Genomic DNA, 72,089 nt, shown 5'->3' with positions numbered 1-72,089 from the left:
TAATGCTCTGTGACTCTAATTTGGAGGAAAATTGAAGGCTTTGTGGCCAAGTTTGGCAGATGATATAAATGGAGGGGTGGGTGAGTCATTGAAGGTACTTGGACAGATTAAGAGAATGGACAAAGAAGTGGCAGATGAAATGCAGTGCAGGACAGTGTATAGTCTTGCACTTCAGTATAAGGAATTAAGGCATTGGCTATTCTCTAAATGGGAAGCAAATTCACAAATTAGAGTGCAAAGGGACTTGGGAGTCCTTGTACACAATTCCCTAAAGGTTAACTGGCAGGTTGAATAGGAAGGGGAGTGCAATATTAGCATTCATTCTGAGTGGACTAGAGTATAAAAGCAGGGCTGTAATGCTGTGTTATTGGTCAGACACCATTTAGCATATTGTGAGTAGTTTTGGGCCCCATTTCTAAGGATGGATGTGCTGGCATTGGAGAGGGTCCAGAGGAGGTTTACAGGAATGATCTCAGGAACAAAAGTATTAATGTTTGAGGAGCATTTGCTGGCTCTGGGCTTACACTTGCTGGAGTTTAGAAGAATGAGGGGATTTCATTCAAGCCCACCAAATATTGAAAGACTTGAATAGAGTTGGTTTGGAGAGAATCCAACTGTGAGGGAATCTAGAGCCAGAGAGTACAGTCTCATAATAGGACATCCCAATAGAAGAGAGGTAAGGAGGAGTTTCTTTAACCAGACAGTGGTAAGCTGACCTACTTCAACACTTTGTGTGTGTTGCTCAAGATCTCCAGCATCTGCAGAATCCATTACATTTCCTACTTTCTTTTAAGAATGACTGCTTTGATTTTCCCCTGACCTCACCCACTGATGTATCCCTTCCATTGGGAATGAACTAACAAAGCATTAATAAGATACAAGCAGACAATGATCAACGACTTCAAGTACACAATCTGCCAACTTTACTGGAGCAGCTCTTGTTCCAGAAAAAATCCACAGCTGGACTGGAAAGGAAGGGCAAAGATACCAGAATGATTTCCAATCCTGGTGACGGGTCTCGACCCAAACCATCAACTGTTTATCCATTTCCATAGATGCTGCCTGACCTGCTGAGTTCCTCCTGCATTTTGTGTGTAACTCTGGATTTCCAGTGTCTGCAGAATCTCTTGTGTTTATGTTACTCAGTTATCTTCTTTCTGTAGTCTGACCTATTGTTATTGAAATGCAGCCCACCACTGTGGTATCATCTGCGAACTTATAGATAGAATTAGAGCAGAATCTGGTTGTGTCTTTTGTAATCAAACCTCACACTGTCACCCTCTGTTGTCCCACCGTAGGTGGAATGATCACCCAGAATACCCCTTCAATGATGACTATTAAACTGGAGATTCTGTTGGAATTGTTGCAACGATGCAGAAGTGAAGCAGTGATGCCGAATGGAGCAAAATGAAATTAATTAAGCAGTACATTCCACAACACATTTGTAAGCCTAGCAAGTACAAATAAGGACAAAGTTTTACTTTTCTGTGGTACCTGATCACTTTTCCCAGAATTCACAAGACACAAAGACTTGCCCCAAGTAGTTAGCCCTTTCACACAAGAGTAGGTACAGTATAACAGGATTAACTTGGTGCCCGATCAGTAGTTGTGATGCATCAAACCCCTGGGCTCTCTCTGCCCCTGATTTTGGTCTTTGAGCAGGGCTGCTCTCAACTTTACCACTGATGATACTGTGGCTTGTCTACTGCACCTCAAATGAGAGGTAATCACTGCTTTGCAGCCCATATTGTGTTGTCAAATGTAATACAATTTTTGAAATGTATTGAATCAAAAAATATAAATCTCTATAACTGCATCAACATAAATCTGGGTCTGTATGTTATGATGTATATGTAACAGCCCACAGCCTTCTGGGCACTCCTAGGGACGGACAAAGATCAGATCATGTTTGGTCAGAAACTCAGACTGATCAGCTTTTCTGAATACTTACTCAGACTTTAGGGCAAGTTATGAAAAGTTTAAAGTACACAATGGCACATTGTTTCCTCTAGATCAGGAACAAGAGAACACAGATACAGGTGAGTGACAAATACTATTCTAAAGCTCTGGTTGCCACACTTAGCAAAAGTGCCAAACAGATGGTGCAGTTTGGCTTGATACTGAGACCTCCCTAGCACAGAATCCTGCCTTTCGCCAATTCTTGACACAGTATATGAGCTGCACGTAAGCTAGTAAATTGGTTTATTCTTATCACGTGTACTGTGTGTGGCCTCGGTCAGTCGGGGTCGACTGTAGGTACTGCGCCTCTGGTAGTCACTGGTTTGTCCAACAGCGTTGACTGTGGCTATCGAGTCCGATCCTGGAACGACAGTCTCTGCCACAGTTGCTGCATGTGTAGGCATCGTGGAATTGTTGTCCGCTGTGCTCTCCACTCCTCGAATGGACTCAGGATCACTCTTCCGCCTTGCTCTAGGGGTTGCTGAAGAGTACCTCGCCATTTGTTGCGGTCATCTGCTGTGTCCTCCCAGCACTCTGTGTTGATTTTCAAGGCCTTCATGTCGCGCTTGCAGAGGTCCTTGAAGTGAAGCTGGGGTCTACCAATGTTCCTGTTGCCTGTTGCTAGTTCTCCGTAGAGGATGTTCTTTGACAGTCTATCATCCTTCATATGACTATTGTGGCTCAGCCAGCACAGTCTGCATTTTCTTAAAAGCGTGAACATTGTGGGAAGTCCAGCACAGGAGAGAACCTCAGAGTTTGGGACTTTGTATCTGCAGATGATATAACCATATAACAATTACAGCATGGAAACAGGCCATCTCGGCCCTTCTAGTCCGTGCCGAACGCTTACTCTCACCTAGTCCCACCGATCCGCACTCAGGCCATAACCCTCCATTCCTTTCCTGTCCATATAACTATCCAATTTTACTTTAAATGATAATACGGAACCTGCCTCTACCACTTCTACTGGAAGCTCGTTCCACACAGCTACCACTCTCTGAGTAAAGAAATTCCCCCTCGTGTTACCTCTAATCTTTTGCCCCCAACTCTCAACTCATGTCCTCTTGTTTGAATCTCCCCTACTCTCAATGGAAAAAGCCTATCCACGCCAACTCAATCTATCCCCCTCATAAATACCTCTATCAAGTCCCCCCTCAACCTTAAACTCCATCTGCCATCATTCAGCCCGCTCTTCTAACAGGCCTAAATCTCTCTGCAAGCTTTGAAAACCTACTTCATTATCCACAACGTCACTATTTTAGTATCATCTGCACACTTACTAATCCAATTTACCACCCCATCATCCAGATCATTAATGTATATGACAAACAACATTGGACCCAGTACAGATCCCTGAGGCACACCAGTAGTCACCGGCTTCCAACCTGACAAACAGTTATCCACCACTACTCTCTGGCATCTCCCATCCAGACACTGTTGAATCCATTTTACTACTTCAATATTAATACCTAACAATTGAACCTTCCTAACCAACCTTCCGTGCAGAACCTTGTCAAAGGCCTTACTGAAGTCCATATAGACAACATCCACTGCTTTACCCTCATCAACTTTCCTCGTAACCTCTTCAAAAAATTCAATAAGATTTGTCAAACATGACCTTCCACGCACAAATCCATATTGACTGTTCCTAATCAGACCCTGGCTATCCAGATAATTACATATACCATCTCTAAGAATACTTTCCATTAATTTATCCACCACTGACGTCAAAAATTCCTCCAGCATTTTACTTGTGTTGCTCTGGATTTCCAATATCAGCAGAATCTCTTGCATTCATGATTTGATTTGCTGCTCCACATTCTCTACAAGCTAAAAGGTGGTAGGTAAAGCCAGGCTAGGAGGATGGTAGGTGGATGGGGGGGTGAAGTGAGAAGCTGAGAGGAGATGGGTGGCAAAGGTAAAGGGGCTGAAGAAGGAGGAATCTGACCATTGGAGAAAGGAATGAAGGGCTCCAGAGGGAGGTGATAGATAGATGAGGAGAAGAGAAGGGGTAAGAGGGGAGTCAGAAAATGGAATAAGAGAAAAAGAAAAAGGGGGAGAAATTACTGGATGTTAGAGAAATTGATGTTCATTTCATCAGGTCGGAGACTACCCAGATGGAAGACGAAATGTTGCTCCTGCAACCTGAGAGTGGCCTTATCCTGGCAGTAAAGGAGGTCATGGACCAACCTGTTGGAATGCAAATGGAGACTGGAATTAAAATGGTTGGCTACTGGGAAATCCTGCTTCTCGTGGACAGAGTGAAGGTGCTCGACAAAGTGATGCCCCAACCTACATGAGGTCTCACTGATGTAGAGGACGCCGCAACAGGAACACCAGATACAGTAGATGATCCCGACAGACCTGCAGGCAGACTTGTTGCCTTACCTGTCTGGTGCTGCGGCAGGAGGTGAATGGACAGTTGTAGCACTTCTTCCTCTTGCCAGGAGGGAGATCAGTGGGGAGGGACAAATCAACGAGGCAATCAAGGAGAGAGTGATCCTTGCAGAGTGCAGTGGACAAAAAGATGTGTTTGGTCTTACGGTCATGTGGGAGTCGCGGAGAATGACAAGCTGAATGCAGAGGCTTACGGGGTGGTATGTAATGACAAGTCTTTCCCCTCAGAGGAGGCAAGTCTAAAACTAAAGGTTAGCGGTATAAGGTGGGAGGGAGAAAAATTTTAAAGGGACCTGAAGGGAAGGGTTTTACATCAAGGGGTGGCGGGTATGTGGAATGAGCTGTCAGCAGGAGTGGGAGGGCAAGTACAATAAGAACAATTAAATGTCACTCAGATAGGATAATGGACAGGAAATGTTTAGGGGGATACGAGCCAAATGCAGGCAAATGGGATTAGCTCAGGTCAGTAATTTAGCTGTTGCGGTGTAAGTTTATGACTGGCCAATACGTGCTGCACTATCTGGATGGATGGACAAGGGCAGCAGGATGATGGGAATATGTCAGTTCCAAGAACTCATACCCCACCTCCCCCTGCCCAGCTGTCAACTTGACTTTGAAATCTGTCACTGGTCATTGTGTCTGGGGCAAAATGCTGGAATTCCCAACATAAAAGTACCACAGTTACGTCTTTACCAGGTGACCAGCAGGAGTCCAAGGAGAGGCTTGCCCTCCCTTTCTCAGGTGTTGTTTGGAAGGGAAAGAAACACGAACTTTGCCCATATCACCGAGATCCCAAAAGTTAATAAACCAAGGTGGTGATCGATGGATGTGACAAAGAGCCACACCTGATAGGAGAGGAAAGTGAGAGTGGAACCAAGTGCAGGAGGTGGGGAAGGGCAGATGGGAACAGTAGGGAGAAGGGTTCCAATGGAAAGAGAGCTTGGATGGTGGGCAGATGGAGTAGGTGGGGAAGGGGAAAATTCCTACCCATTCACCTAGGTCAGTGAAATTCAGAAGATAGAAATAGTCTTATAAATCCTGGAACACAAGAGGCTGAGGTAGATAAAATTATAGGAGTAGATGGATACATAGACTACTCTTCCTAAGGTAGGTTTAAAATGAGAGAAAGATGTTTTAAAGAGGTACTAAGGGTAAGTATTTTACACAGAGAAGAATTGATATCTGCCAGAGGAGCTGGTGGAATCAGATACAATCACAACGGTTGAGAAACATTTAAACCAACCTTTGAACAGGCAAAGCCTGGAAGGATACAGATTCAGGCCTGAGAGGATGTGCTAGGGATAACCCTCAAATGTCACCACATATTCCAGCACCAACATAGCAAGTCCATTAAGTTCACAGAACACAACAAAACAGAACAAAAACAAGCTCTGTTCCTCCCTCCCGTCCACTCATGCGCTCTCTCTCTCTCTCTCTCTCTCTCTCACACACACACACACACACAACGTCAACCCCAGGACAGGCTGTTTCAGGGGCTACAGCCTCCAGTAAACTACAGACTCGATACAGGCAAATGGAATCACTGTAGGTGGGTAAAAAGATTGATATAGACATGAAGTATTGAAGGGTCTGTATTTGGACTGTATAGACTCTATTACTCTCTACAAAAAGGATGGGTTCCACTTGAATCCCAGAGAGACCAATTTCCTGGCAGGGAGGTTTGCTAAGGCTATTGAGGAGAGTTTAAAGTAGAATTGCTGGGGGGTGGGAACTGAACTGAAGTGATGGAGGAAAGGGAGGCTGGCTCACAAATAGAGAAAGCTTGGAGACGGTGCAAAAGGGAGGACAGGCAGGTGATAGAGAAGGGACACGCTCAGACCGATGGTTTGAGATGTGTCTGTTTTTATGCAAAGAGTATTATGAACAAAGCAGATGAGCTTAGAGCGTAGATCAGTACTTGGAGCTATGATGTTGTGGCATTACAGAGACTTGGGTGGTGCAGGGGCAGGAATGGCTACTTCAAAAGCCAGGCTTTAATGTTTCAGAAAGGACAGGGAGGGAGGCAAATGAGGTGGGGGCATGGCACTGTTGATTAGGATAGTGTCACAGCTGCAGAGAAGGAGGAAGTCATGGAGGGGTTGTCTACTGTGGGTGGAAGTTAGGAACAGGAAGGGGTCAATAACTCTACTGGGAGTTTTTATTGACCACCCAATAGTAACAGGGGCATCAAGAAGCAGATATGGAGACAGATTCTGCTAAGGTGTAATAATAACATGGTTGTTGTGCTGGGAGATTATAATTTCCCATATATTGATCAGCATCTCCCTAGAGTGAAGGGCTTAGATGGGGTGGAGTTTGTTAGGTGTGTTCAGGAAAGTTTCTTGACGCAATATGTAGATAAGCCTAAAAGAGGAGAGGCTGTACTTGATTTGGTATTGGCAAGTGAACCTGGTCAGGTGTCAGCTCTCACAATGGGAGAGCATTTTGGAGATAGTGATCACAATTCTTTCTCCTTTACCATAGCATTGGAGAGAGATAGGAACAGACAATTTAGGAAAGTGTTTAATTGGAGTAAGGGGAAATATGAAACTAACAGGCAGGAACTTAGAAGCATAAATTGGGAACAGATGTTCTCAAGGAACGTATGGAAGAAATGTGGCAAATTTCCGGGGGATATTTGCATGGGTTCTGCATAAGTTCGTTCCAATGAGACAGGGAAAGGATGGTAGGATACAGGAACCATGGTGTACAAAGGCTGTTGTAAATCTAGTCAAGAAGAAAAGAAGAGCTTATGAAACGTTAAAAAAACTAGGTAATGACAGAGCTCTAGAAGATTATAAGGCTAGCAGGAAGGAGCTAAGAAGGAGTTAAGAGAGTCAGAAGGGGCCATGAGAAATAGGTATATAGGAGATAGGAAATAGGAAATAGGAGAAAAATGTATCCTTGGCAAATAGGATTAAGGAAAACCCCAAAGCATTCTACAAGTAAGTGAAGAGCAAGAGGATACGACGTGAGAGGATAGGACCAATCAAGTATGACAGTGGAAAAGTGGGTATGGAACAGGAGGAGATAGCAGAGGTACTTAGTGAATACTTTGCTTCAGTATTCACTATGGAAAAGGATCTTGGTGATTGTAGTGATGACTTGCAGCAGACTGGAAAGCTTGAGCATGTAGATATTAAGAAAGAGGATGTGCTGGAGCTTTCGGAAAGCACCAAGTTGGATAAGTCGCCGGGAAAGGTTAGCATGTACCACAGGCTACCCTGGGAAGCGAGGGAGGAGATTGCTGAGCCTCTGGCAATGATCTTTGCATCATCAATGGGACGGGAGAGGTTCCAGGGGATTGGAGGGTTGCAGATGTTGTTCCCTTGTTCAAGAAAGGGAGTAGAGATAGCCCAGGAAATTATAGACCAGTGAGTCTTACTTCAGTGGTTGGTAAGTTGATGGAAAAGATCCTGAGAGGCAAGATTTATGAACATTTGGAGAGGTATAATATGATTAGGAATAGTCAGCATGGCTTTGTAAAGGGCAGGTCATGCCTTACGAGCCTGATTGAATTTTTTGAGGATGTGACTAAACACATTGATGAAGGTAAAGAAGTAGATGCAGTGTATATGGATTTCAGCAAGGCATTTGATAAGGTACCCCATGCAAGGCTTATTGAGAAAGTAAGGAGGCATGGGGTCCAAGGGGACATTGCTCTGTGGATCCAGAACTGGCTTGCCCACAGAAGGCAAAGAGTGGTTGTAGATGGGTCATATTCTGCATGGAGGTCGGTAACCAGTGGAGTGCCTCAGGGATCTGTTCTGGGACTCCTACTCTTCGTGATTTATATAAATGACCTGGATGAGGAAGTGGAGGGATGGGTTAGTAAGTTTGCTGATGACACAAAGGTTGGGGGTGTTGTGGATAGTGTGGAGGGCTGTCAGAGGTTACAGCGGGACATCGATAGGATGCAAAACTGGGCTGAGAAGTGGCAGATGGAGTTCAACCCAGATAAGTGTGAGGCAGTTGGTTCATTTTGGTAGGTCAAATATGATGGCAGAATATAGCATTAATGGTAAGACTCTTGGCAGTGTGGAGGATCAGAGGGATCTTGGGGCCTGAGTCCATAGGACACTCAAAGCAGCTGCGCAGGTTGATTCTGTGGTTAAGAAGGCATATGGTGTATTGGCCTTCATCAACTGTGGAATTGAGTTTAAGAGCCAAGAGGTAATGTTGCAGCCATATAGGACCCACTTGGAGTACTGTGCTCGATTCTGGACACCTCACTACAGGAAGGACATGGAAACCATAAAAAGGGTGCAGAGGAGATTTACAAGGATGTTGCCTGGATTGGGAAGCATGCCTTAGGAGAATAGGTTGAGTGAACTCAGCCTTTACTCCTTGGAGCAATGGAGGATGAAAGGTGACCTGATAGAGGTGTACAAGATTATGAGAGGAATTGATCATGTGGATAGTCAGAGGCTTTTTCCCCAGAGCTGAAATGGCTAGCACGAGAGGGCTTAGTTTTAAGGTACGTGGAAGTAGGTACAGAGGAGATGTCAGGGATAAGTTTTTTTATGCAGAGTGTGGTGAGTGTGTGGAATGGGCTGCCGGCAACAGTGGTGGAGGCAGAAACGATAGGGTCTTTTAACAGACTCATGGATAGGTACATGGAGCTTAGAATAATAGAGGGCTATGGGGAAATCTAGGTAGTTCTAAGGTAAGGACATGTTCAGCGCAGCTTTGTGGACTGAAGGGCCTGTATTGTGCTCTAGGTTTTCTATGTTTCTGTGGTAGACATAGGAGCAGAATCAGGCCATTCGATCCATCGAGTCTATTCCATCATGGCTGATCCTGGATTCCACTCAACCCCATGCACCTGCCTTCTTGCCATATTCTTTGATGACCTGACTGATCAGGAAACTAGCAACTTCTGCCTTAAACGTACCTACATACTAGACCTGCACCACAGACTGTGGCAGAGCATTCCTCAGATTTAATACTCTCTGGCTAAAAAAACCAACCGCAACACCTAAAAGGTTCTAAAAGGTCACCCCTCAATTTTGTGGCTGTGCCCTTTAGTCCCGGATACTCCCATCACAGGAAACATCCTCTCCACATTCACTTTATCTAGTCCTTTCAACATTCGGTAGGTTTCAATGAGTTCCCCCCACATTCTTCAAAATTCCAGTGAGTACAGGCACAAAGCTGCCAAACACTCCTCATAGGTCAAGCCCTTCATTCCTGGAATTATCCTCGTGAACCTCCTCTGGACTCTCTCCAATGACAACACATCCTTTCTGAGACTGAGCCCTAAACTGTTGATAATACTCCAAGTGTGGCCTGACTAATCTCTTATAAAGGCTCAGCATTATCTCCTTGCTTTTATATTCTATTCCCCTTGAAATAAATGCCAACATTGCATTTGCCTTCTTTACCACAGACTCAACCTGAAAATTAACCTTCTGGGAGCCTCTGCACCTCTGATGTTCTCCCCATTTAGATAATACAATTATTTAGAACTCTTGTACAATACGATGCCACCTCCTCTACATTGATGAGAACCATTGTAAATTGGGAGAATGCTCTGTCAGGCACCCCTGCTTCATCTGGCAAAAGTGGAACTTCCCGGTGGCCAAACATTTGAATTCCATTTCCCATTCTTGTTCTGACATGTCAGTCCATGGCCTACCTCTTGTGCCAAGATTAAGTCATCCTCAGGGTGGAGGAGCAACACCTTATATTCTGTCTGGGTAGCCTCCAACCTGATGGCATGAATATCAATTTCTCCTCCTGGTCAAAAAAAATCCCTCCCCCTCCCCTCTTCTATTTCCTACTCTGTTATCTTATCTCCTACTTGCCTATCATCTCCCCCTGAGTCCCCTCCTCTTTCCCATTCTCCTATGGTCCACTCTCCTCTCCTATCAGATTCCCTATGCTCCAGCCCCTTAGCTTTCCTAAACACCTGCTTCACCCATCACCTTCCAGCTATCCTCCTTCTCCTCCTCCACCTTTTTATTCTGACATCTTTCCCCCTTTCTTTCCAGTCCTGAGGGGCCTTGGCTAGAAATGTCAACTGTTTATGTTTCTATAGATGCTTCCTGACTTGCTGAGTTCCTACAGCATTTTGTGGGTCTTGCTGTGTAGAGAAAATATACTGGATTCCATTTAATTGGGCCATCAGTTAATCAGGAGATTCACTTATGTGGGATAATTCTTAAAGAACAAAAACTAATTAAGAAAGTTGCCGGGATTTCCTTCATTTTGGGATACTAACTCACTTAATTGGGGCAGGAGACTTGCCAAACAGTTTCTAACCACTGTCAGTCACGCGTGCTTGTGTGGCCATTACACCATTAGAGCAAACAGTTTTTAAATAGTGTCAGTTGCATGTGTTTGTGCTCAAATAGCAGTGATTTTTGTCACTGGCACTTGGTGAGAAATAAGCAGTAAGCAAATTCCAAACACTTTTGCCTACTGTGGTTTCAAGCATTCAAGCTTGGAGATGCCAGAAATGGCCAGGAGTAACCATGAAACGATTTCACTACTTCAACAAGTTAGGACCTATGAAAAATTTGAAGACATCAGCAATCATCTTCAATGTTATAATGAAAATGGATGTCTTGCTCCAATCACCTAAAGCCCTGTAGACACCACCTTGAGTACACACCTGAAAGGAAGGATATATAGCATTTGTAATAGAGGAATAACAGATAGATAGATAGATAGATACTTTATTCATCCCCAAGGGGAAATTCAACATTTTTCCAGTGTCCCATACACTTATTGTAGCAAAACTAATTACATACAGTATTTAACTCAGTATAAATATGATATGCATCTAAAATCACCTTCCCAAAAAGCATTAATATATAGTTTTTAAAAAGTTCTTAAATAGTTTACTAAAGTGCATTGAGTGGTAACTTAAGCTCAGTCCTAACCCCAGCACTTTAACATGTCTTGCCCCTGGTGGTTGAATTGTAGAGCCGAATGGCGTTGGAAAGGTATAGCTGATCGGTTCCAGGAGCATGGAGTGAACAGTGCAGGTCATTTGCTCTATGAGGAGAGATTACACAGATTTATTGTATCTCAGCCCAGTTATCTTCAGTACAGAATGGCAAGCACCAATGAGAAGAAATGCTGATGCAGTGTGGCCCTCTGGTGGTTACTCAATGGAAGAACAGGCTGGATCTGAACAATTTAGTATCAATCTCGTCATGCCAGAGACTTGGTTATATCATTTTTTTCATCTTGTGACTTTTTTTTCTGAAAGAGTGCTATCGGTAATATGATTTGCACCTTGGCCCTGGAAAAATACTTTGTGTTTTATTTGGCTATATTCAGGCGTGGCTGAATAATAAAACTTGAACTTGAGAAGTTAGGAAGCTGTGTTGAATTTTAGAAAACTTTGGTTAGGCCACATCTGAGTATTGCATACAATTCTGGTCACCCTGATATAGGAGGGATGTTGAGGCTTTGGAAAGGGTGCAGAAGAGATTTGCTAGGATGCTGCCTGGATTAGAGGCAAGTTCTATAATGAGACGTTGGACAAACTTGGGTTGTTTTCTCTGTATGGCCAAGACTGACAGGAAATATGATAGAGGTTTATTAAAGTATGAAAGACATAGATAGACAGCATCTTTGTCCCTCAGGTTTGAAATGTCTAATACCAGAGGGCATGCATTTAAGGTGAAAACAGGTAAGCTCGAAGGAGATGTGAGATATGCGGTGGTGGGTGTCTGGAATGGACCGTTCGTGTGGTGGTAGAGCCAGATGCATTGGGACTTTTAAAAGATGTTTAGAATCACACATCAATGTGAGGAAAAATTAAAGAATATGGACATTGTGTAAGCAGAAGAGCTTAATTTAGTTGACCATTTGAATAATAATTTAATTGGTTTGACAAAACAGTGTACTGGAAGGTTTGTTCCTGTGCTGTACTGTTTTATATTCTATAACTTTATCCAGATATCCACTCTCAAAGTTTACATTGGTTTTCAGAAATCCTTTAGGCTGCAGGTATTGAAGATGTGTTATTAAAAGCATAGGTGATAATTTGTTGTGCTTCATTCATAATGCAGACCTACCGGCCAGAAGATGTTCTTCTCATTGTGGAAGGCTGATTTAATTGATGTGAACTCTGCTTAAAGTATACTTGTGTCAGGCCGAGGTTGTGGTTTCAACCTTTGAAGTGAATGGGCACCTGCCTCTTGGGTCAGAACTGACAGACAAATAAAACGATGAATTCTCAGTTCTTTGAGCTTGCCAGAATGTTGACTTGCTGGGGAAGGTGGGGGACAGCACAAATGTGTACCAAAATTTAGCCAGCCAACTGGTCCTATGTTTAATCGTCTCTCCCTCCCCCAAAGAGATGAAATCAGAAAAAAAATTAAGTTTATTACCTAACAACACACACAAAATGCTGGTAGAACACAGCAGGCTAGGCAGCATCTATAGGGAGAAGCGCTGTCGACGTTTACAGTGCTTCTCCCTATAGATGCTGCCTAGCCTGCTGTGTTCTACCAGCATTTTGTGTGCATTGTTTGAATTTCCAGCATCTGTAGATTTCCTCGTGTTTGAAGTTTATTACCTAGATTCTTTTCAATTGCTGTCTCTGAAAGTTCAACAATTGAAAACAAGAATCAAAAGTAAAAATGGAAAACACTAGAAATACTCAGCAGGACATATGAAAAGCTGTATATACAGGGAGAACTAAGGTAGTCATATCTGATTCCTCATCAGCATGTGCAAAAGTGTGTTGCACAAATGGTAGCTGTAAGACAAAATGGTGCAAGCTTGGAATATGGAACTGTTTAGAAAATGTACTGGTGCAAAGCCTTGACAGTAGATAGTGCTGAAAAGCATGCTACCTGCCTTGAATTTGAGACAGGCAAGGCACAGCCTGATGCCTTAACTAAATGGAAATGTACTAAGGTGGAAGTTTTGAAGGATATAAAAGTTGGTACTTTTTTTGTGCATATCAGAATCTCACCATTGTCCAGGGGTTGTGACCAGCACATATGTGAGCCAGACAGCGCCAAAGGTTGTAGAAGATGCTAACAGACACCTGGGGTTCTCTCCGGCACTGTGTTAGATAATTTGTTTAATTGATATGCATTTTTCTTTCTGTATTTGACTATAGTTAAATGAGTAGTTTTTATACAAAGTACAATACTTTATTCAAACTATATAAGTACCTTGTATAAACTTTAACCTGTGTAGTGCCTTCTTTGCGAATTTACAATACCTCATTGCAATAGTAAATGTTTCCAGCCGATAATTTTCAGAACTGGAAGATATTTTTTTAAATATAATTTATTGTTTTATGCAAACAGACTTGGAAAAAACTAATGTAGAAAAAGAAAAAAAATACAGCACATCCACAAAAACCACAGCCATAACCAAATCAAATTAAATATTGAGCAGGAAAAGAGAAAAAATAAAGGCAAAAAGTAAACATACACAACAGAGGTGCATCGCACCAAAAAACCTCAGTCCTCACCCCGTACGAAAGTCCAATACAGGGCCCCATATCCTTTCAAAGATGTCCCCTCTGTCCTCATTGCTTTGTCTCAGTCTGTCCAAATGTAAAGTATTCGCCAGTTCCCTCAGCCACAGATCGTACATAGGCACAGAGTCCATTTTCCACATTTGCAGGATTAACTTCTTAGCAATCACCATTCCAAACAATACAGACACTTTTTCATACTTATTGTCTGAAGACAGGGAGCTTGTTGCTCCAAGGATGGACCTCTATGCTGTAACATGTTGATGTTAAGAGGATACAAAGGAGCTTTTGATAGAATTAATAAATTCTCAGGGTTGGATGGGATATACCCCGGTTCCCTCCGCTTCCCATAAGCCCCCAAGAAACAGCGAAAAATACTTTTCCAGTATGCATAAAGCTTACACCATGACCAGAATGAATGTGACAAGTTACTGTTCACAGATTTACATCTATTACAAACTGGTGAAACATCAGGGTAGAAGCTGTGCAACTTTTCTTTGGAATAATGAAGTCTATGTAATATTTTAAACTGTATGAGTCAGTGTCTAACGTTGGCCAAACAATCATGTATATTCTTTAAACACTCATCCCAGACCACCTCTGACAGTTCTATACCCAATTCATCCACCCATGCCTGTTTAAGACCTGCAGTATTCACCTGAGCTCCATTATGTAGGATCTGATAAAAACAGGATACGGCACTACGAGTAACAGGATCAAATTTATTTATTGCATCCAGGGACTTATGTTTGTCTAAAACCTTGAAGTTAGGTATATATTTCCTAACATAATCTCGAATTTGTAAATATCTAAAAAAAACGAAGCAGGGATATGGTAAACTGCTTGTAACTGTGCAAATGCGGCAAAATTTCCATGAATATATAAGTCACCTATACTACAGATGCTTCTGTTTACAAGTGGAACAAAACTGTATCATTCAGGCCATGCAAAAAGGAATGATTGTCACAGATCGGATAAACATAAGTTTTTGGAGCCTGAATGTGTAGTTGAATTTGCTTCCAAGTTCTTATAGTGCTGCCGACCACGAAGCTGTTAATAAAATGTGACTTACTAACTGCAGTGGGGCTATTAAGGAGAGCTGGTAAGGAAGTCTTCTTACAAAGCACTCGCTCTATGAGTAACCATGTTGGGCACGAGTCTGAGGTAGAGGGTGGTCCTTTTTTCCACCATGCAAGAATGGATAGGTGGGCAGCCCAGTAATACATTTTAGCATCCAGTAGAGCAAGACCACTGCTTCCTTAGGCTTTGACAAGTGGGTTTTTTTTTGTAATTCTAATGGCTTTATAATTCCAAATGAAGGGTATAATAATTGATTCCAATTGCTTAAAATATGACTGAGGAATAAAACATGGAATTGACTGGAAAAGATGAAGAAATCATGGCAGTACAATCATCTTGATTGCGTTAACCCTCCCCACCAAAGAAATTGGAAGGGTTTTCCTGAAGTCAATATTGCGTTTAACCTGCTCAACTTTGTTTTGCCAATTCACTTGCAAAAGATCATCTGGGTTTTTTGTAATAGTCACACCAAGATAGGAAAAACTATCATGTTATTTTAAAGGTAATAGACTGTAAATACTCTGTATTAACCACTGCAGTGACTGCATTAGTTCACTCTTATCCCAATTTATAGAGAAACCTGAGAAACTGCCAAAATGATTAATTAGAGTCAGAAGAGTAGGTATTGATGTTTGTGGGCTGGAGATCTTGAAAGGACATTGTCAGCATATATCGAAAGGTGATGTTTATGTCCATGCATATCAATGGGAGATATCAAAGGGTCCTGTCTGATGCTAACAGCCAGTAGCTCAATGATAACTGCAAGCAAAAACAGAGACAGGGGGCAGCCTTGACAAATCCCACGATGAATTGCAAAAGGGAAAGAAATATTCTGATTAGTGATAATTGAAGCAGATGGGCGTGAATAAATTATCTCAATCTACTTAATGAAGGATGGTCCAAATACAAATTTCTTAAGTGCAAACATCATATATGGCCATTCCACTTGGTCAAATGCACGTTGCGCATCTGATGAAATGACTACAGCCTCTTCACTTCTGCATGTTTTGTATATAAAATATTGAAGAGACAGTGCAGATTAAAATGCATATGTTTACCTGGCATAAAGCCAGTTTGGTCTGGATGAATGATAGAACATAAGCATTCTTTTAACCTATTGACCAGGACTTTCCCAAGAATTTTGGTTTCAATGGGCAGCAGCAAAATGGGGCAATATGATGAAACTACCTCGGGTTCACGGCCTGCTTTTGGAATCAGGGAGATATTGGCTTTACATAAAGTGGGTGGCAATCGGGAAGCTATCCTAGAGTGTTTCAACATTCTTAAGAGCAGAGGCGACAATTTTAGACCAAATACTTTGAAGAATTCCATGCTAAAGCCATCCTGACTTGTTGCCTTATTATTGGGGAGAGAGGAGATGACCTTCTTAATCTCATCTAGGGTAATATCAGCATCAAGTGCATTTACTGAATCTGCTGACAGCGTGGGCAGATTCAGATGATCAAAAAATGCTTCCACAGCTTCAGCGTCCGGATCACCTTGTTTGGTAAACATTAGCATAGAACTCCGCAAAACACATTAACTTTTTCCGGGTCCATCAATAAAAAGCCATCTTTCGTCTTTATACGATGTATGGCCCGGGAGGCCAGCATCTGTTTTAACTGACGGGCTAATAACTTATGGGGCTTTTCACCAAGCTTAAAATACCTCTGTCTGACTTGTGTCAGAAGTTTTGAAACACTCTTGGACATTATAGAATTATACTCATACCGTAAGGCTGTAATCTTATTAAGTAATTCTGCTTCATGGTTCATTTTGTAAGAAACTTCCAGATTTGCCAACTGATCATCTATTTCAGTTAACCTTTTCTTGGATCTTTTTTCCGCTGTCTCATATGCTATTATGCAACCTCTAATAACTGCCTTCATGGCCTTCCAAAGAGTGGAATCATCAACATCACCCACATCATTGGTGCTTAAGTATAGATCTATCTTATCTGAAAGATCAGAGTAAAAATCCTTATCCCTTAAGAAAGCATTACTTAAACACCAACTATATTCACCTCTTTTGTGGTTCAATTTAAGTATAAGGGAGACAGGAGCATGATCCAATATAAGCATATTATGGTAAGTGCAGCCGACTACTGATAAGACCAATTTCGAATCTAACAGGAAATAATTAATCCTAGAGTAGGATTTGTGTACTGTGGAAAAATATGAAAAATCTTTCTTCATGGGATTAAGAAGCCTCCAAATATCCACTATGTTATACGATTGCATGGGATTATTAAGTGTTACACTATTTTGAAGTGAACAAACTTGGGGACATTGCCTATCTAGGAGGGAGTTTAAGATACAATTAAAGTCTCCACCTGCAATTATGTTAGAGTCAGACAGATTAGGCATGACCTTAAAGGGGTTCTGGAAAAAAAAAAGAAAATCAGATCATCAAAGTTTGGTCCGTACACATTCACTAGTGTCAATGGTATGGAGTTTAATATCCCACTTATTACATATCTACTCCTCAGGTCAGCAATAGTTTGCGTGTGAATAAACGGCATGCTTTTTTAAAATTAGGATTGCAACACCTCTAGTTTTTGTACTAAGATTCGACAGGTAGATCTGAGATGCCCAGGAGGGACAAAGCACTTTCACTGCTGTTTTCTTAATGTGCGTTTCTTGGAGAAAACAAATATCATCAGCCTTAAGTGTATGAAGATGTGCATACACCTTCCCTCTCATCAGTGGACTATTCATCCCCCATACATTCCAGCTGACAAATGTAATTCTCACCAATGCTGTGCAAATGCGGATTAGATGTCATGTTTGCTGCTTAACAAAAAATAATGCTGTACGGTCGTGGCGTGACACAAACAGTAATTCGAACAAACAGATGTGCTGTAACAACTCCTTGAGAAACACAAAAAACCCCACCCAAAAATAAAAACGCACCAGGGGTAGTACTTCCATATCCCTAACCTGGAGTCAAAGCTATATCCACGGGCCAATTGTGGTAAACTACATATACCTGTCTGGATACGCCCTTCTGCTGATTGCTCCTGTGGCTCCTCCCACAGACCCCTCTATAAAGGCGATTGGAGGCACTGCTCCTCCCTCAGTCTCCAGGATGTTGTGTGATGGTCTCTTGCTGCTGACAGTGCTCTCTTTTCCAGCTAATAAAAGCCTATCTCTCGCCTCACGTCTCCGAGAGTTATCGATGGTGCGTCACCAACACATGGCCCAGAATAGCAAGATAACTACCCATTACTCACTAAATGCAGGAGAAAGGCCTCTTCACAAATACACTATGAAATAGAAAAATAAAAATAGTATCAGTCCTCACCCAAATCTTAATGTGAGCTTACTCTTCAGTTCCTGATGCGCTGAATATGAAGCCGCCAGTGATCAACTACGAAACCAGTAACCCAGCGTTAATGCATTTTTAGGTTGATACAGTGTCAGAATGCCAATCTTTACCTTCTTGGCTCGGGAACTCCTCATCTACGGCTGCAGTGCTGAACGTACTGGTGGTGTTGTTAACTGTGACCATAAGCCTCGCTGGGTACCGGAATCCACACCAAATTTTCCTGGCTTTGCATTTCTCCTTAATGTACTGAAAATCCTGACGTTTCCTCTTGGTGGCCAAGGTTAAATCTGGGTGTATGAACACCGGGTGCCTGTCATATAGCAGCGGAGCTCTCTTAGACAGCCGTAGCACCAGCTCTTTAACCTGGCAGTGTTGTAGCCTAGCAATAATAGCTCTTGGCCTGCTGTTTTTAGCCGGTGGGCACGGTCCACTTCAATCGGCTGGTGGAATTGTTCTTCCCCCAGCAACTTCGGAAGCAATGTGGCTATAAATTACGTTGGCTTATTGTTTTCGGTTTTCTCCCGAACCCCGATAATGTGAATGTTTTGACGGCGAGTCCCTAGATGTGTGTTTTGGGATATTAGGCTATGAAGCTGCCGCTCCAACTCTTCAATTCACCTCTCATACACTTCAGCAGTACCCTCCATTAAAGAAACACTTACTGACTTCGGCTAGAGCCGCTGTTAGGTTCACGATTGACTTATGATGCTCAGCTTGTCTCCCGTCTACCAAACTGTACAGCTTGTTTACCACCACAAAGACTTCTATGGTAGTTGGGACCGGGGCGCTACCAGCATTAGCTTCTCCCGGGTCCGCTAGCTTCACGGAGCCCTCGCCACAATCATCTTCTCCTGCGCCCTTTTCTTGTTTCTTCCCTTTACCTGGCTTTGTCATTTTATTCAGCCCGTTATAGCTCACTTCAGTCATCTAAAAAAATAAGAATTAACTGATATTTGGGTGAGGCAAAAGGTGAAGGTAGGCGCAGCCCCCGAGACACACGTCTACTCCATACCAAGACCCACCCCCCAGAACTGGAAGACGTTTTCAGTGAAACAAAAGTTGCAGGGAAAGGGGACAGGGTGGAAGCAAGAGGAACATTTAGGTCTGGCTGGAAAGCAGCATGCTGAATGAAATAAGTGCTGGTGGTGCTGACGGAAAGAGACTAGAAAAGAAAAACACAGCCAAGTTCACTGGAAATGTTAGCAGGAGGCAGTGATGGAAATATAAAATTGTAAAAGTTGAGGGAGAGAAAGTCAAATGTGGAAATAATGTTAAATAGGTGAATGAATCATTTGGATTTCCAACTCTGATCACAATATTACAACTTGAAGTTACCCAAATGCAGAGTTATGCAATTCAGCTAGATCATAGAATGCAAAGCATTTACAAAAGTATTACTACAACACCCAAAAGAACAGCTAAAGCAGATTCAGAACTCAATAATCATGGATCTCAGAGCCTGAGCCAAGATGAGTATTCCAAATGTTTACTGTGACACAAGAATACAAATCAACTCCTTAGAAAGGAAAATATCTGACCTGAAGCTTGGTACATTTGGAGTTGGGATATGCATGTTTCCTGGATTCTTTGCATAAAGCACCAACTTGTCCAAATTTGAGACAACCATGGTAGTTCAAACTGTTACTAAATTTGCCAGATAAAGCTATTGACAGATTCTTCCAGTTTAGATCTCTGCATTCAAAGGCATTTAACATGATGCTAATACAAGTGGCTTGTCTGAACATTCTTAACAATTCCTTGCTTTCATACAACACTTTGGATTCATTTTAGCTGCCCACCGTTACATGTGAAGCAACAAAGCAAGTGCCTGCCACAGCAGTTTAACTTGTACCCTTCCAGAAGCTGGGCAGAGAAGTGCAGCACCTAGCAGTTACAAAGGTCAAACAATAACCATGAACTTGGGGCTCAGACCCATCAGCGATCACATCCCCTGGAGCATGAAGAAAAGGAACAACTGCTGCATAATCCTCAGGCACAAGTTGTACCTCAAGTTGTAAGTGAGAGGGAAATCCAGAATGTAGAATACCCTGCTGCTCATGCAGAAGGCAATTACACTGTACAAACAAGGGCAAAATGCCCACATGCTTAGGATTCCCAGAATTAGCTACCATTTTAAAATTGATTTAAATGCAATGTTGTTAAGACATTAAACAATAGCAGGAATGTTTTTTTTCATTAAAAAACTTGTTAAATACAGCATTAATCCATATGGCTAGAGAGAGTTTAGCACAATACTTGGAACCATTTCATGAGTGGAACCCTCAAATACAAATCGAAGCGTTGTAATGCCCACAGGTTCTGAAACAATCTCTCTTAGGGAGGCACAACAGTGTTTCCTGTCCAGATGGGCCATAACTTTAAGGCTTGTGTGCCAGCAGAGTGGTCAGCTTTATTCTTCCGTCCATTGATGCTGTCAAGCAAGTCCCACAATCCATTGCTGTGCACCAATCAACAGTAACTACAGGAGCTCGATGACCTCCAAGTGATAGGCAGGGCTCCATGGCTCGCTCCATGTTGGTCAGCTGCAAGACACAAAAGTTAATGGGATCAACAAGTGCTTCGGGTACATCAGCTACTTCTGGATCAACTTTTTACAGGTTTACCATCGCTTCCTGGCCTTTCACTCTTACAAATTCCAGCATACTTTCACAAAACTACTTACTCAACCTATCCTGTTGCTTTCAGTGAACTGGGTATGTAAGAGCAGACAAATAGTTTGGACAGAATTCCCACAGGGTGTGCTGGAACGATAAACGAAAACTGTTTCACCTATTGCAATCAAAGTATGAAGCCCCTGCAGAATTTACCAAGTATCGCATATCTGTAATGTGGGCAGCTCTCCTTTCCAAGAGGCACTTGTTGGACCTGCAACCCTCTAACGCTGCCTTCATGGGGACCGCAGGGGAACAGGGGTGTAAATTGAGGGGAGAGAGAACAGTGGGTATGTGGGACAGACGGAACTGGAGATGTCCTGTGTTTGCGGTGTGGAGTGGGAGGTGTGCCACGAGAAGGACTGAAGAGACTGCTACTCAATTAGAATCAGGTTTTATATCATTGACAGGCATTGTGAAATCTGTTGTTTTGTGGCAGCAGCAAAGTGCAAGACATTAAAAAAGAACTAAGTTACATTATAATTAAATAAATACTGCAAAAGAGGTATAGTGAGGTAGAGCTCACAGGCCAATCATAGTTAAATGATAGGGAGGGAACAAATCAAAGCTAAGTGTTGGACTGGTGGAGGTGGAATCTAAAGAGCAGAATAGGAAATAGCACAGCACTGTTCAGGCCCTTCAGCCCACAATACTGTGCTGACGTTATAACCTACTTTAAAACAAATCTACTTCTTCCCTCCCAAATAGTCCCACATTTGACTTTCATCCATACACCATATGTAGATCCCAAATACTAAGAATCTATTTGACTTTAACACAACCCCCAGCAGGACTTTACACACATTCGCCACAGTGTAAAAAAATCTGATCTCTAACATCCCACTATACTTTTCTCAAATCACTTTAAAATTATACCCTTGGTATTAGCCTTTTCTACCCTGGGAAAGTCTCCAGTTATCCACGATCAATGCCTCTAATCATCTTGTACACTTCTATCAAGCCATATCTCATCTTCCTTTACTCCAAAGAGAAACCTATCCTCAGAGGACATGCTCTCTATTTCTGGCAGCATCCCGATAAATCTCCTCTGCACCCTTCCTAATGTGACCACACCTTTCCTATAATGAGGTGGCCAGAACTGAATACTATACTAGAAGTGTGATCTAACCAGCTTTGTAGAGCCGCACGTTGCCTCATGGCTCTTGAACTCAATCTCCCATCTCCAACACGCCATATGCCTTCTTATCCACCCTATAAACTTTAGGCAAATATCTGGGTAGGAGTTGAGGGGGAACTATTTCAAGAGTTTGTGAAAGAGTGCATGCTGAGCAGAGGGGGGGAGGGCTGCTCTGACAAAAAGGGAGAGAGAGACTGCCTGTCTGTAGATGGAGTAGCAGTAATTTTGTGCTGCTCTTAGTTTTCTCTGTCTGCCCCTAGTTTAACTTCTGAATTTAAAAGTTTTAATTGCTGATTCTTGAAGGGGAGTAACATGTCTATGTCTACAAGGAGTGGGAAGAATCTGTCCGAACCTAGTGACAAAGGTAATGGAAAAGGAAAGATCTGATAAAATGCCATCATGGGCTGAAGATATCGTTCGGACACTGAATTCAATTCAAGATCAGAATGGGTCAATTAAAGACCAACTGGAAAAGAATAATAATGAAATGAAGTAATTTCTGGGAAAACTTAAAAATGTGGAAACTCAAGTTATTATACATGAAGAGGAGCTAGAAGTTAACTAAGCAAAAATTGTTTGAAACTACAACCCATTTGGAAAGATATCAAAATAAGGTTATAGACCTGGAAACTAGGTCTCGTCGAAAGAACATACGAATTGTTGGATTGCAAGAAGGAGCTGAAGATGGAGATTTAATAGTTTACTTTGGTAAGCTTTTCCATTATTTCCTACTATTTTATCACAGCCACCTGCTATAGAAAGAGCACATAGAGCATTTACTTCGAAACCATTCTGGTTTATTTTCATCACTTTAAAATTAAAGATCAAATAATGCAACAGGCAAGAAAACAGAGTTTTCAGATTCAAGGAGTCTGAGCTCTGTTTTTATGAAGATTATCGGAAAGTAGTAATGGAACAAAGATCAAGATTTGCTTTGGTAATTAAACAAGCATATGATAAGAAATTGTTTCCCTCTTTGCGTTACCCTACAAGAAGTAAAAGTTTTTCCGCCTAATTCTCCTCCTTGCACATTCTTTGATCCAAAAATCGTTCTGGACTTAGTTCACACCATACCTGCCGCTGTTGCTGACGCCACTACCAAATGAACTATCTGAAGAGTTGTTTGATTATCTGTATATTATTCACATTTGGAAAAGAAGATATATGAAAGTTATTTGGATTTCATTGAAAGATTAATAAAAGATGATAAGAACAGTTGTTCATTCTTGCATATTATAGAATTTATTTTTGGAAAGAAGATTTATGATTCAAGTTTGACTTTAAATGGCTATTCAGATATTTGACTGAGAAGAGGACAAAGGGATTTGTTCCTTTCATCTAATATTTGGTTTGATGTTTTTTTTATTGTTTCTTAATTAACTAATTGGTAGTTTATTAATAGTTAATTGGCAGTTAATAGGGTTTCTTCCTATACATATAAATTTGGGAGGGTTTAATTACTTATGATATTATTAATTAATATTTTTGTAAATTTATTTTGGTTAATATACCGTTAACCTTTATTTTCTCTGTTTTACTATAGCGTCTTATAACCGAATTTGAAGTGTTTTTTTTAAGAGAGTTAAGGTTTTTCTCTCTAAGAGATTATATTATTTTGGTTCTTTTTTGTTGTTTAATAGATGGAATGTAAATACTTTCCTTTGCTGAGACTTTACCGTCTTTCTTGCAAGGTCATTTTATTTTTTTGTGCTGGCTGGGGGAAGGGAGAGAGGAGACCGACAGAGCGGTCCTCCACTTTGTATTCTATCTTAGTTCGCTTGCTTTTTTGTCAGGCTTTTAGGAGGGTGGGTGGGTCTAGAGTCTAGAGTCAGGAGTTTTTATCCACTGGGTGGTTCCGGAGCATGCGTGTTTTATATGTGGTTGTATTCGTCATCATCGCAATTTTTGATCATCCCGTATTGGTATGTGTTCTGCGCATGTATAAAGTAAATTAGAATAAAATTATAGTATGGCATTTAAACAGATTAATGTAATAAATTGGAATGTACGTGGTTGGAATCATTCTATCAAACGAAAAAAGACTTAAAATTATTAATCGATTCCAACCTCATATAATTTTTGCTCAGGAGACGCATATCAGGACGGGAGATCAAAATAGGTTTTTTGGATGGTGGAATGGCTTGCAGTTCCACTCTACTTCTCAGAGTAAAACTAAAGGCCTGTCTATCTTTATTAAATCCAATATATTTATTCAAGAGGATATTGAATCAGATTCTAATAGTAGATTTGTGATTGTTAAAGGAGTGATTTGTAATAGAAAAGTTGTTTTGGTCAACTTGTATGGTCCTAATTTAGATGATCCTTTTTTTAAAAAGGTATTTGCTTTATTGCCTGATTTAAATGAATATATGTTGATAATAGGTGGGTATTTTAACTGTTGTTTAAATCCTATGATTGACAAGAGCTCAACTAATCAGTGGCTTCCAAATCATTCCATGTCACTTATTAATTCCTTTTTGATCGATTTTGGGTTGATCGAATTATGGAGGCACTTGGATAACAGAGAATATTCCTTTTTCTATAAACAATATTTGAGGATTGATTATATTATAATTGATCCCCACCTTTTGCCTAGTGTTAAAGACTGTGAATGTGAAGCTATTGCTATATCTGATCATGCGCCTCTGAATTTGTTCTTTGAATTTGATGATGTCATCCTTGCCCATCCACCATGGCACATGTCTCAGACTTTACTGCAAAACACTGATTTTGTATTATTGAAAACCAGTTAAAAGTGTTTTTTCTTTTTAATGATATAGGGGGTACGTCCTAATTAATTATATGGGAAACATTTAAAGCATTTTTCGTGGTCAGATTATTTCTTATTAAAAACTTTTAAAAAAACGGACTAAAGTAGAATTAGATAAAATTTCAAAACAAATTAAAGATTTAGATAATATCTACTCAACTTCCCCTAATATTGATTTATTTAAACAAAGGATGGAACTTCAATCACAATATAACCTATTATTAACTCATCCAATTGAAGGCTATTTGCTTAAGTTAAACAGTCAATTTTATATGTTTGGAGATAAAAATAACAAACTGCTTGCATCTCAATTAATAATGGCTGGAACCAAAAGGCAAATTTTGAAAATCCATAGAAAGCATGGTACCCTGGCTCAGGAATATGAAGTAATTAATAAGATTTTTCAAGATTTTTATACTGAACTTTATAAATCTCAGTGTCCAGTAGATTCTTCTGAAATGAATGCTTTTTTACGAAAGATTGCTTTTCCTAAAATTTTTGCTGAGGATCAAAAAACTCCTGATGCCCAAATTACCGAATCCGAAATTCATAAAGCTATTTTTTCAATGCAGTCTGGTAAAGCCCCTAGACTTGATGGTTATCCTGTAGAATTTTATAAAAAATTTGGAAAATTACTTTCTCCATATATGTTGGAGATGTTCAAAGATTCTTTTGTGAAAGGTGATTTACCTTCTACTTTTTATGAGGCTTCTATTTCTTTAATTCTTAAAAAGGATAAAGATCCTACTGATTGTGCCTCATACAGACCTATTTCATCACTGAATGTTGATGCTAAGATACTATCAAAGATAATGGCCAATCGGTTGGAGTGTATTTTGGGTAAAATCATTTTTAAAGATCAAACAGGATTTATAAAGGGTCACTATTCTTTTTCAAATGTTTAGAGATTATTTAACATTATATATTCGCTCTTTTCGTAAACTCCACAATACGTTGCTTGCATCTTTGGATGCTGAAAAACCGTTTGACCGAGTCGAATGGAAATATTTATTTAATGTTTTAGAAAAATTTGGTTTTGGTGCTAATTTTAATAATTGGATTAAAATGATATATAAAGCTCCTCTTGGCTACTGTTGTCACTAACAACTGTAAGTCTTTTTTTCAGCTATCACGGGGGACAAGACAAAGTCGTCAATTAAGACTTTTATTTCATTTAGTTTTAGAACCCCTTGCCATTGCTCTTCGTGAAGCCAAAAATATTCATTGGATTTTTGTGAATGAGACCATCTGTCTATGCTGACGATTTATTGGTTTATATATCTAAGCCTGACAAATCTATTCCTGCTTTGCTAAAATTAGTTAACGAATTTGGAGATTTTTCAGGATATAAAATAAATTTTAGTAAAAATGAATTGCTTCCTTTAAATGAAGCTGTCTCTATATATGATAATATTCCCTTTAAAGCTACGGAATCTTTAAGATATTTAGGTGTTATAATTACTGAAAAAATAAGGGTCTTTATAAAGCCAATTTTGTTCCCTTAGTGGACTTTATGAAGTATTTATTTAGTAGATGAAGTCCACTTAAATTTACACTTGTTGGTCGTATTCATATAGTTAAAATGATGATTTTACCAAAATTTTTATATTTATTTCAGAATATTCCTGATTTTTTGACTAAGTTTTTTTTGATCAGATTGATTCTGTTATTCTATCTTTTATTTGGAATAATAAAAGTGTCATTTACAAAAGTTGAAAAAGGATGGAGGTCTTGCTTTGCCTAATTAAGAATGTATTACTGGGCTGGTAATTTGCAATACACGTCCTTTTGGTTATGTTGGGTTGATAGGAATGATAGGCCAATTTGGGTAGACCTGGAACTGAGAGCTGTGAAACAGCTTTATTTAACCTTGTTACTGGGAGTTGTGTTACCTATACAGTTAGCTAAAGTTGCTAATTTAAACTTATATCCTGTGATTAAGCACTCTTTACAAATTTGGCTCCAGTTCCACAATTTTTTTTAAATTTAAAAAAAATTTAAACTTTGTAGTTTAATCTATTGTAATTACTTTTTTAAACCTTCTTTGAGTGATCCAATCTTTTTCTTTGGAAAAATAAAGGTATTAATTATTTTTTGGATTTATTTAAAGAAGGCAGATTGATGTCTTTTGAACAATTAGTTGATAAATATTCTCTCCCATATTCACACTTTTTATAATGCCTTCAAGTTAGACATTTTTTACAAAAATATTTAAGTAACTTTCCTTACATATTGGAGGCTGACCTGTTAGATACTATTATGAGTATGAACCTTTCGATGAAGGGTTCTATTGGAAGAATTTATAATTTATTATTACAATGGGATAACCATCCTTTATTTAAGATTAAACAGGATTGGGAAAAGGAACTCAATTTGACTTTTACAAGGGAGGATTGGACGCGGATTCTGAAGCTGGTTAACTCCTCTTCGATCTGTGCTAGTCATTCACTGATTCAATTTAAAATTGTACATCGTTACCATTTGACGAAGGAGAGGCTCTCTAAAATATTTCCCGATGTTGATAGCTATTGTGATAGATGTAAAACTGAGATAGTTACATTGACACATATGTTCTGGTCATGTTCTATACTGGAACAGTTCTGGAAGTCAGTCTTTTCAATAATTTCTAAAGCACTCAGAACTAACCTATAACCTAATAAATTGACTGCAATTTTTGGAATAATTCCTCAAAATATCCATGGTATTTCTGTGTCTGACCAACATGTTATTGCATTTGTTACATTGATAGCTAGGAGGGCCATTTTGTTGAAGTGGAAGGAGAGATCAGCTCCTACTTTGTCACAATGGTTTTCTCAAGTGATGCTGTGTCTCAGTTTGGAGAAAATTAGAAGTCAAACCTTTGAAACTTTATTTGATTGAGAAAAGATGGGGTTCATTTGCTCATTATTATCATTTGAGCTAATTGATAGATCTTCTCCACAATCTAATTGTAAGTTTTTTTGATATATTTTTCTTTCTTGCTGGCGGCTTGATGTTTATCTTTAGAAGCTTTTTGTATGACGCATGGCTCCGGGGTTGTACCCCTAATGGTTTTCTCCCCACTTTTTTGCTTAGTAGGGTTTTTTAATTCACAAAATGTTCAACCTTTAAGATAATTTTTTTCCTTGAGGCATTATAAGTGTTGTTACTTCGATGTACTTGTGTTATTTTTGAATAATATAATAAAAAGATTTAAAAAGAAAAAGGGAGCAATTTGAAGTTCTAACAAAGATCGGAGGCAGGACTCTGATATAGAATTAAAGGTTATGGCATCAGAGGGCCATGGGCTCAGCAGAACAGCTGGATATTTGGGTGGTGTGTGTGGATACAAGCACAACAGATGGTTCTGCTTCAGTGACCCGGGGTCAATCCTGACCAATGCTGTCTTGTGTGCAGTTTGCACGCTCTTCACAACCACATGGGATTTACCCCAGGTGCTCCGGTTCCTTCCTACATCCCAAAGATAAGTGGTTAGTAGATTCTTAGGTTGCTGTAAATTGTTGGTCCCAACTTGGTTGGATATCAGAACCAATAGGGAATGGGGTGGGGGAGGTGGTGTATGTGATTACACCAGCAGCCAGTATACCATGGGCTCAATGGCCTCCTCTCAAGTCACAGAAGAAATAAATGGGGTGAGGATGGGGGGAAAAGAAAAGGTACAACCAGGATCCTGGACCAGCACTATGGGATTAATAGGGTTCCCCTTAGAGTGGCCAGTAATATTCACCCTAGACAAAGTGGTCCACATCACCCAGCAATGCTACAAGAGATGTCACAAAGAGATGTCATGGTTGCAAGGAGGACTTAGGACAGCAAGTTACAGTCATACTTCCCGATTTGTCCCAGGAAACAATCTGGACTGAATCTGTAGTCAGTTGTATCCTGCTGATAGTAGGCAAACTAGTTTCAGAGTAGGAAGATCCTTGTCTGAATTGCTGAATTTTGAATTAGTGTCAGGAAAGAGAACATCCATTTAAGATTCAAACAGATGACTTTCCTCTGCCAGAGTTTGGAAATCTTTGTAATTTTCTTTCCCTGAATGCTACGATGGATCGATTTTTGGAGAAATTACAGCTATCAGGGACAGAAGTAGAGCTGGGACCAACAATTAGTTTAACTACAGCCACCAAAGGGCAAAAGGAAAGCAGGGCTATTTGTTCCAGTCTGGCTCCTATTTCTCACGTATTGTTTAGTAACTCAACCCCATTTCATGGAGTGACTGAAGTTGTGAGTGTCAACTGCATTGCATTAGATCAGAGAGTGATGGGTTTCATTGTGTGTAAATGACCCCACCACATATTAAACTGTGTTAGAAGTGGCAGGCCCTATAATATGACAACTGATGGGTATCAGACCCCCTTAACTGAGTAACTGGATGTTGGGCATCAGTGTGTACAGAATCCCATGATACTATGGAATGCACATCATGAGACACAATTAACACACAGGGACAAGGAAATCAGAGCCCAACTCCCTGCCTTGCTGAAACTGCTCTATAGCAATAGAAGCAACAATGTCAGAGCTTCACTGAACAGTGAAATGAGCAGACTAGTTCCCCAAGTCTGTTCCATTGTGGAATTGGAAAGTGTATGGTCATGCACTTTGGTAGAAGAAATAAACAGGCAGACTATTATTTAAATGGGGAGAGAATTCAAAGTTCTGAGATGCAATGGGACTTGGGAGTCCTTGTGCAGGGTGGTGAAGAAGGCGAATGCAATGTCGGCATTCATTTCTAGAGGAATAGAGTATAGGAGCAGGGATGTGATGTTGAGGCTCTATAAAGCACTGATAAGATCTCACTTGGAATACTGTGTGCAGTTTTGGGCTCCTATTTAAGAAAGGATATGCTGACATTGGAGAGGGTTCAGAGAAGATTCACTAGAATGATTCCAGGAATGAGAGGGTTAACATATAAGGAACGTTTGACCGCTCTTGGACTGTACTCTTTGGAGTTTAGAAGAATGAGGGGGGACCTCACAGAAACATTTTGAATGTTGAAAGGCATGGACAGAGTGGATGTGACAAAGTTGTTTCCCATGGTGGGGGAGTCTAGTATGAGAGGGCAAGACTTAAGGATTGAAGGGCGCCCATTCAGAACAGATGCGAAGAAATTTTTTTAGCCAGAGGGTGGTGAATCTATGGAATTTATTGCCACAGACGGCAGTGGAGGCCAAGTCATTGGGTGTATTTAAGGCAGAGGTTGATAGGTATCTGAGAAGCCAGGGCATCAAAGGTTATGGTGAGAAGACTGAGGAGTAGGACTAAATGGGAGAATGGATCAACTCATGATAAAACAGCAGAGCAGACTCAATGGGCTGAATGGCTGACTTCTGATCCTTTGTCTTATAACTATTCTGTGAATAAATTCCACCTCCAGGGCCCTTGTCAGTAAATATCCATCAATCACATGGTGAATTCCCGGCAGCTGCACCATTTTAGGGGAGTTTCAACTTCTATCCTGAGGAAAAACCTCACTCCTGAAGGCTCAACTCCTTGTTCAAACCCTATTATAAAAGAAACACTATAAAATTGTTAGCTTAAAATTCTATTGTTAATGTCACTCTTAACACACTGACTTATAAAAAGTGACAGCAGTGTTCAACTTTAAGATAAACAGCACTTCCTATAGGAGGGAGAAAGCAGAGGATGTGAAAATGCACCAACCTCTTCCATCATAAATGCTTGAGGCCCATGTCTTACCTTGTGAATAATTCCACCACTGGATGAGCAGGTCAGCAAATAGTGTCCCTCCGAGTCAAAGGCGAACAGTCTTCCATGTGGCACCTGCACTTGCTTGTACCCACTGTAACCAGACAGCACAAATGGGCCAATAGCATCCGACTGCACCTCACACTCTGAAACTTTGACTCCACTCTTATGAATATTCCACTGTATGAACTGGATTGGCCCAAGAAATCAAAAATAAATCAGTCAGAGATGTTAATAGCTGCATTTCTTCAGATGGTACATACATCTTCACACTACAAAATAAAACTGAACACTTGCTAGTTGAAATGAGGAGTTACACAGACACAGTAACGGAAAGTTAAGTGCAAAAAAAAAGTTCTCAGACCTAATCCTTAAAAGTAAATGTGCACCACTGGAGCACTATTACAACTTGTCAAAACAAAATAGTTGTGTGTAGGATAGATGGTAGGGGTGGGGGGATGTGGGGGAGTGTAAACCTTGGTTTCACAGGCAGGAACCATTCATAAAATGGGAGGCTCAGCAAAATGCCAGCCAATAACCAGGATTGGCATCAATTAACGAATCACAAATATAAGAAGGGAAGATTCAAGTGATGGCTATCGACTGACGCTATAAGTGTGAAGACCAAAATGTTGATCAAACATATTTTCAAGAAAAATGAGGGCACAGGAATTCACACTAGTAACTTGAATATATTTAGTAAACAATTCCAAAATTCTATTCAAGACATTTGTTTTAGCATACACAGAGCAAGCCAAACAAACAGGCTATAATACTTAAATTTAAATTTTGGAAATTAAGCTGAGCAAGCATGAGGACTAACCAGTGGGACAAGTTTTATGGTAGTGAGTACAATTAGTTTAGATTTAAGAAAGTTATGGAAAAGGATATAGAGAAGAGGAAGGATGTTGTTAAATTAGTGTACTGCCCATTTTACTTACAATTAACTCTTTAAACAATAACATTTCAGGAGAAACAGCATTGGTTAAAGCTGTTTACTTTGAGTAAATTATTGTCAACAAATTTCCCATCAGGCACCAAGATGCAAGGAAAGTTTTGCTCTGATAGAGGTCAACAGATTTTTAGCTTCACAGCACTTTTTCTTGTGATGAGAACATTACTGCAGGGGAACAGTTCCAACTCCATTGCCATTAAACATGCCAAGGAAGCTCCTCCCCCCTCTCATGATCCCTATGGGTATAGTCACTGGTGCCTTCTCTCCAATACTGTGTAGTACTGCATTTAAAAATACTCCAATACCTTTCCATCTTCACCAATGCTGTAAACAGAGTTTTCATCGTAGCTGAACTCCACGGAATAAACTTCACCAGAATGTGCATGCCAGCTCATAGCACAGTCATACCGCTGCATGTCTGCAACATACAAATAGACACACGCTCAGATTTGATGCAAGGTCATCAACCTAGAACTGTCTTTCTCTTTCCCCAATCCCCCACCACACCCCACCCCCTGAAGATGCTGCCTGACCTGCTGAGTGTCGGCAATATTTTCTGTCCTCATTTTAGATCTCCAGCCTCCAGTTTTTTTTTGCTTTTCAGAAATCTTCTCATATTGAAAAAGGTTTAAAGTAGTACCTGGCTTTGGGGAATTGCAACCCAAGCAGTGACTAAATGGAGAGCTCCATGAATACCAAGGTACAGCTGATTGCTTGAGTCAGGTACCTCCACCTAATTTTCTGCTCAGATCAGTAAGGGGAAACAAAATTCAAAACACAGGTCAGGCATTCCTCACTGCTCAACTCCCTCCCTCATACTCAGGTTCTATAAGCTGCAGGTTTCTCATCCCTGAGACACCAGAGACCGCAGATGCTGGAATCTGAAGCACTGCACAAAATGCTAGTGTTTAGCTGCTCAGATGAAGCACCTCATCCTTGTATGCCAATTGTACATTTTTATCCATAAATGCTACCTGACCCACCGAGGTTCTCCAGCACCTTGCAGTTTGAGTCTGGTCTGTACATACTCAATTCAAGCAAGCTGAGGTGATGAAACTGGTTTTAGGATCCTGAATCTTGGGCATTGGAACAGATGGGCTCGATGCAGATCATTAGCTTTTACCCCAGCTGAGCTATCAATGTGCATGCAGTTCACAAGATACTAGAGTGAAGCAGTGTCCATAAATCTGGACCCCAGTAGACCTTCACCCAGCTGAAGACCAGACAACTGGGTGTACAGATATTGTAGTTTCAGTGTTATTTTCAGATCTAACCAAATGCAAATCAAGTAATTACAGCAAAAACATTTGGAACCAAGCATTCAGAGCCTAAATCCGTGGAAAGGTCAACCTTACCAAAGAGTCGGATGATGCCATCAGCTGCTCCAGACACCAGCAGATTTCCATTATGACTGAAAGCCGTACAGTTAATGGCAATGGGCTCAGGATCCAAGGAAAACTGATGCTGCAGAAAACAAGTCAACATGTTGAAACTTTAAACCTTCAACAGTAAGAATCTACAAACTGATATCCTTCAAAAAAAAACACAATCCTGTTGATCTACATCAGCACTGTACTCCTCAAACTCTATCTGAATTCAACATTTACTCCCCAGTCCGGTGAAGGGACTGAACAAAATAACTTACTCCCGACTGTTCTGACACCTCCAAGCCTGAATGCTTGAAACAGTAGTGAGCAACAGGTTTTCAATTGCCTTACTGTTTATTTCCCAACTAACAGTGACAAAACTCACTGCTTTTTAAATACAAACACATGCAAATGACACCACTTAAAAGCTGTTTGCTGTCAGCACAGTATAGTCTAACAGCCACACAAATCCAAGTTACTGACTCTAGTTAGAAACTGTTTGGTAATGGTGTCCTATCCCAATTAAGCAGCATACTGTCCCCAAAAGATGAAGGGAATCCTATTTTCTCGACTAGTTTTTGTTCTTTATGAGTAGTTATAAATAAGTGGCTGCTCTGATGAACCGATGGCTCAATTAACCAGAATCCACTGTGTGGATAAATATTTGGATGTCGTGGCTTCATATGAAGATTGGTGGTGATGTTGATAGTGTGGAGGGAAGTATTGGGTTACAGGATGATATTGATGTGTTTGTAAAACGGAAAAGAAATGGCAGGTGGTGTTTAATTCAGGTAAATGTGAGGTGATACATTTTGGGAGTACTAAAGAAGCTTGAACATACATGAATGGCTGAATCCTTGGGAGTACTGAAGAATAGACAGACCTTGAGATACAAATCCAAAGATCCTTAGAGGTAGTAATGCAGAAAGGTAATGTGGTTAATAAGGCATGAAGGATACTAGGTTTCATTAGCCAGGAGATTACATACAAGGCAAACTTTGCTCCAAGATGTGATTGTACTAGAGAAGATACACATGGGATTCACCAGAAAATTACCTAGGATGTAATGTTTCAGCTATGAGGAGAGACCAGAGGTGCAAAATTTGGTGCTCCCCAGAATGGAGGAAGCTAAATGCAGATAGGTTTGAAATCTACACAATAATGAGGGGCATAGAAAGTGAAATGCATGAATCTTTCCAACCCACCTCGTTTCACCTATCATCTTTGAGCAAGTCTCCTTCCCCTCCGACCTTTTTATTATGACATGATCTCACTTCCTTTTCAGTCCTGAAGAAGGGTCTCAACTCAAAATGTCGACTACTATTCATTTCCATGGATGTTGCCTGACCTGTTTAGCTCCTCTGGCATTTTGTGTACGTTGATCAGGAATCTTTCTCCACCCCGTCAGAGATAGATAAAACTAGAGGAGATAGGCTTACAATATGGGAGATACGAGGGGGACATTTTCCACCCAGAGAGTGGCAAATAGACAAAACACGCTGCCAGAGAGACTACAGCAGAAGCAGAGTCACTGAAAGCATTCAAGATGTGTCTGAACAAGCACCTGAGTCAATGTACCAATACCTTATATTTAGAATTGGTAGTTGCCATTAGTTGGCATGGAGGTGGTAGGCCAATTGGCTTGTTTCCAAGCTGTACAAGTTGATGCCTCTGAAATAGGAAGAAGTTGGGCTAAGACTTGTTCAAAATTGCTGGTAATAGTGTTTCAAAATATAGAGTAAACCAAAAAATAAAGAACCAACATGCTAGAATGGCAAGGTGTGTTTAAACAAAACAAAAAGTTGTGATGACACTGCAAGGAATGCAGGGTAAATTCACAAGCACGGGGAAATTTCTAAGACTAAGTGATTTGGGATGCAGTTGTCAGAAAATGACCTTCTCTAATAATTGAAGGGTACTGGTCAAGGGGAAGAGGAACAAAATTAAACAAGTTTAGAAGAAATGAATGGGAGATATAACAGAGTGTGGGGATGGTGGCAGACTGTTGAGATAAGATCAGAAATTGATTATATAGACAGGTTAAAGATTAGATTAACTGTTTTTGTAGATGATAGCAATTCAAGCAAAATGAGCCATTTCTACATTCAAGGTGTATTTTATTTACAGCGTCAAGGCTGAAGGAGCCACATGGTGCATTGGCCTTCATTGGCATTCAGCTCCAGAGCCTCAAGTTATGCTGCAGCTCTATAAAACCCTGGATAGACCACATTTGGAATATTCTGTTCAGATCTAGTTGTCTCATTATAGGAAGGATGTGGACATTTTGACAGAGAGAGATGATGAGTTTTCTAAGGATAATGCTTAGATTAGAGAGCATATCTTACGAGCTAGGGCAATATTTTTTGGAGCAAAGACGGGTGAGAAGCAACAGACAGAGGTGTTCAAGAGGCATAAGGTCGAGTGGCTACCTTATTCCCAGGGCAGAAATAGCTAATACCAGAGAACATAATTTTAAGGTGACAGGAGGAAAGTAACAGGGTAGTTAGAGGTAATTTTTTTTAAAAAAAACAGTAGTGGATGCATGGAGCACCCTGCCAGAGGTGGTAGAGGAAGATACATTAGGGACATTAAGAAAACTTAGATTGGCATATGAATGATTAAAAAAAAATTGAGGACTATATAGGAGGAAAGGGTTATATTAATCTTTGAGCAGGTTAAAAGATTGGTACAACATTGTGGGTTGAAAGGCCTGCACTGTGCTATCTTCTATTACACTTGGTACTAGCTTCTCTGAGAAGCTGCTGGTATATTACCTGTTGCTTCATGGTCTTCGTGTCCCAGAGCAGGAGATTGCCTGGAACCAGATTCACTCCTTTCTCTCCAGAATCTGGCACAGCCACAAGTTTGATGCTTGGAGCAGCTGAGGAGCAAACAAATGAGGTGCCACTTGGACTGCAAGCTAGAGACAAGATTCTGGTGCACAAAAGCAGTATTCTTAAGTTAAAAATTTAAACATTGAATATTTCATACTGACTCTAGACAGTTTAGAAAGCTATCTGATACAGCTCAGTTTGTAGTTACAATAATCAATTTCTTCCATGTATTTTTCTGCTAACCACCAAAAATTCTCAGTAATTTTCTACCGGTGAAAGCTTTCAGAACATTGAACCTGTGGCACACTGAGCTGTGGCTCAGCGGTAGCACACTCACGCTCAGAAGGTCATTGGTTCCAGCTCTAAAGGATTTAGCAGAAATTTCAGACCAACACTGCAGCTCTGAAGGAATGTTGTTCCAGGGTGGTGGTGAAGAGCAGTACTGAGGGAGTAATACAGACGTTGTTTTCTGTGATCCAGAGCCCAAGTGTTTGTTCTATAAATGATACCATGACGTTTTTTGGAAACATTGCACATTAGGGTCCAGAGGACTGAGAAACTTCCACTGACAGCAGAGCCAAGAACCAGAGTACAAAATGAAAGTGAGATTATAAATTAGATTAGCTTTATTAAATGTACGTCAAAACAAACAGTAAATTGTGTTGTTTATGTCAACAACCACAGTATGAGGATGCGCTGGAAGCGACCCAAAAATGTCACCATGCAAAGTAGGGTGCCTGAAACTTACTAACACTTACTACTCCGTACTGCTACATGGGCGGAAATTGAAGCTCCTGGAGGAAACTTACACAGTCACTGGACTCACAAGCTTACAGACAGCGGAGGGAATTGAAACCTGATCACTGGTGCTATGAAGCATTAACACTAAGTGCTACACTCTTGTGCCATCCCTGATCGGCAAATGAACCAAACGGGACATTTGAGAAAATGGTTTATTTTATATAGTAAGTGATTAGGAAGTAACACACTCAAGCCAGTGGAGAAACTCATCAGGTCAGGCAGCTTCTATGGAAAAGTGAAATATAAGCAAAATGAGCCATTTCTACATACAAGTATTTCATTTACAGCCCCAAGCAACTGATCAGATGCATCTTAAAATTGCAATCTTGCAAATCTACAGTATTTCATGTACTTTCCATGCCACAATAACTCCAAAACTTACCGGGGATATGATTCATCAATTATTAACTCGTACAAATTCTTCTTGGCATCAGTGTCATAAAGTCGGACTGTCCCAACTCCGCTGCCAAGCAACAGCTGCAGGAGATATAATCAACAATTTATTACACATACTTTCTCAAACCCTGAGGAAGATGAGGTGTTCTCTTACAGTTGACATTATACACTTTATTCTTAATTGTACTCTTGTGTAGGTAAAATGCAACAGATGATCTCTAAAGTTCATAGAAATCTGGCATCACTCACAGAACTGCTAGTGACCTTGTGGACGTGGAGATGATATTTACCCCTAGGAAGAAACTAGAGGTTGTGATGACTACTTCAAAATAAGTGCCTTCCAATTACAACAGACAGGAGGCAAATTTCTCTCTCAGAATCACAAATCCCACCATGACATGCAGCTGGCACAAAATATATTTTAACAACAAGTCACCAATCATTGATTTAGTCAATCTAGGCCAAAAGTAGATCAAGATCCCCCATTTTGGAGAGCAAGGGGATGGAGGGAGCCAAGTGAAAGAAGACTGGATGAGGGATTTAAGGAACAGCTAACACTATTTATGTGCAGCTCTTGGATGCTTGTGGATATTATCTGTCACTTGGGACTACAACACAAACACCTACAACTGCCTCCCCATCAGGTCTAGTCACCAAGCACCAGAGTAGCTGACAATCTATGACAATATAAAACATTATAGATGAAAGAAACCAAGACGATTCATACTGCAGACAAAATGAATTGGTCAGGAATGGGCAACCAACATGCACAAACTTTGGCAAAAAAAAAGAGATATTAAAGGAATAGAGAGAAGAGCAAGAGGGAATTCTGGAATTTTTGTATTTGCTTCGTTTATCATCTTGTGCATGCTGGTTGTTTGTCAGTATTTGTGTATAGTTTTTCATTGATTCTATTGTATTTCCTTATTCTACTGTGAATGCCTGCAAGAAACTGAATCTTGGGGTAGTGTATGATGACATCTACATACTTGAAGAACTTGAAGAGCAATGGAGGTTTATGGAATGAATTCTGGAATGTTTGTCAAATGTGGATGAAGATTCTGTGGATTGAGCAAAAAGATGCAGAGTGCACAGGGTGATTGAAGGGTTACAGGTCTGTCTCAACAGGAGAATGGCATTTTGACTTTGCGTTCACAACATGGAGAAAGAGAGGGTGACCAGACTGGAGAGGAAGCAGAAACCTTGCAGCTGAGGTGTTTTAAAAGAGCAGCAAAGGGCCTGAAGCCGCTGCTCAAGCAGTGATGTTTACAGTGAGAAGAGCAACTCTCCAACTATGCTTGCTAGAAGCACATCATTGAAGAAAAGCAAAGGTTGGGAACAATAAAGATACATCTTCAACTCTCAGGTTGTTGTTAAAACCAGTTTCATAGATTTTCCTGAGAGAAGCAACTCTGTAGCCTCACCAAGTCTTGCCAGTGTGAGATCTTCATCTGCTTAAGGGAATTACAGATGGGTAGTAAATGATGGGACATATGAGTAAAACCCCAGAAGCACAGACAAATAAATTATTCTGTTTTACACCTGCAATCTTTTGTCTTGGTAATGATATTTGCAGCTCAAAAGTAGCCACTGAGGTCACCACATCCATGATGTCCAATGAAAGGAGCTGTTTAGATGTACCCCACTTCCCAGCTCTCTCTCTGTGGCCTTATCTGTAGAGCTCTTCAAATGCCTATGTAGCTACCTTGAAAATGTAGATTGAGCATTTCCACCAGCACCCTCTTTCATGACTCTAGGGGTGCTTTTCTCCCCTTTCAACTCCTTTAATCCTAATCTATGCTTCATTGTTATTAAATTCTCTACCAAGTTTTTTTTTCCCTTTTCCAAATATCTATACCTCTCAAATGTTATGCAACTTAATTTAATCTACTTTAATGATACCATCACTGGAATCATCTTCCCTCAATTTTTCTTCCCTCTACAATTCCCAAGGGACAATTCCTCTGCTTTATTTTTCTAGTCCCACCATCACCTACTCTCAAGAAACAATCCATGCAACAACAGAAGCCCTAACATTTGCCCTTATACCTCTTCCTTTTCCACCGTAAGGAGCCCAAATACTCTTTCCAAATGAACTAACAACTTATTGTCCTTTCTCCCCCCTCCCCCAATCCAAAACATACATTCTGTGTTCACAATGTGGCCTTCTTAGGATTGGAGAAAATATTCAGATGTCAGAACAGCTCCAGACTACAAGGGTAGTTCTGAATTTCCAGTTACCTCCATTCTACTGATCTGTCCTTAGCCTCTGCACTGTTTCAACAAAGCCCAAAACAAGCTTGAGAAACAATACTTTATCATCCAATTAGAGTGGTTACAACCTCTGGGTCTCAAAACTGAATTCAACAACTAAAGGATAAACTCCCGGTACTCACTATTTACTTTTCTGTAGCACTTACACTTGCCTACCCACACTGTAATTTTCCTTAGCTGCAATTCCATGTTCTATTGAATTCCAATGTGACTATGTAAGGCATGAGGCATCTGGATGGTGTGCAAGAGAACAGCTTTTCATCTGGATCTCAGTACACATAATAATAAAGCAATGAGAAACAGACATTAGAGGTCTCTAGTTCTGGGACTAGTTCATCCCATACAAACTGTAATGTTAATTCAGCTCGTCTTCTCTTCAGTTTTTGCCTCATTTGAAGAATTCCTTTCCAGGTCCAAATTTGTTTCTAACCCTGGTCCAGTGCCCCCTCCCCAATAACCAAAATGAGCAGTGCATTTCGGGTCATCCTATCACAAGGAGGATGTGGAAGGTTTGGAAGATGTAGAAGAGGTTCATCAGGATTATAAGTTCATAAGATATAGGAGCAGAAGTAGGCCATTCAGCCCAGTGAGACTGCTCCGCCATTCAATCATGGGCTGATCCAATTCTTCCAGTCATCCCCACTCCCCTGCCTTCTCCCCATACCCTTTGATGCCCTGGCTAATCAAGAATTTATTTATCTTTGCCTTAATACACCCAACGGTTTGGCCTCCATAGCCACTTGTGGCAACAAATTCCACAGATTTACCACCCTCTGACTAAAGTAATTTCTCCGCATCTCTGTTCTAAATGGACGTCCCTCAATCCTGACATTGTGCCCCCTTGTCCTAGAATCCCCTACCATGGGAAATAACTTCACCACATCTAATCTGTTCAGGCCTTTCAACAGTTGGAATGTTTCTATGAAATCCCCCTCCAACTCATTCTCCCGAATTCCAGAGAACACAGCCCAAGAGCTGCCAGACATTTCTCATACAGTGACCCTTTCATTCCTGGAATCATTCTTGTCAATCTTCTCTGAACCCTCTCCAGTGTCAGCATATCCTTTCTAAAATAAGGAGTCCAAAACTGCACACAATACTCCAAGTGTGGTCTCACGAATGCCTTATAGAGCCTCAACATCACATCCCTGCTCTTATTTCTATACCTCTAGAAATGAATGCCCACATTGTATTTACCTTCTTCACAACCGACTCAACCTGAAGCCACAAATCCATTAACACTGCAGTCCAAATCATTTGACATACATCGTAAAAAGCAGCAGTCCCAACACTGACCCCTGTGGAACTCCACTAGTAACCAGCAGCCAGCCAGAATAGGATCCCTTTATTCCCACTCTGTTTTCTACTGACCATCCAATGCTCCATTATAGACAAACCTATAACCAAAGGGAGATAGGACAAACCTAGGCTGTTTTTGCTGGAGATCTGCTAGAGTCTTATAATATAATCAGTGGCATAAATAGAGTATAGAGTCAGAATCGGTTTCCCAGAGCAGGATGCTGGAGACCATGGATTAAGGTTCAGAGGAAAAGCTTAAATGAGATGTGTAACATAGTGGTAGGTGCTTGGAATGTGGTACTGGAAGCAGCTGAGTTTGTGGTATTTTACAGGGATTTAAGGCAGGAACACAAAAATGCAAGGAATAAAAGGATGTGAATCGCGTGGAGGGAAATGGGTTCACACAAACACAAAATGCTGGAGGAACTCAGCAGGCCTAGCTCCGTCTATGGAAAAAAGTAGTGTTGATATTTCAGGCCTGTTTTCCATAGACGCTGCTTGGCTTGCTGAGTTCCTCCAGCATTTTTGTGTGTTGCTTGGATTTCCAACATCTACAGATTTTCTCTTGTTTTTGATAGGTTTTACTTAATCTGTGTAGAACTGGGAGGCTGAAGGATCTGCTCCTGTGCTCTACCACTGATGTTAAGGAAAGGAAGGATAATCAGAGTCTAATGGAAGACAAAGGAGACAGATAACAATGAAATTTTAAAAAGTTGGTGACTAAATATTCCAAGCTCAGAAAGAAACTTGAAAGAATATTTGGATAGATACAGAGGAATGTAATTAATGTGAATTGCAGGCAGTAAATTGAAGTTTAAAACAACCTTTGCAAAGAAGCATTACTGTCCTTAGAATCAAGGCCCTAAAGGAATGATAGTGCAAGAATATTTAACTTTCTATGTAAAAGGAATACAGCAATGTCATGGGTTTAATTGTGATGAGGGGAAAGCTCTCAAAATATATACTTCATAAACCTGCATATCTGCAAGAGAAAACAAAGTGTCAGAAATCACAGTGAACAAATCACAAGGCTACAAGAGGAAATGGATGAATACAGAGACAAATACAGCTGGGCAGATTGAAGGAACAGTTAGAATATTTAGAGAGAGACACATGGGTGAGAAACCGGTTTTAGAACAATTAGAACAATACAAGAATAAATCAGTCAGGGATCTGGACAGACAGGTAAATGGGATAAGGCCCAGCTGATGGGGTTTGCAGGGTAGCAGCCATTGAAATGATAGTGGAGGAAGATAATGAGATAAATTAGGAAGTGTTAGACAAGGAATTTGACAAGTGGGAAAGTGCCCACAAACAGAAGAGATTATTGCCAGTACTGCCTGTCAGAATGGCATATATAGAGACCGAGCAATGGTAGGCTCTGAATCCTGATTATCCCAATCAGCTACTCACAATCATGACAAGCCCTACACCTCAGGAGAAAGGCAGAGCATTTTATCCAAACCACACAGAATTGCCAATGGCAAAGCAGAATTTTGGTGCAAGTTAGAAGAAATGTTATTAAATTAGAAATCCACCAGATGCTCCCCAAAGACATACGTGTATTGGTTAAAGCTAAATGCCTGAAAGTATGTGGATCAGTATGGACCTAAAGGTGTAGAATGGAAGACGAGCAACTAATAGGAATGCCAGTAGTGAGGGAGGTATCGGAATTTTAAGGAAGAAGTGAGGCTGTGAAGGTTGACCAGATCATCATCATAGCTTGACACACCAGACAGCCAGCCACTCTAGTGTTGTTTGGTTGATGTTGAGCAGGTCAGCGTCAGCTAAATCAGGTGAGGGCGGACAGTTGCACAAAACACGTTCAATGTTCTGCACCATTTCACCACACTCACAGGACTCACTGGTCTTTAAACCCCACTTCACCATATTGTCTCCCATCCTACAAACTCCCGCTCTCGCTCTGTTGAGAGTTCACCACTTCTGTCTCAAGCAGTGCCCCGTCTGGCAACATTTCTGTCGGGTCTGGCACTGTATTGTTTGGTGGGGTTCTGGCTTCTGTTTGTTGCCAGAGGTCAATCCTGTATGTTCGAGGGGATGTTCTGTGCAGTAGTTCCTCCACTGTAGCAAAGCTTTTCCTCCATTTTAGGCTGTTGGAAACTAGCACATGATGATGTAGTGGGTGCTGTGGATCCATGCTCTGTTTACCTTTTTCAATTTTTGATGTAGTTGTGTCTTTGGATCTCTGGGGGAGCAATACCTGCAGGTCTGTAAATGATGTTAGTGGGTGTGGGGCACGGTGCGCCCGTGATTATTCCACAGGCCTCGTTAAGCAATGGGTCTATTTTCTTTGCATGGCTTGATCTGCCCCCACACAGGTGCACAGTATTCTGCAGGTGCATAGCAGAGTGCTTGGGCAGTTGATCTAAGTCTGTGAGCATTGGCTCCCCATTTCGTGCCTGCTAATTTTTTCCAAAAGAGAATTGCGAGAGCCAACTTCCCCTCGGAGTTTTTGGATGTGGGTGGAAAATGAGAGAGTCCTATCCAGTGTCACACCCAGGTAAATTGGAGTCAGACAGTGTTCGAGCTCCTTCCCACACCAGAAGATCTTGAGTTTCCGAGCTGCTTCTGGATTCCTCAGGTGGAATGCACACACTTGAGCTTTTGGATGGATTTGGGTTCAGAGACCATTTTTTATAATAATGCTTCATTGCTTTGAGGACAGCTGTTAGTTGTACTTCAACTTCTTGGAAGGAGTTAAGCTTGGGTTATGCATTCTTTTTCAATCTTTTTAATTAATATCAATATAATATATTGATTAATATATAGTTATTGGGATTACAAAATTAAAATTAACATAAAAGGATACACAAGCAATAAGTACAATATAGTTAAGTCTTCCCAAATCATGCATGATACAGCTATCATATAAATGAAACAAAAAAAACTAGGTATATCATGTTGAAAAAAACAGAAAAGAGAAAAAGAGAAAAAAAAATTACCCTTAGAAAAACTAATCTAACAAACTAACCACTAACTAATAAAGAAAAAAAAGGTAAAAAGGGAGAAAAAATAGGCTGTTTATAGTATCTATAAAAAGACAAAGAATGATCAGTGTCCCCAACTCCGATCCTAAACCGGAAAAACAAATGGGATTGGAACAGGGTCAAATTACATCATGTGAAAATATTGAATAAATGGCCTCCAAGTCTTTTCAAATTTAATAGAAGGGTCATATATGACACTTCTAATTTTTTCCAAATTTAGACATAACATAGTTTGAGAAAACCAATGAAATACGGTAGGGGATTTAATTTCTTTCCAATTCAACAAAATAGATCTTCTAGCATTAATGTAAGGAATGCAATCATCCGACAAGCAGAAGAAGATAAATGAATTGACTCTATCATTGGTAAACCAAAGATTGCAGTAATAGGATGAGGTTGTAAATCATTGTTCAATACCATGGAAATAATATCGAAAATGTCTTTCCAATATTTTTTCAAAAGCGGACATGACCAAAACATATGAGTTAAAGAAAATATCTCAGAATGACATCTGTCACATATAGGATTTATATGGGAATAAAAACGAGCCAATTTATCCTTGGACATATGAGCCCTATGCATAACTTTAAACTGTATCAATGAATGCTTAGCACATATAGAGGATAAATTAATTAATTGAAGAATTTTATCCCAATTCTCAATAGGGATAGGAAAGTTAAGTTCTCTTTCCCAATCATTTTTAATCTTATAAAAGGCCTCTGAACGTATTTTCATAATTATATTGTAAACATTTGATATTACACCTTCCTGAAAAGGATTTAGTTCTAACAATTTCTCCAAAATACCCAAAGAAACAAGATTTGGAAAGGTAGGAAGTACAGTGTTTAAAAAATTCCTAATCTGTAAATATCTAAAAAAAAAAGAGATCTAGGCAAATTACATTCATTAGATAATTGTTCAAAAGACATAAAACAATTATCAAAAAATAAATCAGAAATTCGTAGTATACCTTTAGTCTTCCAAGCAGAATAAGCTTGATCCATAATAGAGGGATGAAAAAAGAAATTGGATACAATAGGAATTGCTAAAACAAATTGATATAACCCAAAAAATTTCTGAAATTGAAACCATATACGTAAAGTGTGTTTGACTATCAGATTGTCAATTTGTTTATGCAATTTAGAAAGAGAAAAGGGAAGAGAAGTCCCTAAAATAGAACCCAATGAAAATCCTTGTACAGTTTTAGTTTCTAGATTTACCCAATGAGGGCTAGGAGATAAATCCCAATCCCTTAACCAACATTTCAAATATCGAATATTAATTGCCCAATAATAAAATCGAAAATTAGGCAATGCCAATCCACCTTCCTTCTTTGACTTCTGTAAATATCTTTCACCTAATCTAGGATTTTTATTCTGCCATATATATGAGGAAATTTTTGAATCAACATTGTCAAAAAAGGATTTTGGAATAAAAATTGGTACCGCTTGAAATATATATAAGAACTTGAGTAAAATAATCATCTTAATAGGATTAATCCGACCTATCAGAGATAAAGACAATGGTGACCATTTAGTAAACAAACATTTAATCTGATCAATTAAGGGTAAAAAATTAACCTTGAATAACTCCTTATGATTTTTTAATCCCAAAGTATATAAAAATATAAATTTTATTCCCTAAGTATATAAAAAAGTCATTAACTAATTTAAAAGGTAAATTTCCATAAACTGGAACCTGTCTATTTAAGGGGAACAATTCACTCTTATTAAGATTCAATTTATACCCGGAAAAATTACTAAACTGAGCCAATTATGAGATAACTGCAGGAACGGATTTCTCAGGATCAGAAATGTATAATGACAAGTCATCTACATATAATGATAACTTATGCATATCCATCCCGTGAGTAATGCCAAAAATGTTAGGTGATTCTCTAATAGCAATTGCCAAAGGTTCCAGAGCAATATCAAATAATAATGGACTAAGAGGACAGCCTTGCTTGGTACCCCACTATGCATTCTGCATAGATGAACCTGCATGTGTTAGGAAAGGTTGGTTGGTCATTTGTGTAAACATTAAATAGCAGAGGTGCCAGGACTGATCACTGTGGTAGTCCATTCTTTTGTGGACGCCACCTGCTCTTAATTCCATTCATTTTTACTTAAAATCTGCAATTTTCTAGGAGGCTTCTTATTACTTTGACTGTGGTTTCGTTCTTTAAAACATTTTAGATAATTTCAGTAGAAGGCCTCTGTGATTCACGGTGTCATATGCTGCTGCTAAGTTGACCAGATAATAGAATGAGTAAAGACAGGATCCAGTCAGACACAACAGCTCTCTATAGTCCCCATTGCTGGTACTGGTCACCCTCAATGTACACAAGAGGTTTAATAGGAGACCAACAATGCAATATGTCATGGACAAAGGAGCTTCAGTATTTACAACTCATCTTTCTTTGCCCGTAACTGGAGAGGCTATTTATCTCACAGGTGTAGGGGGCAAAACAATGAGGGCAGAAAAAAGTGAGTCTCAAGTACTTGAGATAGAGGGAATGCATTTTCTAGTGGACTTCTGGATGTGCCAAGCAATGTGGACATAGTTCTGGGGATAGATGCACTTAGTAAAACAGGTGCTGTTATAGACTTAGGGAAGGGACAGATTACACGGACGAATCAGGGACAGCCAACAAGATTCACACAGTGGACAAAATGGCCACAGCAGCTGTTTAATAGGGACTGGAGCCAGGATGATGTATCAGCATTATGTCAAATGGTCTAAGGGGTACAGGCTGAACACAAACAAGATAGTGAACCAATCAGAACAGGCCCAATTAGAATATAATTATATAAACCCACACACAAAAATCCCAAACACAAGTGGAAGCATGGATTTGAACTAAAGGATGGTCCTAGAAGGATGAGTTGTTTTAAAGTAGATTAGATTGCCCAAGACCAAGACTAACAGGTCATATAATCAGAATTTTGTAGATTAGAAACTTGAATCTGGGAAAGCTCAGATGTTACAATTTTGGTTGATGCGAGGTGTTTGGCCATGACCAATAATTCCCAGTATTCAGCCACTTAAGGGCTAAGATTCTGTAAGATGGTTATAAATGCATGCTGAATGTTTAGCCAGTGAGCGAATGAAGCATGAATAATGGTCTATTAAAAAAATGTCGCATGCAGTGTGGCCACACACAAATTCTCTCACTCCCTCTCCCTCGACAGAATACAGCATGAATGAGTGCAAAGCCCATCATGTATTTGTTAAATTTGTCATGTGTTTAATTATTTCTATTAATACAAGAGGATTCTGTAACTTGATGTGTAACAGTATTTGCACGATGTCTTCTTGAGTATCTACCTTTCAGAGTCAGAGAAAAGTACAGCAGAGAAACAGGCTCTTCAGCCCATGCCAAACCAAACCACTGCCTAATCCCATTGAACTGCACCAGGACCACAGCCCTCCATACCTCTGCCATTCAAGTACCTTTCCAAACTTCTCAAACATTGTAATCAAGCTCTCATGCACTGCTTGCACTGGGAGTTCGTTCCACACTCTCACAATCCTCTGAGTGAAGAAGTTTCTCCTCATGCCCTCTTTAACCAATGACCTCCTGTTGTAGTATCACCCAACCTCAGTGGAAAAAACTTGCTTGCATTTAACCCATGTACCTCATCAAAACTCCCCTCAATCTTCTACATTCCAAGGAATAAAGTCCTAACCTATTCAATCTTTCCTTATAATTCAGATCCTCCAGTCCCAGCAACATCCTTGCAAATTCTCTTTCAACCTTATTTACATCTTCCCTGTAGGTAGGTGACCAAAACTGCACACAATACTCTAAATACTCCTGACCCATGTCTTATACAATTTCAACATAACATCCTATTTCCTGTACTCAATATTTTGATTTATGAAGGCCAAATGCAACCCTATCTACCTGTGATGTCACTTTCAATGAATTATGGACCTGTATTCCCAGATCCCTTTATTTTACTGCACTCCTCAATGCCCTACTGTTCACTGGGCAAGATCTACCCTGGCTGGTCCTACTGAATTGTAACATCTTGCTGTTATCTGCATTAAATTCCATCTGCCACTTTGCAGCCACATTTTTCCAATGCACTCATATCCTACTGCAAGCCACGATAGTCTTCCTGTCTATTACACCCCCCATCTCAGGGTCATCCACAAATTTACTAATCCAATTAACAACATCATCATCCAGATCATTGATATAGATGACATATCCAGCACTGAACAATGTTGCACTCCACCAGTCATAGGCCTCCAATCAGAAAGGCAACAATCTACTACCACTCTCTGGCTTTTCCCACAAAGCCAAGTCGAATCCAATTTACTAGCTAATTTTGAATGCCAAGCGACTGAACCTTCTTGACAAACCTCCATGCAGGACCTTGTGAAATACTTTGCTAAAGACCATGTAAACACTATCCATTGCCTTGCCTTCATCAACTTTCCTGGTAACTTCCTCGAAAAACTATAAACTTGGTTAGACACAAACTATCACACACAAAGCCATGCTGACTGTCCCTAATCAGTCCCTGTCTATCCAAATACTTAGAATACCTTCCAGTAATTTTCCCACTACTGATCTGAGGCTTCTCCTTTGTTTTTGCAATGTGTTTATTGCGTGTTAAATGTATGTTTCAAGTTTTTTTTGTCAGTTTATTGGTGAATCTTCAGAAGGAAGAAAAGTATATGTTGTTTTATTTGTGTTTTAAGTTTGTGTCTATTTATTTCTTTGCTTTGAAATCGGTTTTGGAGAGAAAGACCTGGATTCTGCTCTGGCCATGTGGAATTCAGGTCAAGGTGAAGGAAATGTGAGTGTCTCTACTGAGATACTATGCTGCTTAAATGGGACAGGACACTGTTGCAAACAGTTTCTAACCAACATAGCTGCGTGGTCTTGTGTGGTCACTGTGCTGAAAGTGAAGTTTTTAAACAGCATCATTTGCATGTGTTTGTGTTCAAAATACATTGATACTGATAGTTTGTGGAAAATAAGCAGTAAGACAATTCAGAACTGTTTTGCTCACTGTGGTTTGAAGCATTCAGGCTTGGAGATGGGAGAAACAGCCAAGAGTGAAAATGAAATGATTTCACTACTTCAGCAGGTTAGGAACTATGAAGAATTAAGGTATCGACAATCATCTCGAATGTTACAACGAAAATGAAGGCTTGGAGGATGCAATCATTTAAAGTATTATATGGAGGCAATCCATCATCCACACTAGATGTCTGTGCTGATTTTGTTCATTTACAGTCAAATAAAAAAAACATGACAGCGTACACTGGATGAATTCCTCCATCCAAAGCTATTAGAAACTAAGTTTTATAGTCTTAATAGTGGCATTGACAGTGTTATAATTTGTTCAGTTAAATACATGTTACCCAGCTAAAATACCTGTTCCTGTAAGGATTGCAGGTGGAAAGAGATTATTTCTCACCAATCGATCCGGTTTTGCGGCCCACTCCAGGGAGAGGAGCTGTGACTTGGACATTATGGTGGCCTTTGTCTGCATGGTGGGATTGAATGTCCATACTTTAACCACTCCATCCACATCCAGACTAGCGACTCTCCTACCAGAGCAATCCACTCTAAACCAATCACAAAGTATTTTCAAAACCAGCATAATATCTTTAGAGACATAAGCAGACTGGTATTAAATCTCCTTTTCCCACCCATCATAATAAACCTTCCCTTCACAAACATTTCAAATTTGCTTTACATGGAGAAGGTCCGCCATGGGCACCAACATTGCCTCGTAGCACATAATCCCGAACACTTCATACTTCAGTACAAAAATGCTAACTCAGAGCACTTGAAAAGGATAGTTGTGTAACAAAGTTCAGTTAACCGTTGAAACAAGCTCTGATGAAGGCTCTTCAATCCAAACTGTTAACCATTTGTCACTTATACAGATACTGCTTGATCTGCTGAGTATTTTCAGCATTTTTTTGTGGGATTTCAGATACCAATTGCATCTGCAGTTTATGCAATCTTTAAGCATCTTGATGTTTACTGAATTAAGTTGATCCAATGGGTTCTTTTAAACTATGAACAGCTACAGCATCGAAGCTTGTCAAAGGTAGCCTGAAGGACTAAACTTTACACTGCATTCATCACCAGCCATGAATTCTGCATCACAGGAAAGGAAAAACACTTGGTGTAATGCAAGTTAATCTGATTCAAAGAACACCAATCATAGAACACTACAGCACAGAACAGGCCTTTCAGCCCACTACATTGTGTCGTCCTTTTAACCTACTCTAAGATCAATCTAATTCTTCCCGACACAACCCTTCATTTTTTCTATCGTTCATGTGCCTATTTAAGAATCTCTTAAATATCTCTAATGTGCCTGCCTCTACCACCAACCACACCAACTCACTCATCACTATGTAAAAAAATTAGCTCTGACATCCCCCTGTACTTTCAGCCAATCAGCTTAATTATGCCCCTCTGGTATTTGCTATTTCTGCCCTGGGAAAAAGACTCCCGTTATCTACTCAATCTAAGCCTCTTTACATTTTGTGCACTGCTATCAAATTGACTCTCATCCTCCTTTGCTCCAAAGGGAAAAGCCCTAGCTCACTTAACTTATTCTCGTAAGACATGCTCTCTAATCCAGGCAGCATTCTGTTAAATCTCCTCTGCACTCTCTCTAAAGTTTCTTCCTTCCTATAATGAGGCAACCTGAACTGAACAATATTCCAAGTCTAGTCTAACCAGGCTTTTACAGAGCTGCAACATTACCCTGCGGCTCTTGAACTGTCTCCTGACTAATGAAGGTTAACGCACCATACACAACTGTAACTTTAAGGGATCTATGGACACAAACCCAGAGATCCATGTGCCTCCTCACTGCTAAGAATCCTGCCGTGAACTATGTACTCTGTCTTCAAATTTGACCTTTCAAAGTGAATCACTTAACACTTTTCAGGGTAGAACTCCATCTGCCATTTTGCAGCCTAGCTCTCATCCTGTTAATGGTCCACTGTAATCCAAAACTTTTACATAATGCACAACTCCACCAATCTTGTGTTATGTAGATTCTGATGTCCACGGTATACATTAGATTCAAAACAAGCTAATTACACTCCTGGAAGGAGAGGTAAGCCCTGGAATATATTCCCACTAGAAGTGTTGCTAAGGGGTGGGGGGGGGGGGGGGGGGGGGGTCAGAGGGCCAGAGAAAGTGCACTTCCAGAATATACATTTAATGAAATTTGCCCTCCAATAAACCAAGGCCATTATATTCCTCCAAACTGTTTATAACTTTAGCATTGAGTCACGGAATCATGTAAGGGAATTAACATCCAAGCTACCAACTGTTCACAATATACCAGAGCTGCTCACCTGCAGTGCATGATTGAAGAGTGATGCTCCGCATATTCCTCCTGACTCAAGACAATGAAAGGCTGCTCATTCCCTCCATCCAGGCTGCTCTTCTTCAGTTTGGAAGAGGAATCCAGCTGATCTGCTGACAATTCAGGACTACTAGGAATGTCAATCTCTGCATTACTGCAGTCAAGCTTTTTCTCCGTACCCTACACGTAACAAAAGTATATGCACAGTGACATTGTAACTTCAGCAAGCAAATATCTACGAAATTTATACAGGTTGCCTTATTAACAATCTTGAAACTATCCATAAAAAATTATGCAACTCTTTACAACAGGGACAATAATTACAGACCAAGGGTCCTAGATTTCATCTTTTAGCAAAGTAACCCTTTTCATTTAGAGCAGCAGGTGTGATGACTCAGGGCTGTTGTATTTACAGAGTAGAATTTGGCTTGACCTTGATATATTCTGCAAAGAACAAATTTTGTTTCTCTGAATCTAGGTTTTCAAGAGGTAGCAGTAGAGTCCTAGAGTCATTGAACTGCACCTCACAGGATTCAAGACCATTAGAATTTACTATAAAATGTCAAAGAAAGCAAAATAAATTATAAATTGCACTATTTTACATAATAACTGACTGATATATTAACTACATGAAATTAAAGATCAGTGATTAAATTATTTTTATACGTCAATGGAAAACAGCAACTCTTGTTAACTATGTCTGGACGGTGGGATGTTCAGCAAAGGTTGAGACTGTGGTTGTTGAGTGCATCTTCAGTTCTGTTCAGGAAGCTTGGAAAGTCAGCCCGAGAATGGCAGTCCAATTTACCATAAATGCAACAGTAATTTCTTTTACTGTAAAGATATTGCACCATGTTGCCAGCTGGCAACACAACAGCCAAGTCACCAGAGCCAAATCTGATAAGCTGATTTGCAATTGGTGTTACTAAGAAATTATATTCAGGGAGTTTCAAGATGGCGACGTAAACATCTGCCTTTTAGGCGCTCTTCACTTTTCTAACTATAATCACCCTTTAATCAAATCTTTTCGAATTTAATCAAATGAGTTGATATTTTCGATTGACTTTTTTTTCTTAAAACTATATTTGATCTAACTCTGCCGAACTTAAAATGGCTACAAGTAAGAAATCGTCTAAGGAGCCTTTATCTATCGATGCAATTTCTAATCTTCTGGACACTAAACTTGCAAGTTTGGAAAGCAAGCTGGAAAGTAAAATGGCAAGTTTGGAAAACACGTTTACCACGAAAATGTCTGAACTTGAGGGAGCTGTTAAATCGCTTGATACTAAGTTTCAGTCACAGGCAGTGGATATTCAGCGGCATGAAGATAAGTTGGAGACTCTTGAAAAATTAATTGTTGAAAAAGCATGTACACTTGAGGAGTTGGATAAGAAGGTACAATCGACTCTTAAAGTTGTAAATCAGCATAAGTTTAAAATTACTGATCTCGAAAATCGATCTCGCAGACAGAATTTGCGAATTATCGGGTTTTCCGAAAAAGTTGAGTCCGGTGATTTAACTGAATTTTTCTCTAAATTACTGTGGGAAATTTTCGGTGCTGAAGGTTTGCAAACTAAACCTGTTATCGGCCTCGCTCACAGAGTTGCGAGGTTTTCGTCTACAACTGATAAACCACGAGCGGTGATTGTTCGCCTTCATTATCCTCGTGAGAAAGAGCTTTTAATTCGATTAGCTCGTAAAAAAGGTATGATTTCTTACAATAACTTTCAATTTTGAATTGTTGAGGATTGTTCTTATGAGGTTATGAGAGCCAGAATCGCTTTTAAACCAGTGATGGCAGAGATTCACTCGATCGGACTTAAACAAGCTTTAATGTATCCAGCGAAGCTTAGAATTGTGCTGGACGACAACAGTCAACGATTTTTCAACACTCCGGAAGAAGTGAAGAAATTTGTTGAAGAATTTCGATCTTCTACTGTAACTTGAACTATGTGTTATGTGGAAGATTTTTCGGAGAGAGGATAACTTTCTATTTTAAGTTTTAACCTATGAAGCTGGGTTATAACTTTTTATTTTTTGATCTATGGGTCGGTTTTTTTTTTACTATCATCATTGTTTATAGATGTTCTTTTTAATTTTTATAATATCTTTTTTTTCTTTCTGTTTTGGTTATATACGTTTATATTTTGCAATAATGATTTACCTTTTTTTTTTAAGATGTCGTTTCTTTTTCCCGTAAGATTCTGTTTTTTGTAAGCATTTATTTGTTTGCCTGTACTCAGATATGGGACGAATGTTTTGGATTTTTGGTTTTTGTTTATATATATTGTACTGTTTATTATATCCCTTTTTTTTAAATCTTATTTTGTCTTTTAACAGATTGCTGAACTCACATTTGTATTTAGTAATATGGCTTTTTCAAAATGGCGTTTCTTCTTCCCATAAGTCTTTGCTTTTGAAAAGTCATCTTGTATTTGAACATGGGATTTTTTTTTTAAAGGTATATTACACTTTTAAATTTTGACGTTTATACTTTTTTTTATTAATGATTGTTGTATTATATTAGTTTTCTTTTATTTTGATTGATATATATATTTTTTTTGCAACTCTCTATCTTAATTTGGGTGTTATATAGTTTTCTTTTAATCTTTTTTATAGAGCTGCCATCTTGAAATGGGGGTAATATTAGTATTAGATTATGCGCCTGCCGCTTGGCTTTTTTTCAAAGGGTGGGGGGAGGGGGGAGGGATCTTTTTTCATGCTTTTGCTTTTTATTTTTTTGCTTTTAGTTTATGGGCCGACTTTAAACTATTAATATTGTTGAGGTGTCATGTTCTCCGGTTGCTCCTGAATCAATTTTCCTCCTTCCTGAATTGTGGGTTATGTGTCTTTCTAATCTTTTATGATACACACAATTAATATTAGTATGATGGATAAATCTGTTAACTTTATCTCCTGGAATACTAATGGTTTAAATCATCCGATTAAACGTAAAAAAATATTTAAAGTATTCCATAGACTGAATGCTAATATTATCTTTGCACAGGAGACCCATATCAGGAGGGAGGATAATCAACGTTTTTTTAGGTTCTGGAAGGGTCAACAATTTCACTCGAATTGTACCGCTAAAATTAGGGGTGTGTCTATTTTTATAGACCCCTCAATATCGTTTACACATCATGATATTATCTTTGACCCACAGGGTAGATTTTTGTTGATAACTGGCTTACTTTTCCATCGGAAAGTTGTTTTAGTTAATATTTATGCTCCAAACTTTGACTGCCCTGAATTTTTTAAACGTTTATTTACTTCCCTTCCTAATCTAAATGAATATATGTTGATAATGGGTGGAGATTTTAATTGTTGTTTGAATCCTTCGATGGATAGATCTAAACCTATTCGTATTCTTCCGAACAGATCAGCCCTACTTATTAATTCATTTATGGTTGACTCGGGAATTACAGAAATATGGCAGTTTTTGAACCCTAAAGATAAAGAATTTTCATTTTTTTCCACATGTATATCATAGCTATTCTAGAATTGACTATTTTCTTATTGATCATCGGTTATTAACAGATGTTATTGATTGTAAATATGATTCTATTACTATTTCGGATCATGCACCTTTGAAGTTATCTATTAAGATTTCAGACTATTCCAATAATATCAGATCTTGGAGGCTTAACGCTACTTTGCTTCAAGACCCAGAATTTATCACTTATATAAAACAGCAAATTGACTTGTTTTTCTCAACAAAAAGTACTGAAGAAATCGACAGAGGAATACTTTGGGACTCTTTTAAGGCTTTTATTCGTGGACAAATTATCTCATATTCTGCTGGTAAAAGAAAACAAAGATATTTAGATATTGCTTTATTAGTGGATAAAATCAAGGAAATTGATAAGATTTATTCCTTGACTCCTACCAAAGAACTTTATAAGAAGAGAGTTGAGCTTCAAATGGAACATAGTTTACTATTATCTTCTTCAATTGAAAATCAATTAATTAGGACCAGGGCTCAATTTTATATTCACAGTGATCGTATTGGTAAACTGTTAGCTAATCAATTAAAGGCTATCTCGACTAAGCGACAAATTATTAAAATTCGCAAACAAGACGGTAATTTAACTACTGATCATAAAGAAATTAATAATACCTTTCAAGATTTTTATAAATCTTTATATCAATCAGAATTTGATGGTGACCAGTCCATGATAGATAATTTTTTTAACAATTTGAATATTCCTAAACTGATTGATGAAGACCATAGCCTGTTAGATGCTCCTATTTCTATGGTGGAAATAGGAGAGGCTATTTCATCAATGAATTCAGGGAAAGCCCCTGGTCCTGATGGTTATATAGTAGAATTTTTTAAAACTTTTTCTTCTTTGCTCTCTCCTTGGTTATGTGAAATTTTTAATGATGCGTTTGCTAAGAAGAGATTACCTCAATCTTTTTATGAAGCTAATATCTCTCTAATTCTTAAAAAAGATAAAGATCCTACTTTATGTACATCTTATCGCCCTATATCACTATTAAATGTAGATTCTAAGATTCTTACAAAAATTTTAGCTATTAGATTAGAAAAAGTACTATCACAGATTATTTCAGAAGATCAAACTGGTTTTATGAGGAATCGGTATTCCTTTTTTAATGTTAGAAAATTGATTAATATAATTCATACTTCACCACCCACAATCCCAGAATGTGTTATTTCATTAGATGCTGAAAAAGCTTTTGATAGAGTTGAATGGATATATTTATTTAATACATTGAGAAATTTTAATTTTAGTCCTAACTTTATATCATGGATTAAATTAATATATCATAAACCTGTTGCTTCTGTTCTTACAAATAACTATAGATCCTCTTTTTTTCAATTATCTCGTGGTACGAGACAAGGCTGTCCCTTAAGTCCTTTATTATTTAATATTGCATTAGAACCTTTAGCTATTGCTATTCGTGAATCTCCTAATATTTTTGGTATTACCCGTAATGAGAAGTTATACAAATTATCACTTTATGCTGATGATTTGCTGTTATATATTTCTGACCCTGATAGGTCTATTCCCGCTATTTTATCCTTGTTGGTTCAATTTGGTACTTTTTCTGGTTATAAACTAAATTTAGATAAGAGTGAATTATTTCCTTTAAATGCACAAACTTTATTGAGTGATAGGATACCATTTAAAGTTGTTACTGATAACTTTACCTATTTAGGTATAAAAATTACCAAGAAATATAAAGATTTATTTAGACTGAATTTTTTACCTATGCTTCATCAAATTCATCAACTTACTACAAGATGGTCTCCTTTGTTTTTATCATTAATTGGTCAGATTAATGCTATTAAAATGATGATTTTACGAAATTTTTATACTTATTTCAAGCCCTACCAGTTTTTATTTCTAAATCTTTTTTTGATAATTGATTCAAAAATTTCCTCATTTGTGTGGCAAAATAAAAACCCTAGGTTAAGTAAAAAGCAATTACAAAAATCTAAAAAAGATGGTGGTTTAGCTTTACCCAATTTTAGATTTTATTATTGAGCAAATAATATTCGTAACTTAACGTATTGGAAACTAGATTTGGATTCACCACTGTGCCCACAGTGGGTAAATTTGGAATGTAATGAGGTAAAGGGATATTCTCTATTCTCTGTTCTTGGTTCTTGTCTTCCTGCTGATTTAGTTAAATTTAATAAACAAATATCTAATCCTGTTATTAAACATACATTACGAATTTGGTTTCAATTTCGTAAGTTTTTTACTTTGAAAAACTTTGTTCTTGATAGCCCTATCTTACTTAATTTCTTTTTCAAACCCTCTTGAACAGATCAAGCTTTTAACATATGGAAAAGGAAAGGTATAAAATGTTTTCGTGATCTCTTTTTTGAAGATACTTTGATGTCATTTGACCAACTTTCCAACAAATTTGAATTACCTAAATCTAATTTTTTCAGATATTTACAAATTAGAAATTTCTTACATAAAGTTTTACCATCTTTTCCTAATTCAACTTTGGTGGACTTTACAGATTTGATTTTTACCTTAAATCCTTGTCAGAAGGGATTAGTAGCTTTTATTTATAATATGATTATGAAGATACAACCAGAAATATCAGTTAGAATTAAACAAGAATGGGAAAAAGAACTTCGATATAATATATCAACAGATAAATGGGAAAAAATTTTGCAAATGGTTAATTCTTCTTCTATATGTGCTAAACATGCTTTAATACAATTTAAAATTGTACAAAGAGCTCATATGTCTAAAGATAAACTTGCTCGATTCTATTCTCATATTAACCCTCAATGTGACAGATGTCATTCAGAAGTGGCCTCATTGACCCATATGTTTTGGTCATGTCCCACTTTACATAATTACTGGAAGGACATATTTACTACTATTTCCTCAATTTGGAATATAGATTTACAACCTCATTTTATTACTGCAATTTTTGGCATACCAAATGAAGATGGTAATCAGTTTTCCCCCTCAATCAGACGAATGATTGCTTTTGTAACATTAATGGCCAGAAGGTCTATATTACAAAATTAGAAAGAAGTAAATCCTCCTACCACGTTTCAATGGCTTTCTCAAACTATTTCTTATTTGAGCCTGGAAAAAATTAGAAGCACTATTTTTGACTCATCAATTAAATTTGAAGAAACTTGGAGACCGTTTATTCGACATTTTCATATGAATTAATTTGGCCCTTTCCAGACCTTCTTTCTGCTTATTCATGTTCAGGTATGGAGTTCTGGAGTTTGTTGACACTATCATATACTTGTAAACTATTATTATTGCCCATGTTAGTTTAGTTTAGAGTTTTATTTTTCTTAATATATACTTTTTTTTCACATATTTTCAAATTTTTTTTTTCTTTTTTAATGGTTATTTTTGTTTTTTTTTCATATATAATCATATGGACTTGATTGATTAAGGTATTTTCTTCTGTTGATGTTTAATAGGATATTGTTATCTTATTATCAACGTGATTTCAAGTCTATTGTATTCATAATTTACTCATTATTATGTTATGTTTTTTTTGTGTATATGTGAAAATTAATAAAAAGATTGAAAAAGAAAGAAATTATATTCAGATATCCAGAGCTTTCGGTTTAAGATGGCGCTGGTGAAACACAACGATACATTACTGCCAGCAAACAGCTCTACTAACTACTCTGTTAATCACACTTTTGCTGGACAACAATCACTGCAATCAATAGCCTGCAACTTTCCTTTCAGATATGAGCTTTTGAACCACCTGTACAAACTGGCATTTTAGCAGTGTGAGCTGAAGTCCCAAAGGTACGGGACAGTTGCATGTGGCGTGCAAGAGCTTAACTGAGGCAGCGGGGTCTGGGCCTGACAGGGAGGAATGAGCCTATGTCTGACCATTGCCGGAGCAGACTTGGAGCCAATTTGAAGCAGGAGAACTGAGGTGATGCAAGGTAGAGTTGAGGTGTCAACGCCCGGGCTCAAGAACGAGGAATGAGCTGATGTTTCACCTAATTTAAGTGCTGGGCCAGAATGAAAAGGTCAGGGTGTTGGAGCTGGTGGCAAGGGATAGACCTGCGTTCAGATTGCTGCCCAGCGAGGTTTACTCATCTCTGCGCTGAACTGAGGCTGTGGTCTGCAACAAATGGGCTCCTAGACTGGCTGCAGTGATGATTGGCTTCATGGCTGTGAACTCACTTTCATGAAGTTAATTCTGAATGCTATTTGCTTACTTTTTATTGTTTGCATGATTTTTTTCTTTTTTTTGTACATTGGGTGCTTGACCTTTTTTAATCAGTTGTATTGATTAGTTTGGTAGCTGTCTGTAAGGAGACAAATCTCAAGGTTGTATAGATTGCAATATACATACTTTGATAATAAAAGTACTTTGAACTTTAATGTACTGATCAATTTGGTCATTACCTGGCCAGTCTGTTTGGACAAGAGCTCCTTTCGTTCTTTCCCGTAGTCCAGCACTTTTCTCTGTCGTTGTTGTAGCGTACTTGGCTCCCTCTCAAGGTCCTGCACCCTCTTCTGACGCTGTTGAACAGAGCTGAGGTCAGCAGTCGTGCTTGCTAACATTTTCCCTTCTCTGGCAGCTGAGCCATCTTTGTTCTTGGCAGCCTGAATATTATGAACGAGAAAAAGCCAACCAGCTTCCTAAAGCAGTGCCAATTGGAAGCGAGAACAGTGAAATATCAAATGGATTCACTGTCAACAACAAATACCTGGTTATTGGTAACATCTTTTTTCCCAGTGGATACAGGTGACTGAGACTGCTGAGGTGGTGCTGAGTGCACGGAACCTTTCACAGAGGGTTTCTTGCTTTGCGGCAGTAACATTGACAGAAATGAGCCAGCTTTAGTCTGAGATGGCATTGGAGATGAGGTCCTTTGACTCGACATCAAATCTCTGCATATAAACAGCACAAGTTAAGCTGACAGAAGGTATTATCACAGTCACTGACTTTCAAGTCAGCTCACAGCATGGCATGACTTCCCACATCAGACCAAATTCCATCAGATCTCCGTGTAAATAAATGTGTTATAAACGGTGAAGACATTACCAGAAGGTCACAGTATCAGCAGAAAACACTGATACTGTGAAAACACAGACACTGCAGAAGCAAGATGACTTCCAGCTTAAGGTGTAAAGGGCTGAGAAAAACAGTACGTACAACAGGAATGGGACTGATTTTGAGCTGCCATAGGCTCAATGGGTGGATGGCTCCCTTTGACATAGTAAGGAAATATGGAAAGTCCAAGTGAGCTCAGGCACAATTCCCAACCTAGACCGAGTTGTCAGGTTTAAGATCTCCAGTAAATGTATACACGTGGTCAGTATTAAAGGTTAAAAGTTTTTTTTAAGGAGTTCCTTACTTTGGAAAACAGGGATAGCTTTTCCAATGAGATCTGCCATAAGCAAGTAGCCTGCCAAAGCCCACCTCCTCAATTTCTATATTTCCTTAGAATATGTAAGGGAGCCATTCACCCAGATGGTGATAGTCATAGCAACAAGTTCAATTACTGAACCAACTGGCAGAGAATGTAGACAATAATGACGTCAAAAAGGCATTTGGATGTACGTGGGTCAGAAAGATTTAGAGTGATACAGGCCAAATGTGGACAAATGGGAGAAGCTTAGGTGGCCGACTTGTTCATATTGAATGAGTTGGGTTGAAGGGCCAGATTGCATATTACTCTATAAAGCAGCATAAAGAGCAAGCTGCCCTCGGTCCCGATGAGGAACAGATTCAATCCTGTATAATGGTCAGTCATGGAGAAAAATATAAAGTTTATTAAAAACAGACATTACTACTGTTTGGGTGCAACACTCACAATTCAGAATCTCCCAACCGGTCCATATTCTGTACATAATAGGGTAACTTATGATGAATCACTTCTTCCTCTTTCTTCATTTTTGCTTCTGCTTGAAGTGCAAACAACTAGGGTACAACATGAAACATTCAATAAACTAATACAAATTTTTAAATGTATTTCTTTTTCAAGGCATAGACTCCACTGGTATTTACTGTCTACTTCTTTTGCCCTTGGTCATGCAACAAATGACATTACTGAAACTGACTGGTCAAAGTCTACAATAAAACCAGTGTTGAAAATCAAACATACCCGTACTGGTTGGTAAGGTATGAACAGGTCAAAAATCAAGCTCAACTGTTCTAATACTGCCAGGGACAACAGGTGTACTCTACAGGGCAAATGGCATATAGGTTTACCATTCTGTGCAGTAGTATTTCTGTAATTTAAAAGCAAGACTGAGTTATACACCAGTTAAGAAAGCTGAAAGGAAAAAGAAATGAAGAAATGTGATTCTCACACTTGGACTTGCCTTTCTTGTCCTCAGCAACCTATTTCCAATTCACCCATTCTTACAGATCAGGCTCTCACATCGTCATCATAACCCACCCAACTCAAGTTTAATTATCAACTATACATGAACACAGCATTCACTTGGGGCAAAGGTGCAAAACTTGTCACTAGCGCAGGATAGACAGCTCCAGTCAGCACGCAACTGTCTTGGGATCACTGGGACTGCTCCAGCCGTCCACAGCCCATCTCTGGAACACTGCACATTGGTGTTTAGCTTCCAGTTCCTCAGCCCCTCCCAAAACCCTCAAAAGAAAAGTCCATCCCTAGTTCTCCAGCCCCCAGCAGAATAAATCACTACCTTTTGCCACAAAGCTTCATTTTCTTCTTGCAACTGGCAGCGTCTCTGCACCTCTTCATCAAAGCTCAGCAACACAGGAACAGGTGAAAGAAGTTAAAGTAAAAACTTAAACAACATGTCAGTTCTCATGTTTAAGATTGAAGTGGATTCTCACTTATTGATATGGTAAGCATTTTTACCGCTTTAAGAATCACCTCATTCTCACACCAAATGTCACCATGGAACAATCCTACATTAAGACCATTCCACTACCTCTCTGATCTCAGTTTTCTAGTCTCAATCAAGCTCAGTAAAATCTATAGCCCTCTATTTTTCTAAGCTCCATGTACTTAGCCAAAAGTCTCTTAAAAGACCCTATCATATCCGCCTCCACCATTATTGCCGATAGCCCATCCCACACATTCACCACTCTGAGTAAAAAACTTACCCCTGACATCTCCTCTGTACCTACTCTCCAGCACCTTAAACCTGTGTCCTCCTGTGACACCCATTTCAGTCCCGGGGAAAAAGCTTCTGACTATCCACACGATCATTGCCTCTCATCATCTTATATACCTCTATCAAGTCACCTCTCATCTTCCGTCGCTCCAAGGAGAAAAGGCCGAGTTCACTCACCCTATTCTCATAAGGCATGCTCCCCAATCCAGGCAACATCCTTGTAAATTTCCTCTGTACTCTTTCAATGGTTTCCACATCCTTCCTGTAGTGAGGCAACCAGAACTGAGCACAGTACTCCGTGGGGTACTGACCAGGGTCCAATATAGCTGCAACATTACCTCTCGTCTCCTAAATTCAATTCCACAATTGATGAAGGCCAATACACCGTACGCCTTCTTAACCACAGAATCAACCTGCGCAGCTGCTTTGAGCGTCCTATGGACTCGGACCCCAAGATCCCTCTGATCGTCCACACTACCAAGAGTCCTACCATTAGCACTATATTCTGCCATCATATTTGACCTACCAAAATAAACCACTTCACACTTAGGCAAACATGAGGAAATTCAAGCAACACACACAAAATGCTGGTGGAACGCAGCAGGCCAGGCAGCATCTAAAGGAAGGAGCTCTGTCAACATTTCCGGCCCAGACCCTTTGTCAGGACTAACTAAAAGGAAAGATAGTAAGAGATTTGAAAGTAGGAGGGGGAAGGGGAAAATGCAAAATGATAGCAGAAGACTGGAGGGGGTGGGGTGAACCTGAGAGCCAGAAAGGTGATTGGCATAAGGGATACAGAGCTAGAGAAGGGAAAGGATCATGGGAAGGGAGGCCTAGGAAGAAAGAAAGGGGGAGGGGAGCACCAGAGGGAGATGGAGAACAGGCAGAGTGATAGGCAGAGAAAGAGAAAGAAAAAAGAGTGGGGGAAAAGCTAAATATATCAGGGATGGGGTAAGAAGGAGAGGAGGGGCATTAAGGGAAGTTAGAGAAGTCAATGTTCATGCCATCAGGTTGGAGGCTACCCAGCCGGTATATCAGATGTTGTTCCTCCAACCTGAGTGTGGATTCATCTTGACAGTAGAGGAGGCCATGGATAGACGTATCAGAATGGGAATGGGACGTGGAATTAAAATGTGTGGCCACTGGGAGATCCTGCTTTCTCTGGCGGATGGAGCGTAGGTGTTCAGCGAAATGGTCTCCCAGTCTGTGTTGGGTCTCATCAATGTATAAAAGGCCACAACAGGAGCACCGGACACAGTATACCACACTAGCCGACTCACAGGTGAAGTGTCACCTCACCTGGAAGGACTGTCTGGGGCTCTGAATGGTGGTGAGGGAGGAAGTGTAAGGGCAGGTGTAGAACTTGTTCTGCTTGCAAGGATAAGTGCCAGGAGGGAGATCGGTGGGAAGGGATGGGAATATCTAACTTCCGTTAATGCCCCTCCTCCCCTTCTTACCCCATCCCTGATATATTTAGTTTTTTTTTGCTTTCCCCCTCCCTTTTTTTTTCTTTCTCTTTCTGCCCATCACTCTGCCTGTTCTCCATCTCCCTCTGGTGCTCCCCTCTCCCTTTCTTTCTTCCTAGGCCTCCTGTCCCATGATCTTTTCCCTTCTCTAGCTCTGTATCTCTTTTGCCAATCACCTTTCTGGCTCTCAGCTTCACCCCACCCCCTCCGATCTTCTGCTATCATTTTGCATTTTCCCCTCCCCCTCCTACTTTCAAATCTCTTACTATCTTTCTTTTCAGTTAATCCTGACGAAGGGTCTCGGCCTGAAACGTCGACATTGCTTCTCTCTACAGATGCTACCTGGCCTGCTGCGTTCCACCAGCATTTTGTGTGTGTCACTTCACACTTATCTGGGTTGAACTCCATCTGCCACTTCTCAGCCCAGTTTTGCATTCTATTAATGTCCCACTGTAACCTCTGACAGCCCTCAACACCATCCATTACACCTCCAACCTTTGTGTCATCAAAATTCATTCTGTGCAAATTTGAAAGAAAATTACTTAACCAGCAAATTTTATTTCACATCTGAGGCGATTGTGAATTTTGTAAGGATAAATTTCCATTACCCAAATTGCTGGTACGTAGCAGTCACCTCTACTTTTCAAGCTGTCTGGATTTCAGTCTGCTGCCAGTGGCAGTAGCTCCCTCCTCAAATGACTGATGAGTAGAAAAAAGTTGATCTCTCACTTACAACAAAAGGATATGCATGCACTGAAACAGCACACTTAGGAAATTGTGCAGTGACACCAGGAACGTTTCTGCCCACTGCTTGGAGAAATAAGTGGCAAACACCTGGTTTTGCTCTGGATTTGGAATGAAGGGAAGAATGAACCACTCCTTCCATTCGGGCTGGTTCTGCAGTTCCAGGGAGTATTTCTGGAAGAATTCTTGGGTTTTATCAATCCTGTTAGACTACAGTAAGAGGAAAGAACATTACTTTGCCTTAGTCCCCAGCTCTCAAGTGTGCACTGCCGGATGGAAATATAACTGAGACACATTGCCATCTTTAACAAAAAACCCAACCCCACCACCCTTCGACTCCCCCACCCATTTTGGAAACACCTTACATAACACAAAGACAAGTACTTCTGTTTACAGTTTGGCCCAAGTGGCCAACATAGATTGTCTAGGGAATCTATAGCACTTGTGTGCTCAAAGGCACAAAGTAGGAGGGTGAGCAAGTGGGGTGTCTCAGAAAATTAATTCTAAGTCTAAGTCTATAGGGGGCAAAACATGTTGTGGTCCCACCATGTCAACTAGCTCCAAAGCCAAACATCACATCCCTGCTCTAGAACTAGTCTGCAATTATTAACCCAGGGGCCATCTCTGGGTGGGATAGCCCTTTATAGCCAACTCCAAAGTGGGAGGGGGTGATCATCTGGCCCGCTTCAGGACAAATGTGGGGGGGGGGGGGGGTAGAGAGAGACATGGTGGCTGGAAATCGTCAAAACCAACTTTGGGTTAGGGTATCAACCCCATGTTAGCAACCAGCTATCAAATATCCAAGGTACATGCATCATAAATTCCAAACAAATATTCTGCATAAACCTTTGACAGTAATACAGCACACGTGTGAACACATTAAATATGCAAATTAAAAGATCTCCTCAACATTCAAAGTCCTGCATACCAAGGTGCACAAAGATATGAAAATGTTCTCAATCATAATTCAGGAACCATTTGAAAGAAAGACTGTGCGGGTACCAGAGGGATGAGGCATCCTGAGAAATGAGTCTGAGGCAGGGAGCTCCAGAGTAGGGCTGGAGGGTGGCTGTGCCGTTTCTTGCAGAAGAGGAAATGTATGTTCCGTGGTACTAGAGGCAGGATCATAGTGAAAGCAGTTGTTCACCATCAGCACTGTTTCTGCCCCCTCCCCCACCTCCCAAATAATTATCAAAGCTGGAAAAACGGTCACTCTCACTTCCTTTCCCATCTCAGTAACAGGAACTTGTTGACCAAGAATACAGAGTATTTGCTTCTATTCTGTCCTAGCAAACATTCCCAGTAAATGTAACACAACAGCCAAACAGTGAGACACAGTACCTTGTAATCACATACGCTGGCAACATGGATCTGATCTACTGCAAGGACAGCTAGGCAGTTACCTGAACAGTATGCACCAGATAGTAACGGTACAGGCTGGTTCTCAGCTTGTTAACAGTGTGTCGATACGCATCTTCCAGTCTTCTGAACAAACGACGATCAAGGTAGTTCCAGTATTCGCGTAGTCCACTGAGATCATATCCCTGAACCAAATGCTGCAAGTGCTCTACAATTTTATCTACCTACAAGATAAAAGATTATTTTGAGTACAATCTTTAAGTTTAATTTTATTTGCATTGATACATTCTTACTGAAGCATTCTTACATGGTTAAGTACATTCTTACTTAACATTTTAAATCTAAAATTGGCAACAGCAACATTGGTGGTCGACAGTGATTTGCCTTGCAATTATGTAAAGGCAGGCTTAAAGATGTACGCCATATAACCTGCTGAGTTTACTCAGTCATTTCAACATCAGAAGCAGAATCAGGTTTATTATCACCGGCATGTGACGTGAAATTTGTTAACTTAGCAGCATAATTTGTTAACTTAGCAATACATAATTTAGCAGAGAGAAAAAAAATAACAATAAACTTTAAAAATAATAATATTCAAGTAAATCAATTATGTATATTGAATAGATTTTTTAAAAATGCAAAAACAGAAAAACTGTATATTAAAAAAAGTGAGGTAGTGTCCAAAAGATTCAATGCCCATTTAGGAATCGGATGGCAGAGGGGAAGAAGCTGTTCCTGAATTGCTGAGTGTGTGCCTTCAGGCTTCTGTACCTCCTACCTGATGGTAACAGTGAAGAAAGGACATGCCCTGGGTGCTGAAGGTCCTTAATAATGACGCTGCCTTTCTGAGACAACACTCCCTGAAGATGCCCTGGGTACTTTGTAGGCTAGTACCCAAGATGGAGCTGACTAGATTTACAAACCTCTGCAGCTTCTTTTGGTCCTGCGCAGACAGTGACACAACCACTCAGAATGCTCTGCATTCTGCATATAGAAGTTATTGAGTGTATTTGTTGACATGCCAAATCTCTTCAAACTCCTAATAAAGTATAGCTGCTGTCTTGCCTTCTTTATGACTACATTGATATGTTGGGACCAGGTTAGATCGTCAGAGATCTTGACACCCAGTAACTTAAAACTGCTCACTCTCTCCACTTCTGATCCTTCTATGAGGATTAGTATGTGTTCCTTCATCTTATCCTTCCTGAAGTCCACAATGAGCTCCTTCGTCTTACTGACATTGAGTGCCAGGTTGGTGCTGTGGCACCACTCCACTAGTTATAACCACATAACAACTACAGCACAGAAACAGGCCATTTCAGCCCTTTCAGTCCGTGCCGAACACTTACTCTCACCTAGTCCCACTGACCTGCACTCAGCCCATAACCCTCCATTCCTTTCTTATCCATATACCTATCCAATTTTACTTTAAATGACAATATCGAACCTGCCTCTACCACTTCTACTGGAAGCTCGTTCCACACAGCTACCACTCTCTGAGTAAAGAAGTCCCTCCTCATGTTACCCCTAAACTTTTGCCCCCCAACTCTCAACTCATGTCCTCTTGTTTGAATCTCTCCTACTCTCAGTGGAAAAAACCTATCCACGTCAACTCTATCTATCCCCTTCATAATTTTAAATACCTCTATCAAGTCCCCCCTCAACCTTCTACGCTCCAAAGAATAAAGACCTAACTTATTCAACCTTTCTCTGTAACTTAGGTGCTGAAACCCAGGTAACATTCTAGTAAATCTTCGCTGCACTCTATTTTGTTGACATCTTTCCTATAATTCGATGACCAGAACTGTACACAATACTCCAAATTCAGCCTTACCAATGCCTTGTACATTTCTAACATTATATCCCAAATCCTATACTCAATGCTCTGATTTATAAAGGCCAGCATATGAAAAGCTTTCTTCACCATCCTATCCACATGAGATTCCACCTTCAGGGAACTATGCACTATTATTCCTAGTCACTCTGTTCTACTGCATTCTTCAATGCCCTACCATTTACCATGTATGTCCTATTTTGATTAGTCCTACCAAATTCTAGTTGGCATAGCTCACTCCTGTACACACCCTCATCTCCATCTGAGATTCTACCAACAATGGTTATATCATCAGCAAATTTATAGATGGTATTTGAGCTATGCCCAGCCCCACAGTCATGTGTATATAGACAGTAGAGCAGCGGGCTAAGCACATACCCAAAGTGCGCCACTGTTGATCATCAGCGAGGAGGATATGTTATCACCAATCCGCACAGATTGTGGTCTTCTGGTTAGGAAGTCAAGGAACCAATTGCAGAGGGAGGTATGGAGGGTTCTGCAACTTCTCAATCAGGTTTGTGGGAATGATGGTATTAAATGCTGAGCTATAGTCGACGAACAGCATCCTGACATAGGTGTTAGTGTTGTCCAGGTGGTTTAAAGGTGGAGAGCCATTGAGATTGCATCTGCCGTTGACCTATGTGGTGATAGGCTAATCCTTTATCTCATTCACAACTGATCCCCACTTCCCAACAATCCCTTTAGTATGTCAGTCTTATTCTTGAGATACACACTTTGGATGCACTCTAGGATTTGGGTTGAAACTGTAACAATTCCTTTCCCTCCACAGATGCTGCTTGGCGCACCGAGTTCCTCCATCAGATTCCAGCATGTGCATTCTCTTGTAACTCCACCTAATATAAATTAATGATTGATGGTCCTGCAGCTCTCTCCCTGCTCCAGGGAAAATTACAGGGCTCCAAACAGAGTAAAACAGTGGGCTACTTTTTCGATTTTTCTGGCACCTAACTAGGAGATTGCTTTCTATAATGGAAATTATTTTTATGATTGCTGTATTGCTAAGACAAGCCCCCCCAAGTAGCTCAAGAACAAGTTTAAAGAAAGCTTTATCACAAGGCAACTTAGTGAAATGTGCAACACTTCATAACAGATGCACCTTCATGCTAATCATGAACTGGATGAACATTTGTAGGAAGCACAGTTATGACTGATTTATATTTCAATTCCTCTGACCTGTCATATTCCATCACATATTGGCATGACAAAAATGTGTTAAATAGAGCCTTTAAAAACAAACTAGCTTATGATTTCCAGCATCACCTAGCAAGGATATTGTTTCCCAATTTCACTCCTGAACAGAAATAATACCGGTTGAAGAATAGATCCCACTTTTTCTAGTGCCACTCACCCACTTCAATTCTACTTCCCATCTCAATCTGAATTGTCAGTTCATGACCTCCTTTACTGTTGCAATGAGGCTACGCTCAAGCTGGAGGAGCAATATTCTGCCTTATGTTCTGTCTAGGTAGCTTCCAACCTGATGGCATGAACATCAATTTCTCTAACTCCCGGTAACTGCCTCTCCCCCCCCCCCCCCCAAACACCATTCCCTATTCCAGTTTCCCTCTCTCATGCACCTTACCTGCCCGTTACCTCCCTCTGGGGCTCCTCTCCTTTCCCTTTCTTCCATGGTCTTCTATCCTCTCCTAGCAGGTTCCCCCTTCTCCAGCCCTCTATCACTTTCACCAGCCAAATTCCCAGCTCTTTTACTTCACTTCCTCCCTGGTTTCACCTATCACTTTGCAATTCTTTACCTTCCCCACCTCCTTACTCTGACTTCTGTCCCTTTGGTCTCGGCCCGAAACGTCAACTGTTTACTATTTTCTATAGATGCTGCCTTGCCTGCTGAGTTCCTCCAGCATTCTGTGTGTGTTGCTTTGGATATCCAGCATCTGCAGATTTTATCGTGTTAAGGTTAATCGGGTTTATTGGGGTTGCTGGGACGGTGCGGCTCGAAGGGCCTACTCCGCGCTATATCGTTAAATAAAAAATACAGTCCAATCCAACCAAGATCCTCGGACCATTTACTTACTATTTGGCCCATATTCCAACAAGCTTTTCCTATCGGTGTACCCGCCCAATTATCTTCTAAATACTGTTAAAAGTAACTGCCGCACATACTAACCACCCATTGGGTGAAAAAGTTCCCCACAAGTTCAGACCGTGGAGGGACGGGCCGGGGTTTGACAGTGGTGGAGGAAGGAGTGACATTCAGTCTCCGTAAGCGAGAGTTCTCCAAACAACACTGCCCTTACTCACTGGTTAATGACAATGTCGATGTTGGATCTCGCTGCTGCTGATTCAGAAAGGGGTGATGGGGAGGAACCGATCCCGTCAGGACCACCAACGCCAACATTGACTTGTACACACTCACTCTGCATCCCTTCTCTTTGTCAGCCTTCATCTCTGCATCCAGCACCTTCAGGGTACTGCTGAACTCCCTGTACAGAAGGTACTCGCGGACCAGCTTGTCCATGCGCTCCACCGCCGAGGCCATGGCTGCTGGACCCGGGTGCGGGCTCCCCCTGAACGGAGCGAGACAAAAACCAGACGAACGTTCCCTGTCGCTACTGGCACACTAGAGGCCGCAGTACGCCATTCACTATCTGCAGGCCTCATCCCTCCCCCAATCAGCTGACCCAGTACGGACACCCGTGTCACGTGAAGAGAGTTAGCCAATCAGGCTTCGCTTGCTCAGAGGACGCCTTATCGATTGCGCGTCCCGCCAGAAAGGAAACTTCTCACATCACCGCTATCGCTTACACCTCACTTATCTTCCCTTACATCTTACCATTGCCGCCCTCACCGCATCACACTTGCTCACAGCCCTTCTTACCCCCCATCATCCCCTCATTACACCTGCACCCCACACCCAGTCACCCTCCCCTTCAACACATCACACCCGGACCCTCGTTATCAACCTCCCACATCCATGATCTCATCAATCCACATTACCACACCCTATCCCCTTCTACCTCATCCCCTCCCACACTCATCCACTCATATTCCATCAACCCTTTTGCCCCATAAACTTTCCCATATCAACCCCGCCCCGCACCCATCAGCAGACTATGTCCATTACTAGACCAACCCCCTCCGGCCACTCGAGATGCTCACCCGAGTACCCAAGGGAGGCTATGGAGCAATTTGCTGGAAGAACTCAGCAGATCATCAACACCTGTGTGAGTTAATGAATGGGTCAAAATCCTGTAACTGGACATCCTCACCCAACAGCCCCTGATGGGCCACGAGTACCTGTGGGTAACAGAGATAGGAAAATCTCCACCAGAGCCCAGCAATCTCCTCCCTATTTCCTATAATATCCTAGGATCGATCTGGGCAGGTCCCAAGGCACCCAACGTTTTGCATTTCGAGACCTCCATCGTAATGCTGATAGCTACAAGATGTCACCATCACCCTCCCCGAACTGGCTAACTTTGTGCCTCTCCATGGTAAATAAAGGTAAGAAGTATTAATTTAAGATCTTGCTAATTTCCCCTGGCTCTACTTATACTGTAGATGGCCACACTGATCCAAAATAAAGAACTGGTTTAACAAATACATTAACTTCGGTGATAGAGTGAAGCTAATTCTCTTACAAAGGAGGTGTAAGGCAATCTGTCTCTCTGCTAGCCTGCAGGTCACTCTTGGGCAAGGATTAGCACCTGCTTAGCCCCTGATCAGGGTCAGGTGAAGCATTGGGAGCAGGTGGTAGATGGTCATACGAGCAGCTGGTCCATGTCGCAAGTACTTGTTGGGCGACAACTGATGCCAGACAGACAAACTCTGAAGTGTCATAGAAAAGTACAGCACAGAAACAGGCCCTTCATCTTATCTAGTCCATGACAAACCATTTAAACTGCCTAATCTCATCAACCTGCACCAGGACTTATAGACCTCCATACTCCTGCTATCCATGTACCTATCCAAACTTCTCTTAAACATTGAAATCCAGCTCACCTGCACCACTTGTACTGGCAGGACCCTCTTAGGTGAAGAAGGTCCCCTCATGTTCCCTTAAACTTTTCATCTTTCACCCTTAACCCTGACATCCTCACTGGAAAAAGCCTGCTTGCATTTACACTACACCCCTCATAATTTTGTATACCTCTATGAAATCTTCTCTCAATCTTCTAAGTTCTAAAGAATAAAGTCCTAACCAATTCAATCTTTCTTTACAACTCAGGTCCTCTAGACCCGGCAATATCCTTGTAAATTTTCTTTGTACTCTTTCAATCTTATTTACATCTTACTTGTAGGTAGTGCGAGGATATCACGTGTCACATGTAAGAACGTAACTGGGCAGAGTTGGGAGCATGTGCAGAAATGAGAAATGATCTAGAAACTGTATGGTGAAACGTGGTTGCTGTTTGCTGTTAAATGGAAGTTCTAGTCTTAATTCTTCCAGAATATGGTTTGTTCTTAGTAACCCATGGTACGTATTAAGAACACAACATGGTGTCAGAAGTCGATCTGGAAGAATAATTCATTTCACTAACACAGGAGAAGTGAAGATAACCAGAAAAAAAAGCACACACTTTTTCGTTGTTTGCTAACAGCTTTAAAAATGGAAGTTGTGCAACCCTTATCAACACTTCAGCTGACTGGTAACGTAGAAGAAAACTGGAGAAAATTTAAACAGCATTTTGAAATTTATTGGTGATCAGAGCAGAAAATAAAACGGAAAATTGAAAGCAGCGATCCTACTCCACGTGATAGGCGATGATGCAATTGAGGTATATAACCATTTTACTTTTGAAAATGGAGATAATTTGAATCTAAAAGCAATAATTAACATGTTTGATGCATTTTGTATACCGGAGCATAATGTGACGTATGAAAGATATAAATTCTTCATATGTTGCAATGAGTGAAGCAAACCCAATCACAGGCACAGAGGTTGAGTTTGGATGTTTTACATGCGCGTAAACGCTGAACAGCAAGCAGGAGGGATCTTGACACGGAGCCCTGATATGGAACCTTGACATGGAGCTTTTGACTCAGAGACGTGACACAGAGCCTTGACTCAGAGAAATGGAGTCTCATAGGTAACCCCTGAAACCTGGAGCTAAACTTGGAACAAATGGTTCTAAGCAGTCAGAAACCGTAGTTTACTTACAGGAAAAAAGACCAACGAACTGGCAACTAGTGGTTGGGTTAGGGGTTCTCATACTGAGTCTTTGATAGAAACCAGGTGTGCCATCATGAAAGAGAATTGGAAGCAATTGGGGAAATTAAGGATTGGGACCATGGCATAATCAAAGAAAATTAAGAG

The 72,089-nt window shown here is 40.1% G+C and overlaps 1 protein-coding gene across 3 annotated transcripts; it reads right to left on the bottom strand.

Moving 5' to 3' along the window:
- Nucleotides 1-19,686: 19,686 nt before the first annotated feature.
- wdr91 (WD repeat domain 91) lies at nt 19,687-69,422 on the bottom strand. Of its 3 annotated transcripts, none has more exons than XM_059977728.1 (15): nt 69,189-69,422; nt 65,004-65,183; nt 63,604-63,810; nt 60,953-61,036; nt 60,103-60,209; nt 58,993-59,176; nt 58,688-58,888; nt 50,791-50,981; nt 48,879-49,029; nt 36,846-36,940; nt 35,603-35,762; nt 32,817-32,925; nt 31,767-31,879; nt 30,498-30,695; nt 19,687-20,760 (listed from the first exon to the last, which is right to left on the bottom strand). In XM_059977728.1, exons 1-15 carry the CDS (start codon nt 69,309-69,311, stop codon nt 20,596-20,598), a joined length of 2,268 nt encoding a protein of 755 aa, XP_059833711.1. In that variant the 5' UTR covers nt 69,312-69,422; the 3' UTR covers nt 19,687-20,595. The 3 variants fall into 3 exon arrangements, with proteins under 3 accessions (XP_059833711.1, XP_059833712.1, XP_059833713.1); XM_059977729.1 differs by having other exon boundaries at nt 58,688-58,804; XM_059977730.1 differs by lacking the exons at nt 60,953-61,036; nt 63,604-63,810.
- Nucleotides 69,423-72,089: the final 2,667 nt, after the last annotated feature.

The sequence above is a fragment of the Hypanus sabinus genome, chromosome 8 (genome assembly GCF_030144855.1).
Source record: "Hypanus sabinus isolate sHypSab1 chromosome 8, sHypSab1.hap1, whole genome shotgun sequence".
Classification (NCBI taxonomy): Eukaryota; Metazoa; Chordata; class Chondrichthyes; order Myliobatiformes; family Dasyatidae; genus Hypanus; species Hypanus sabinus.
The sequence above is the reverse complement of the archived record's forward strand: the minus strand, read 5'-3'. Positions and strand labels throughout refer to the sequence as shown.

Bases quoted from the DNA above. Each gene is read 5' to 3' on its own strand.
- wdr91 (XM_059977728.1), bottom strand. From the start codon at position 69,311: ATGGCCTCGGCGGTGGAGCGCATGGACAAGCTGGTCCGCGAGTACCTT. The intron at 63,811-65,003 runs GTAACTGCCTAG...CTCTTACTGTAG, and splicing joins ATCTGGTGCATACTGTTCAG to TCTAACAGGATTGATAAAAC. The intron at 31,880-32,816 runs GTAAGGTTGACC...TGTATGTTGCAG, and splicing joins TGGCATCATCCGACTCTTTG to ACATGCAGCGGTATGACTGT.